The 72,089-nt window shown below is 34.4% G+C and overlaps 5 protein-coding genes, 1 non-coding gene and 1 pseudogene across 8 annotated transcripts in view; 3 read left to right on the top strand and 4 right to left on the bottom strand.

The window, feature by feature from the left end:
- The window catches only part of LOC25482601 (GTP-binding protein ERG), a 7,170-nt gene extending 3,752 nt beyond the window's left edge, over nucleotides 1-3,418 (top strand). The window contains exons 3-8 of the mRNA XM_024780033.2: nucleotides 1-71; nucleotides 1,570-1,728; nucleotides 1,831-1,897; nucleotides 2,169-2,276; nucleotides 2,383-2,522; nucleotides 2,908-3,418. The exon at nucleotides 1-71 is cut by the window's left edge and continues 75 nt beyond it. Of these exons, the coding sequence (XP_024635801.2) occupies nucleotides 1-71; nucleotides 1,570-1,728; nucleotides 1,831-1,897; nucleotides 2,169-2,276; nucleotides 2,383-2,522; nucleotides 2,908-2,992 (630 nt within the window). The 3' untranslated portion in view covers nucleotides 2,993-3,418. The remainder of the gene's footprint in view (nucleotides 72-1,569; nucleotides 1,729-1,830; nucleotides 1,898-2,168; nucleotides 2,277-2,382; nucleotides 2,523-2,907) is intronic.
- A 298-nt stretch (nucleotides 3,419-3,716) lies between these two features.
- On the bottom strand, nucleotides 3,717-4,681 carry LOC25482600 (CST complex subunit STN1). The gene has a single exon (XM_013611186.3). It carries the CDS (start codon nucleotides 4,464-4,466, stop codon nucleotides 3,927-3,929), a length of 540 nt encoding a protein of 179 aa, XP_013466640.2. The 5' UTR covers nucleotides 4,467-4,681; the 3' UTR covers nucleotides 3,717-3,926.
- Nucleotides 4,682-12,491: 7,810 nt separating this feature from the next.
- Nucleotides 12,492-13,265, top strand: LOC25482598 (proline-rich proteoglycan 2). The gene has a single exon (XM_013611184.2). The coding sequence runs from the start codon at nucleotides 12,492-12,494 to the stop codon at nucleotides 13,263-13,265; it is 774 nt and encodes a 257-aa protein (XP_013466638.2).
- A 2,146-nt stretch (nucleotides 13,266-15,411) lies between these two features.
- LOC112418203 (CST complex subunit STN1-like) lies at nucleotides 15,412-17,638 on the bottom strand (annotated as a pseudogene).
- A 14,986-nt stretch (nucleotides 17,639-32,624) lies between these two features.
- LOC25482594 (extensin-2) lies at nucleotides 32,625-37,066 on the bottom strand. 3 transcript variants are annotated; one of them, XM_039834024.1, is made up of 4 exons: nucleotides 35,423-37,066; nucleotides 33,893-34,937; nucleotides 33,106-33,844; nucleotides 32,625-32,994 (listed from the first exon to the last, which is right to left on the bottom strand). In XM_039834024.1, the coding sequence occupies exons 1-3, from the start codon at nucleotides 36,996-36,998 to the stop codon at nucleotides 33,142-33,144; spliced, it is 3,324 nt and encodes a 1,107-aa protein (XP_039689958.1). In that variant the 5' UTR covers nucleotides 36,999-37,066; the 3' UTR covers nucleotides 32,625-32,994; nucleotides 33,106-33,141. The 3 variants fall into 3 exon arrangements, with proteins under 3 accessions (XP_039689958.1, XP_039689957.1, XP_039689956.1); XM_039834023.1 differs by having other exon boundaries at nucleotides 33,106-34,937; nucleotides 35,423-35,706; nucleotides 35,755-37,065; XM_039834022.1 differs by having other exon boundaries at nucleotides 33,106-34,937; nucleotides 35,423-37,065.
- A 9,119-nt stretch (nucleotides 37,067-46,185) lies between these two features.
- Nucleotides 46,186-59,655, bottom strand: LOC25482590 (titin). The gene is given in 6 exon segments (XM_039830068.1): nucleotides 46,186-46,482; nucleotides 46,597-48,263; nucleotides 48,659-49,322; nucleotides 49,325-49,981; nucleotides 55,676-57,747; nucleotides 58,238-59,655. Coding segments are annotated over 5 exon segments (6,315 nt in total). The 5' UTR covers nucleotides 59,529-59,655; the 3' UTR covers nucleotides 46,186-46,482; nucleotides 46,597-46,632.
- Nucleotides 59,656-66,121: 6,466 nt separating this feature from the next.
- On the top strand, nucleotides 66,122-66,317 carry LOC112418835 (U2 spliceosomal RNA). Its single transcript, XR_003008915.1, has one exon. It is a non-coding gene; the product is annotated as a U2 spliceosomal RNA (small nuclear RNA).
- The last annotated feature ends 5,772 nt before the right edge of the window (nucleotides 66,318-72,089 follow it).

The raw sequence follows: 72,089 nt of genomic DNA, 5'->3' as shown, positions 1-72,089 counted from the left end.
AGTGCTTGGAGTTCAGTCAATCTCTATGAAGTGCTCATAGTCATTTTTGATGTCCATAGACATATTACTAGGTAAAGTGTTTTGTTTAATCTGACGAAATACTCTGACGGTGGATTCTAGGGTGAGGTGTACAACTATACCATTGGATTAAATAAGACCATATGATCTCCTTATTCGTGACCACACTGGATCTAATATCTCTTACCCGTTCTTTCACTCGCCTACCAGATCTCATTTCGCTGCATACTGAATTGAAAAAATGTTAAGAATATACAAACTGAAATAAAATTAAAACAAGTTTAGGGAAGTTTTACGAAATAAAAATAATGAGGAATGAAAAGAGGGATTTTGACATTAACTCTGACAATGAATTCAAGTAGGAATTTGATTTCAAATGAGTATTTATAGGAATTAAGAATAACAAATGAATTCAGTTGTAGGAATTAGGCTTTTCTTTGGGTTTAGTTTTTGGGTATTAGTCTCATATGCGTTGTTCTTTATCCGCGCGACGTTGATATCTTCTACCCATACACTACCAGAGAATTATTCATTCGAGAGAAAATGAAAGATATGATTTAGATCTGAAGGCAAAATGATTGGAACTTGTGGGGTTTATTTTGTGAACTGAGGAGTAAATATTCGTATGTGGTTGTAGAACAATCGGAGCCCGGAGCCGTTGTTCCGGCACGTCGTTGTGCTGCGGCGAAATGAGATGTGTTAGGCAGAGAGAAAGAACTGGTTGCAGAGAAGATATTAGATCTGGTATGCTCACAAATAAGGAGATCATATAGTCTTATTTAATCCAATGGTCAAATATAGTGTGGTACACCGGTGAGGGATTTAATTGAGCCCCCACCTTTAGAATCCACCTACTCTGACAGTTGTGTTTAAACTTTTTTTTATTTTTATTAACATTTTAAATTTTTTCCCGAAAATTCCAAATACGAAACTCGTGTTAAAATTGTTTACCCTGAATCTGGTAAAAAAACCTATAAAAGTGACTGCATTGTTGCTAAATTGGCTTCATTTGCCACTTAAAATGGTTATCAAGAGATCTGTTATTGGAACTTTCCCAACTTTTCTCTATTATTTATCCAAGCAAAGATGGCTATAGACATGTTGCGCGGATTAACTTATGACAATAGATAAGATACTTGAATCTACAGAAAGTTTGATTTGAATGCTGAGTATGGATTTTCTTGCTTCTTTGTTAGTCTTCACCTCATCTTAGTCAGTCATTGATTTATTAAATCTTGTTGTCTGCTTAACTGATAGTTGGGCATGGATTTTCTTGCTTCTTCGTTCCTTCATACAACAATCCCTAGTGTGATGTATTAGGGTGTCGATGGGTCATTGGTACTCAAGCAGTATGAAGCACTAACACTCATAGGTTTAGGTGTGTCCACATGTTCGACACTGATGCCTTTTTGATTCTTATACAACACGTGTTAGTATGTCAAAATCCTCAGACAAGTATTATACATTCTTCCATTCTTTTAATGTTATACATTTATTGTTCTTTTCATTATTAGTGATTCCATTTCGTTTTTTAACATTCCATCAATATAGGCCTGATTCAAGAGTTGTAAAACTGATCAAGCGAATGGGAGAACGGTCCATTCCAAATCAAAAGCGAGTTTTGTGTATGAATAAGATTGATTTAGTAGAGAAAAAGAAAGACTTAACGAAAGTTGCTGAAGAATTCGAAGATCTTCCTGGATTTGAAAGGTAAGGTCTTTTTGCTGGTCTGCAGTGTGAGTGTGATTTTAATATTTTTGTAGATTGACTCTACTTCTTAAACTTGCTTCTGCTGGCTATTTTATTATTTAGGCGTTTCATGATATCTGGAATGAAGGGGAATGGCGTAAAAGATTTGACTCAGTTCTTGATGGAGCAGGCATGTATCTTTCTAAGTCTGCTGTATATTAGTTGTATACAAATTATAGTATTGGTAACTTCAAGGAAACATCAATGTTCTTTTCTGGGTGTAGCAAGACTGTCCCACCTTCAATTAGAGAATCACAATTCTGTTTTTCTTCTACCATGCATATGAATTTGTTTTTCTTACAATTAGATATTTTTATTTATTTTTTCTTTTATAGTTTTGTCCTGTTATCTTGGACACTCCAAGACTTAACACTGGATTTTAATTGTTTGTTATGCAATAGGCAGTAGGACGGCCCTGGGAAGAAGATCCATTTACCATGACCGAGGAAGTTATGAAAATGATATCATTAGAAGTTGTGTGTGAAAGGTTGTTGGACCATGTACACCAGGTAATTGTTGAATTCACTTGTTCTTCTAATTGATAGCTAGAATTGTGTCGAGTATGTTGTAGGATTAGATAATAGTGTTCATTGGCTAACAATTTTCTCAAATCAGGAAATTCCATACGATATTGAACATAGTTTGATTGGCTGGAAAGAGTTGCGAGACGGTTCTCTTAGGATTGAACAGCACTTTCTCACTAACAAATTAGGCCAACTCAAGATTCTTGTGGGGAAGCGTGGCTCAAAAATTGGGTAACTTCTTTCTTCTGACTCAAATTTTAGTTCGTTGTTCTCTCAATTTCACCTGTTTTAGATATGACATTATTGGAGTGTAGTGATTTGAGTTTAGACATAAAATATGGGAAAAGCGTAGATATCTCCATCTGTTTCTGTTGTATGTTTGGTTTTGCTCATTTTCCATAGGTCAAAACTTTGAGTATGAAGATTAGACAGGTTCATCTTGACTCTTCTTTGAACTCAGATGTAATTGATGACCTTTTGGTCGATTATATAAAGTTTCTATGGGGTTGTTTTGCTCTCGTTTTTTATCCATCTTAGGATAGAACCTCTTATTTACTTCAGTTTCTTGTCTGAGTCTACCTCCCCCTCTTATCCCCTATTCATGTTTGTTTAACAGGAGAATAGGAATAGAAGCTAATGAAGAGCTAAGGACCATTTTCAAAAAGCAAGTGCATCTAGTTCTTCAGGTTAAGCTCAAATGATTAACGAGGCGAATATCTTTGGCGTTCAGAGATACCTTTTTTGCCACACACCATGTTATGCAGCATGTAAAATGCCAAAGGGGTGTGTGAATTACACTGACCTTTGAAGTCGTCGAAGCGTCCAAAACCTTGCTTGAGAACAGGGTCATCATATATAAAATAAGTGCTATGGAAGAAACAGGTTGAGTTCTTTGGTGATCTCACGCCGGCAATTTCTTATGCCTTTTACTATTTGATTGCCGGAGTCTAGGAACTCAATTTTTTTTTTTTTAAAGTTTATGGTTGTTTTTGAAAATTGAAAGGAAATTTTAGTATTTTTGTTTATTCAAGTATTTATTTTGACTTAATAGATGTTTTATACAAAACACACAGCTAGGGCATTTGGTTGTAACAAAATGGTGAGATACGAGTTTGGTTATTGTGCAATGTTATTTTCTGTATAGAAATTTTGATGATAAAATTTTGGTTGTCTATTTGCTTTGCGTTTTTTTATATGTCAACGATAATCGATGTTGGAATAATTCGTTTTGAAAGAAGCTATTTGTGTTTAATCATGATGATGTTTTTAAAAACAACTGAATGATTAATTGAAAAAAGTAAAACAATTTTAAGTTTCTCACTGCATATAATTTTATTGGAATTTTATCTTTGAATCAGATTTTTTTTTTTTTGAGGTAGATGCTTTTTTATTGAATAAATAAATAAAAAGCAAATAAGAGATAAATAATGAAGACATTTTTACCCCTTAAATAAAATAATAAATAATTTTACATGGAAAATGAAATATCGTCACTTTCCTCTTAGAAATCTTCACTAATGCTCGCAAACATTTTCCCTCATCTCAATAAGAAGTCAACATTTCTTATAATTACTATCACTAAACACAAACAATTACTACCAAAACTATAACATTGCTAACATAACTCTTCTAATTCTAATTCAATTTAGGTACTACTGAACCAGAAGAAGAAGAAACATTAACAAGATTATAACAATTCCTAGCCAAATTAACACACTCAACCCAATGCAAAACCTCAACATTCGGATCCCTCTCACTAACAACATCCGTAACAGTTATCTGCACCCCTCCTTTATACTCCGTAACCCTCCCTCTAACCCTAGCAACATTCCCAAACTTCACCACTTCCGCCGATCTCGCAGCAGCATCAGCAAGAAGACAGAGATCCTGAGGACTACGCCGGCGAGCTAAATGAGGAGAAGTCATATGATTAAGCCAGAGAATGCAAGGGATGCAACCCGTTCCGTCGTCGATAGCGAAACGGAGGAATTTGAAGGGTTTGTGGTCGCGGAGGGTTATGGTTCCTACGGTTTCGGCGCGTGTGATGGAGATAGAGTTGCGGGTGAAGGAGTGGTTTGGGGAGATCGGTGGGGTTAGGGTTAGAAGATCGAAAGCTAATAGCTTTACATGTGTGTTGTGTAGTGAGATTGGGAATGGGTTTTTGTTTTGCTGCATTTTGGGGTTTGGATTTTTGCTCTGTTTTTTCTCTGTGTTTTGTTTGAAGGATATGGTCGAAATTGTTCAAATGGTTTTTGTGTGATAGAGTGACAGTGGCTTACAAATTTTATAACTATTTTTCTAAGTTTGACTTTAGTCAAACGGCTAACTTAATTACTAAACAAAAAACTCATAGTATATGACTATGTTGGATAAAAAATTGATTGAACACAAAAAACCAACACAATACAGACGCCACCGTATATTTATACGGTATTTTCTACTTTTATTTTTTATTTTTTTTATTTTGTTTTCTTTCCCTGTTATTGTATCTTCTCTCACTCCCTCTCCACTGTTTGCTTCTCCCTCATAGCTCAAACCACAACTACCATTACACACACTCACCCTTCTTCAACTGTTCGGCCACCAGCAACCACCGTGCCGTTCTCCTTTCCGATTTATCCTCTGCAAAAGCGATTGCAAAAAACAGATATGAAACCATAGAAGCAAAACAATGCAGCGGCGGGAGAGAGAAGCGACGGCCGGTGAGATGAAGGTCGTGGTCGGCGCGAAGAAAAAGAGGAGGCCGCGATGTATAATGTCAGATCTGTAAGGTCAGTGGTGGTTGCACTTGCACCTTTCGTCGGAATTCTTTCTGACCTGGTCTCTCTCACCGGTGGTGGTGATTGACGAGTTGGAGAAGAGGGGTTGCGATTCGGTGGTGGATTAGACGGCGGGGTGGTGACTGATGTCGACGGCCGGCGGGATGGTCTGAACTGTGTTTACTGTTTAGAGATGGAGGGGAGAAAGAAAGAGATAGACCGTAAAAGAGAGAGAGAGAGAGAGAGAGAGAGAGAGAGAGAGAGAGAGAGAGAGAAGTTGCAGCTGTAAATTCAATTATACCCCTAGATTTTATTGGAAACTACGAGATTGCATCTGGTGTCGTCTTTGTGCCCAAAAATGTGTGTTTAGATATCATTTCTCAAAATCGATAAGTAACTTTAGAACGGATTGAAATAGGATGAATATCTTAATAAATACACACAAATATAATAAAATATATCATATTATAAATACTCGTGAATTTATAGATGCACATATAGATAAAATTAAGGCTTAATTGCAATTTCGGCCTCCTATGTTTCAAGAAGTTGCAATTTGGGACCCCTAACTAATTAAAATACAAAACAACTCCCTTTGTATTGGATCTTTGACAGTTTGGGCCCCCTAACTAGTTAAAATACAAAACAGTCCCCTATGTATCGGATCTTTGACAATTTTGGCCCCATAAACCAATTTTGACTCGGTCAACGCTGACGTGGCACTTCAAAGCCGCTACGCTACGTGTGCATTGTTTTAATTAAAAATAAAAAAAAACCACATAAAAATTAAAGAATTAAATAAATGAAAAAAAAACAAATAATTAAAAAAAAAAAAAGGAAGGAAATCGTGTTCCAAAATCTTATTCTCCCTAATATTTTAATAGATAAGATCAAAAGTTTGTTGAGATATTTATGCCAAATTAAATATAAGTTTTAAAAAATAGAAAAATAATAAAAATATTGCGAATATACGTGGAAGTAACACGTGACATAAAAACCTTACTTTATATATATATATATATATACTATTGATTGATTGATAGGTTGCTCAGTTATAGTTGAAGGGTATCGTATGTAATTTATTGAGATATTTTTGTTACATAAAATATTAGAAATTCAATAAAAAAGTTAAGTAAAATATTTAATAGATAAGATCAAAAGTTTGTTAAGATATTTATGTCAAATCAAATATTGGTTTTAAAAAATAAAAAATAATAAAAATATTACGAATAAACGTGAAAGTGACACGTGACATAAAAAATCTTACTTTATATCTATACTATAAAAAACATTACTTTATATATATACTATTGATACTATAAAAAACCTTACTTTATATATATACTATTGATTGATTGATGAGTTATAGTTGAAGGGTATCGTATGTAATTTGTTGAGATGTTTCTGTTAAGAAAAATATTTAATAGATAAAATCAAAAGTTTGTTCAGATATTTATGTCAAATCAAATATTGGTTTTAAAAAATAAAAAAATAATAAAAATATTGTGAATAAACGTGAAAATGACACGTGTCATAAAAAACCTTACTTTATATATATAATATTGATTGATTGATTGATGATTTATAGTTGAAGGGTATCGTATGTAATTTATTGAGATATTTCTGTTACATAAAATATTAGGAATTCAATAAAAAAGTTAAGTAAAATATTTAATAGATGAGATCAAAAGTTTGTTGAGATATTTATGCCAAATAAAATATTGGTTTTAAAAAATAGAAAAATAATAAAAAATTGCGAATAAACGTGGAAGTGACACGTGGCATAAAAAACCTTACTTTACATATATACTATTGATCGATTGATTGATTGATGATTTATAGTTGAAAATTATTGTATGTAATTTGTTGAGATATTTCTTTTACATAAAATATTAAGAATTCAATAAAAATGTTAAGTAAAATATTTAATAGTAAAGGATCAAAAGTTTGTTGAGATATTTATGTCAAATCAAATATTGGTTTTAAAAAATAGAAAATAATAAAAATATTGAGAATAAACGTGAAAGTGACACGTAGCATAAAAAACCTTACTTTATATATATACTATTGATTTGAGAGTTTGGAATGGAGGGGAAGAAAAATATAGGGGAAAATTGAGGAGGGTGTTATATTTTAAAGAAAAATAAGTCTCACAAAGCCGTTCCTCCCAACGTCTTCTATTTGTTCCATCTAGTCCTTCCTTTTTTTTTTTAAACCATTCTCTCCCTCCTCCTCCAAACTCGCAAAAAAAAGTTATTGAAGCTTTTTTTGCGAGTTTGGAGAGGAATGAAAAGAATTGATAAGTTATTTTTTCACCTACTACTTGAATTCTTGAATTAAGATTTTAAATTTTTTTATAAGTTCGTAAAAATAAGTAATAAGCTTGTGAAAATATGATTGTTACAAGACGTGTCTTTATAGTCATATGAGCTTATATACACCATGACGCCTTTTGATTTTTTTAGTATAGAGCCTTACATGTTTAAGCGACTGCCCTTGACTTTTGTTAATTATCATTGCAAATGATACAATCAAAGGAAATTGTCTTCGTTGAAACTTAAAGGGAATCCTGACATCTGAAGGCGATAGAGATAACATGGATACAAAAACCTGATCACCAACATTACTTCCGGAAATAACCCTCTCCTCAATGACCCCATCCTAGTAATAACTAATCTGGTTCCATTGCATAATCCATATCGTGTATCTATATTTCTCAACAACATAACTGGCACACCAACCTTTAACCTTAACTTGTGATTAGGCAGCCCAGAAGCAGTGACGGTGTTGAGGAATTCGGGTGTATGAACATTGTCAATATGATCACCGTTTAAGTTACGCTGAATATGTGAACCATAACTCAAATAAACCTTCTTCTCACCTGGAACATGTCCAACATATAGTCGTTGATCTTCTTGACTATGGAATTTTTTGTTGTCAATATAGCTCTATTTTGAAAGTAAGTTATGTCACTCATGCTCTCCAAGATGTTAGGATACGTGCTTTCAACAATAGCAGCAAGAGGATCTCTTGCGATTTCTATGGGCAAATATGACGGAACAACAATGGTCTTGTCCACTTCACTGTCTTCCCCTATTCGTCCATCGCCTATACTTAAAATCCATTATGAAAATTGTCTTTTCGCCTCAAAAGCCTCATGTTCTTAATCAAGGTAAGAACCTGAAAATGATTCCATAATTTTGAAGAATTGATAGTAGCATGAACGATTTATGGTCTTCTGCCTTTAGGAATTACATGTAATATCTGCCTAAAATCTCCATCAAATACAACGACTTTACCTCCAAAAGGGATGTATTTGTTTCTCTTGTCCACCGACTTCATAACGTCTCTGAAAGAACGATCAAGTGCTTCAAAGCAAAATTTGTGCATCATCGAAGCCTCGTCCCATATTACTAATTTTGCTTGGACTACCAACTGAGCCAACGGGGTATTAGGTTTGACATTACACGTGGAGCATTCATCGATAATAAAGAGAAGGTCAAATCTCAAATGTGCGATTCTCCCTCCTGGTATTAATAATGCAGCTATACCACTTGAACCAACTGTTAAAACTATTTCACCTCTTGATTGTACCACAACCGACATTTCTCTCCAAAGAAACGTCTTGTCTGTTCCGCCGTATCCATATAGAAAAAAATAAAACACAACTTAAAATAAAACAGAAACGACAACTTAGGAAGGAAAATGAAAACTTAATATGTTCTGTGTCCTGAAAAATAGCATGTTAGGAAGAAGTTAGGAAGACAACACCCTAAAATGACATGTTACGACATCACCTTAAAATGATAGTTTTCCTAAAAAATAAAAAAAAGGAGCAAGAGGTTAGGAAGGAAAACGACAAATTACATCTTCTGTGTCGTACTCAACTATGTATGTTATGTACTTCAATTGAAGCTTGGTGACAGTCTTGTCCATCTCAGTAACAGGATGAGTCACCAAAGGACCTACCAAATCAATGAAAAACAACATGTTACAAAAAGTATGACAAAAAAGTTGTAGGGTGATAACATGTTATGCAAGCACTTGAGCAATAGGGTGTTCATAAGTTGCAAATCGAAAGAGTGGCGCCAAAGGATAATTAGCAAAATACAGTGGGATTTAAATTGTACAATTCAAAAACACTACTGATATATGCTTCAGTATGTTATATGCTTCAAAAAACACTACTAATAATAATCCAAAAACCATTACTTAAGTTATATGCTTAGAAAAACATACTTTTTTAGGTATCTATCTAATAAAACAACACATGCGTACACATTCTTTTTCATAATTAATCCTTTTTGAGCAGCTGTTCCATAATTATTATTACAATTAATTGATGATGATATTATTAGTTAAAAACAATGACCACCAGTAAAATAAATGACTACTTATTTAACAAAACAAAAAACCACCAAGTACTGTTGCAGAATCACTTTCCTCTTCCTCTATATGCAATCCGGTCCAAGGAAAGGTGATTCTCACCTCAAAATTCATTCACAGTTGCACAACTTTGCTTGCAAAGAAAGAAATAATAAAAGTATGCGTAGGAAATAAAGGCTAACAACAGAATGAAGTTTTGAATGAAACAAAATTCAGATTAAGTTCAAAACACATGACATAACACGACACAGTCTGAATCCTTAGATAATAGACCAAGAAATTGCGACAAAACTAAATAGGAAGACTGCCAAGATTGGTGTAAACATCTCAAACTAAAAACAAAAAACGCAAAAAGGATATTCCAATTCTCAAAAAAATATGCATATCAATAAAATGCATGTTAAATTAGAATACCAGTTAAGTAGCGGTATGAGAGGAAGGTTGTAAGGCCGCGTCCTTCTTTTTGCAAAAATCAAAATATCAAAATATATGATTCTTCTGCTGTCTGTGTAATTTACCACGGTTTAGAGTTTGTTATATATAGCTGAGTTTGCATGAAAATTAGGGTAGTCGAGTTTTCATGGAAATTAGGGTATTCTGTTTGTAAAAGTATTAAATAAGTGTACAACAACTTGTAAGAAAAAAGTCTACAGAAACAATATATATATATATATATATATATATATATATATATATACAAACGATGACACAACAAGATAGGAATGAAAAGCTCATTAGTGAGGAGAAATATTAGGGATTGCTGCATTTTAGAGGGAAATTGTTAGGTTAAATTGGTGCGCTGCATTTTAGAGGGAAATTGTTAGGTTAAATTGGTGCGCTGCATTTTAGATGGAATTTGTTAGGTTAAATTACCGCTAACCTGGGAAATTATTAGGTTAAGTTGCTGCAGACCTAATAAATTAATAAATAAGGATAATAATAATAATAATAATAATAATAATAATAATAATAATAATAATAACAATAATAATAACTAGACCTACACCCGTGTGTCGCACAAGTTGAGTTTGATGTAATATCATATGCCCTTAGTAAAATTAAGTCATTTTTGGTAGAAAAAAAATAATATCTACCAAAATTCTTGTGCATTGAAATTAGAAGACTAAATGAATTGAATGTTAAATTGATTGAAAGTGGAAAAGAAATTAAACTCTGTCTGCACGGGTTTTGTAGAGCTTCACATATAAGTATGAAATTGACTATTATTACTTTTATAGTTATATTCAGTCTTATGTTATCAAACTACCTCAAAAAGCAACAAAAATAAAAGATGAACTGCAATAAAAAAGACAATTCAAAAGAAAAAATATATACAAAAGTCTGCACCAAAAAAATTGGTCCTAACCGCAAAGTTTGTTAAATCTATAAAAATGAAAGGGAATAGAAACTGCTACATGGTAATCAAAAGAAAATAATAATAATAATAATGAAAAGGAATGTCTATGTGGTTACCGAAAGCAAAAATAATAATAAAAAGGAATCTTTATATGGTAATCGAAAGAAAAAATAATATTGAAAAGAACTGCAAAAAAAAAAAAAAAGGAATTGCAATGACGTTAGTGATTTTTTTTAAAAATGAATTTTTCTTGTGCTACCTGATTCAATTCCTTGCATACCTTTTTCTCATAAAAATTTATTAGGCCCGTAAAAAAGGGCAGGTTATGGTTATTAGGTTCAATTGCATGATGGTGAGAAATGATTTAGGGATTGTGACATTGAAAGAAATAGGACCCAAGATTTACGTTGAATACGTAACATTGAAGCAACATATGTCATCAAAAACATCAGTGCACTAATGGTAAGAGTTGTGAAATGGAATCTTGTGGCAGTCGTAAGATAAACAAAGATCCACATTAATCAACAACTCAAACGCAAAAACCATCTTGGAAATCAAACTATGTTATGATGAGGCACAATTCATATTGTCTTCTAACCGAAGAAGGTGAACCTTCAACTTTCAAGAGGCGTTAAACAGTTAAAATGCATGAAGATACGAAGGACTTACATAGAAGATACGAAGGACCTTCATATTGTCTTATAACAATGCATGAAGATACGAAGGACTTACAAAGAAACAAGACATGTGAGCTTGTTGAACTTCCAAAAGGTCAGAAAGCCATTCGAAACAAATGGATATACAAGATCAAATGTGAGGGTAGTGATCAAGTGGAACCGTATCGTCCAAGACCGGTGGTAAAATAATATGCTCAGAAAGAATTAACTGATTTTCATATTAAAATTTAATAAATAAAAATATTAATTATTAAAAAAGGTTGTTGTGGCTGACCGCCAGCGGAGGTGGTCAACATCAGAGCTCTAGTGACAACCACGATGGAGTATAGCGGCGTTCTGCCAAAAAATAATTATTTTTGGCGACTTGCTGTAGAGCTTCGATGAGTCCATCTAGCAACGAGTGGCGGCAGTCCACAGGGGTGGTGGAGTTCCGGTGGCCATGGTGGCCATTTTTTAAAGATATATTATTAAAATTAAAATATAAATATTTAATTATAAATTAGTTTGTATTTATTTACAAATTTAATTTTAATTGTTTTTGGTACGTGGGCCCAAAATAACTTTCTTATCCAATGATTTTATTATTAATATTTGAGAAGGTGATCTACTGAATTTTTAAAATAAATGGATGAATTGGATCTATACATATTTTTAAAAAGATGAATTGAATCTAATCTATTAACTTTTTTTTTTTTTTTTTTTTTTTTTTTATGTAGTGGATGAATTTAGTTGTGGAATGACTAGAGATAATATCAATTTGGTGGATCAAATTTCCACCTCAAAGATATAAAGTCAAAGCTAAAAGTTCTTTTAGATAAATTATGTAACGGTACACAAAAAAAAAAAAAAAAAAAAAAGGAATGTTATTGAATTACTTCACATTGCTATTTTGACTAATTTAATTAGTTCACATTTAAAACCTATAACAGATATAAAGTACATAAATTTCCTTATATGAAACTTGCCTTTTAAACCTTATTTATATGTTGTTTTGCCACACCTAAATTACTAAACTGGAGAGATGAAAATATCAGAGGTTTACTTGGTTGTTACTATGTCTTTCTTGTTTTTGACTCTTATTGCGGCTGATTTTGGTATGATGCCAAGAGGTCCTGTTAAGGGGTCGGGACCTAATCCAGTATTTCCTGATTCTCCACCTCCACCACGAATTCCTATAAATTTGAATTTTGGTATGTTGCCAAAAGGTCATGTTCCGTGGTCGGGACCTAGTAGAGGATCATCTGATTCTCCACCTCCATCACGAACTCTTACAAATTTGAATTTTGGTATGTTGCCAAAAGGTCATGTTCCGTGGTCGGGACCTAGTAGAGGATCATCTGATTCTCCACCTCCACCACGAACTCCTACAAATTTAAATTTTGGTATGTTGCCAAAAGGTCATGTTCCGTGGTCGGGACCTAGTAGAGGATTATTTGATTCTCCGCCTCCACCACGAACTCTTACAAATTTGAATTTTGGTATGTTGCCAAAAGGTCATGTTCCGTGGTCGGGACCTAGTAGAGGATCATCTGATTCTCCACCTCCACCACGAACTCCTACAAATTTGAATTTTGGTATGTTGCCAAAAGGTCATGTTCCGTGGTCGGGACCTAGTAGAGGATCATCTGATTCTCCACCTCCACCACGAACTCTTACAAATTTGAATTTTGGTATGTTGCCAAAAGGTCATGTTCCGTGGTCGGGACCTAGTAGAGGATCATCTAATTCTCCACCTCCACCACGAACTCCTACAAATTTGAATTTTAGTATGTTACCAAAAGGTCATATTTCATGATCGGTACCTAATCCATGACGTCCACCGCATCATCTTTAAAAGTTGTAGAATTCTTGAAGATATGAGAAATAAAAGTTGTAGAATGCTTGAATATATATTTATCAAATAAAATAGTGGTTATATACAAAAGTTTATTGACATGATATGAATTAGACTTAAACAATATGATAAAATATAGATGTTTCCTTACATTTCGTTTCTTTTGAATGTGAGTGAATTCCACGAAAAAAGAGAGAAACTACGGTACTACGATATTCCGATTAGAGATGTCAACATTAAAACAAATGACCAACTACCTCTAAAAAAAGACTAACTAACTAGTCAAAGAACATGATTGCGACAAAAACCATTATATTTAAACACTTCATTTTTTTTTTGAAGGAACACCTCGTATTTTTATATATTCATTCAACAAATCATTTTATTTATATCTTTTAGAAATCGTGGTTGAGCCTAACACAACTCCACAAAATAATTATATTTAAACACTTTATTTTTTTTTAAGGAACGCCTCATAGTTTTATATATTTATTCAACAAATCATTTTATTTATATCTTTTAAAAATCGTGGTTGGGCCTAACACAACCTCACAAAACCGGTTTGTAAGGTGAGAAATACCCCCACTTATAAACATATTGTCAGACCATCACCTATCCGATGTGTAACTCTTAACAATATCTCTGTCATGATCTATACACCTATATATGGATGCACACGCATACATTTTCATGACCTAAAACTTTTGCAAATAGATTAAGTTGCAGATTTTCACATCTCATTCAATTTCACTTAATCTTCAAATTATTAGTAACAACTATCAATCAACACCACCTTTGTAGGCCGATTAAAATTTTTGTTGTCACTTCCAAATCAACATAGAGTTCAACGAATTTGAGAAATTAAAATTTGAAGTTTGAATTTTGTACTGAATCTAGACCTAGAAATCAAATCTAGAGCTCTTTTTTGTGGAGAAACTTTTTATTATGTTTTAAACATGCATGTTAAGAAAACTATTAAATACATGTTCACTAGAAAGCAATGATTAAAATAGTGTGCATGAACATTTTGTTAGGACGACAAAGTTCTATTTTTTTTATGTGGACGAAAACATACTTAACCATTTTTTGAATTCCCTATTGTTATAAAAACATATATTTTATAACAATATATAAATTGTCCATGTGTAACACAAGTCGAGGTAGATACAACTCAACCTTAGACAATGACTACCCTTGACATTTGTTTAATGTCATGCCAAAACACAATGAAATTGGAAACTGTCTTCTGGAAAATCTGAATGGATAGCTAGAATTAGAGGGAACCAAATCTATTCTTGGAATTAAAAGCCTTTCACCAATACTCTTACCAGTTATGGCGGTAGCAATGATTGTGTAATTATTTTCAAGATGATTAACTTGCAATTTCATTGCATAATCCCTTTGCTTGATCAATATTTCTCAATAACATGATGGGAACTCCAACCTTCAAGGTCAAGCAATGATTTGGTATTCCAAAACATTTTATATTATTCCAAAAGACGCACAAGTGAAGCACAAAACACAAACAATTATAATCACTATCACTAAACACAAACAATTACTACTAAAATGACGCATAAGTGAAGCAAGGATTAGCAAACGCTAAACCTAAAAGATAAACAGACAAATTGTAAGCTACAAACCTGTCAAAAAAAGGTTTTCGAAATCCACTAGAATTAAGAAAAGTCTAGATAATTTTATTGAATGGAAAACTGTCTCTTAGGCTACGAATGTTTAGCTTAAATACTAGGGAAATAACAAACTCTAATGAGCCGATAATAACAATATTAAATGAAAAACAGAAAAATAATAAAGTTGTGCTAAATAATAAAAACCTGGTTTTGGGCCTTCAGATGACCTTGAATGGCTAAATTCACCCTTACATCGTGGAAAAGCGACGAGTTAAGCTCGTGAGCAAATTCCTTTTCCGAAAACATATAATTCGAGCCAATCGTACACCGGATACCAAATCTGCATTATTTCCATTGAGCCTTTCTTGCATGCCGATTCGTCTTCAATATGTGTAGCCAGTTTGCCTACTTCACAAAACCATAACAACATTGATCATATACCTCTCTTACAACAAAACCAAAATACAACAACTCTTCTAATTCAATTTAGGTATTACAGAACCAGAAGATGAAACATTAAGAAGATTATAACAATTTCTAGCCAAATTAACACACTCAACCCAATGCAAAACCTCAACATTCAAATCCCTCTCACCAACAACATCCGTAACAGTTATCTGCACCCCCTTTTATACTTAGTAACCCTCCCTCTAACCCTAGCAACAACTCCAACCTTCACCACTTCCGCCAACCTTGCAACAACATCAACAAGAAGACAAAGATCCTGAGGACTACGCTAGCGAGCCAAGTGAGGTGAGGTCATGTGGTTGAGCCAAAGAATGAAAGGGACGCAACAGGTTCCACCGTCGATGGCAAAACCAAGGAATTTGAAGGGTTTGTGGTCGCGGAGGGTTATGGTTGCTAGGGTTTCGATGCGTGTGATGGTGAGGGTGTTGCGAATGAAGGAGTGGTTTGGAGAGAGTGGTGGGGTGAGGGTTAGGAGATCGATTGCTAGTAGCTTCACATGTGTGTTGTGTAGAGTTAAAGATTTTGATACTTTTCTATTTATATTTCTAAAAGTACAATAATGAAGCAAACAAAGACAATAGAAAACACATAGGAACTTAATTCTACTTTGTATTTGTTTGGGATGGACAAGACAATTTTAGTATACTTTGTTTGATATTAAAACTGTTTTACGGACTAGACAAACTAATGGATAATATATGCTAAAAACTGAAATTTTCGTCTCTCTAAATCCTATCACAACTTTTTGTCACAAGAACAAACTGTCCAACATATCAAAATAGTTTTTTGTCTAGCATACAACATAAAAGACAAAAAAATTGTTCATTACTATAAAAGTTTGTCTTGTAATGTTATGTCTTGTATTATTTTGTCTAATACTTAACTTTTAGCATATCAAATACACTTATTGTGTTATTACATTTTCTCGGATTTTTTTTCTTCTGAACACAAGGGTTTGAAAAAAAGGGTTTGGTAGTAAATACCCGCGCTCTAGCCAGGGGCGGACCTGACCACACAAAATCAGTGTGGCAAATTTTTTTTGCAGATCGTCATATATATTATTTGTCACAATATTATTCGTAAAACAATTGTATGTATAGTAGATTCGTGGTGCATATGAATGAATTTTACTCTAGGTACTCTGGTTCAACACTTGCATTATGCATTTTTTATGGTATCAATAGTAGATATGTGAAGTAAGGTTTTTTATGCCACGTGTCAGTTTCACTTTTATTCGCAATATTTCTATTATTTTCTATTTTTTAAAACAAATATTTGATTTGACATAAATATCTCAACAAACTTTTGATCTTATTTATTAAATATTTTACTTAACTTTTGTATTGAATTCCTAATATTTTATGTAACAGAAATATTTCAACAAATTACATATGATACCCTTCAACTATAAATCATCAATCTATCAATCAATCAATAGTATATATATAAAGTAAGGTTTTTTTATGCCACGTGTCAGTTTCACTTTTATTCGCAATATTTTTATTATTTTTCTATTTTTTAAAACCAGTATTTGATTTGGCATAACATCCCAACAAACTTTTGATCTTATCTATTAAATATTTTACTTAACCTTTTTCATTGAATTCCTGATATTTTATGTAACATAAATATCTCAACAGAAATAACACAAATTCCTTAAAGTTAATTTTATTATATATGTGATAATATTTTTACTAAATTCAATTAATTTTATCTGCATTTGCATCTATAAATTTACGAGTATTTATAATATGATATATTTTATTATATTTGTGTGTATCTATTATGATATTCATCCTATTCCAATCCGTGATAAATTTTATTTGCGGATATCATACATATAATTTTTTTATCTTCTTGAATATGTCTAACCCGGGCAAATACACTACTTATTAGTTAAAATAACATTGTTAAAAAGCTAAAATGGGCAATAATAATACACATGTAATTAATTTACAAAATATAACATTTAACTAAAAGTTAAAAAAAAAAAAATTGGAGCTGGACTAGTGAAGCACTTGGCACAGTGGGCCTAGTCCAGGTCCGCCCCTGACTCTAGCTAACAAATGTAAAACTAAACTTAAGTATGACAATGCTCATAACTCATCATATCGAGCATTCCTCGTAATCGATGTTGGCTAAAGCATCAACATACCTATTCGCCTCACAAGAGTGACCTATTCGCCTCATCCTTGAAACTCCACCTCGACCTCCATGATCTAAACAATAGACCATTATCTGGGAATCAACACGAAACTTTCACAACTTTAAACCCATATTCCAAATCTAATAGGAGCCCTTCCAACACTTCCCACAATTCAGCTACATACGCTGAACAAACTATGTATCTCCAAAATACACATCTAATTACTCAATTATTTACTTTCCTACTTCTTAATAAAAATTCCATGTGCCAATATTGGAGCTTTTTGATTCTCATATATAATATATTATGCTAGGTTTAATGTTATGAAGTTAATATAGCTTCTAAATGATTATAGTAATAGACCCTATATTGAATACTTCAAAGTCAATGTTCTTTTCCTCTTCATATTTTTTGTGCGTCTTTAAAAATGCAAAGTGAAATTAGAGAAGATATGCAGTAAAATTAGTCATTTTGAATCTAATCCATTAACATTTTTTTTTTTATGTTATGGATATGGATTGGATGATATTAATTTGGTGGATCAAATTGCCACCTCTAAGATACACTGGTAAAGTCAAAGCTAAAAAGTCTTTTAGAAAAATTATGTAACTGTACAAAAAAAAAAAAAGGAATGTTATTGAATTACTTCACATTGTTATGTTGACTGATTTAATTACTTCACATTTATAACCGAAGAAGAAAATATCAAGTACTTAAATTTCTTCACACCAGAACTTGCCTTTAAACCTTCTTTCTATGTTGTTTTTCCACACCTAAATTTCTAAACTTGAGAGATGAAAATTTCAGAGGTTTACTTGGTTGTTACTATGTCTTTCTTGTTATTGACTCTTAGTGCGGCTGATTTTGGTATGCTGCCAAAAGGTCATGTTCCGTGGTTGGGACCTAGTAGAGGATCATCTGATTCTCCACCTCCACCACGACCTCCTACAAATTTGAATTTTGGCATGTTGCCAAAAGGTCATGTTCCGTGGTCGGGACCTAGTAGAGGATCATCTGATTCTCCACCTCCACCACAACCTCCTACAAATTTGAATTTTGATATGTTGTCAAAAGGTCATGTTCCGTGGTCAGGACCTAGTAGAGGATCATCTGATTCTCCACCTCCACCACGACCTCTGCAAATTTGAATTTTGATATGTTGCCAAAAGGTCATATTCCATGGTCGGGACCTAGTACAAGATTCTCTCCACCTCCACCACATCATCTTTAAAGGTTGTAGAGTTCTTGAAGATATGTGAAATAAAAGTTGTTGAATGCTTGAATGTATATTTTTCAAATAAAATAGTGGTTATATACGAATGATTATTTACTTGATATGAATTAAACTTCAAGAATACGATAGATATTCCTTCACAAAAAAAAAAAAATACGATAGATATATTCTTAAAAAAATTAAAATAATTGTTTGAAACGATAGTATTAGGTGTATATGGCCTATCTTTATCCGAATATTCCGCCTAGAGGCTCTGGTTCAATTGTTCTGGCGTGTGTTGAGGATAAGGACGAAATGGTGTTCTTCGACTTTTAGGCGGCACCCTCCGTATGGGCACTTTGTCCTTATCTTGACTTATGGTGGTCCATATCCCCTAGACACGAGTCCTGAATAAGGGTTAACTGCTGCGGAAATTATGGTAGTCCACAACCCCCCAAGCATGAGTCCTGAATAAGGGCAAAGTGGTTTGGGGAAATTTTGGCGGTCCAAATGTTAAAGGAAAGTATATAAAGATAATATTTGATGGATTAATTTTTATATATTTTTCAACAACCGGATCCAAAAACTTGAATAGTGGTGTTATGTCTTTGGTTTGCTACAAATCACATTAATATAAAAAATGAACTGATACAAACTTTTTTTTTCATCTTCCTTTTTATGGTTCTGGTTTTGTTGCTGCTGCATGTAAAGATTTTCACAAAGGAGTTGAGTTGTGGGTCAAATTGGAGCATGAAAAAGGTGGTGTTGTGTGAGTTAAATCAAAGTTAAGAGGAGGTGGCGGTTTTATCTAAATAAATCGCTATGGATTGCTCACTTCAATTGTCTCTCATACAACTCTTGAATATTATTTGAACATATCTCAATGGAATTTTTTTCCCTTTATGGACCTTGACAACTTCTCTTTCAAATTAATGATTCTGGATCTTGTCTTGCTTGCAAAGGTTTTGTTCAGAATTTCCCAAGCTTGCTTGGAATTCTTGACATTTCCTAGTAATGTGACCACACTTTGATCAACAGAGGAAATGATAGCATGAATAATGAATTGATCCTGACGTTTCCAGTGTGAAAGATCTTTGTGACCTTCTGCTGGACAGGGTTTTGTACCATCGACATAACCAATGAGGTCATGTCCTACAAGGAGGGCATTCATCAGAACCTGCCAAGCAGGATAGTCGTTGGCAGTCAATTTGATAGAGTGCTGGGTGTTGAGGGCGACAACATTGTTGTCAGCAATAAGGTGATTGTTTGTTTCACTGGTTGAGGAAGACATGGTGTATACTTGGATCGAATGTTGTTAAGCAGAAAAGCTGCTGATACCATATAAAGTAATTGAATGAAAATGGTTTGCATTGATATTATTAATAAGGTTACAACAGGTGTATATATAGTGACATCATTGATAGAGTGTTGGGTGTATATAAGGATTTCCTTATGCACCATAACCGCACACGATCAGTTACAGAGTAAATGCTACAATTAAGGTACGCTCCATTGCTGATAAGAATGAGTGAAAGGCTCCTATGAATGCGGAATGGTTTTGTGTTGTTCCTATATATCAGTAACAGATCAATGTAGCAGTTCCTAAATCAAAGTAACAGCTAGGACAACTATTATGTTGACTAAATCATAGTTATCTATTATCTACCTACTCTACCCTTTATTAGGTCTTAAGGTATAACTTTATTGCTTTCCTTTTTCCATTCCATAGTTCCTATGTTAGGTCTTCTCCTTAAGACTGTACCTTTTCTCAAGTGCTATTTATCAACCCGTCCTTTTACACTTCTATTTCATGTAGAATCCCAAGACTAGCCCGTGCATTCGGTGCGAAATCAACCTTAAGGACGTCCGTCGAAGGAAAAACACGCAAAGGTAAGGGTGGTATTTCGTACAATCATGTAGTCATAAACTCATATGCTAAGTTGGTAGTAGAGCTCTTTTCCTAATAAAAGGAAGAAACTTTAATGTAAATAAAGTGGTAGAAAATAATATTTTTGGCATATCATGTACAGTGTGAAAGAGTCTCATTTTTTGTTGCATAGCATGACATTATGTTGTAATTATATATATTTTTTTTCTGGAAGAGGTTTGAAGGAAGTTTGAATTTTCAATTGAACACTATTAGGAAAAGAAAAATTAGAGAGGGAAATCAGTGACGAAAAAACAAAATATCTCACAAATTATTTGGTCGCAAAATTTAGTGACGGAATTAGAAAGGGAGTTCACGTTTTCCCTCTCTAAACTTATCTCACTAATTTTTGTTTTTTCGTTGTGCTAAATGGGGCGATTTGTTATTCTGCCAAATGGGGATGCCAATTGGGGCGATATCTAGATCATGGTCAAGTTGCATGTCATGCATCATTTAGATAAAATCCATATTTTTATTTCCTTTATTCATATTTGGTTTATGACTTTTATGTGGTGAGTGTTGTATTATCCTTATTCTCTTGTGTTTTTATGTCTATATGGTTGTATTTTTGTGGTTTATGGATATTAACCCCTCACAACCAACATTTTAGATACCAAAGAAGAATCTTAATATTGATGGTATTTTGTATTGTTGAAGCGCTTGCGGGAAAAAACAAATGGATTTTCAATGATTATGATCATAATGAATTCACGTAGAATCTCATTGCTAATATTTTTAGAACCAATTAAAGGCTTAGCTTTTTTATTTCTTTACCAACTAGGGTGTTAGATCTTTGAAGTTGTGATGCCGTAACATACCAGAAAACAAAATTATGTTTAAGATGTTTTTTTTGTCGGGGTTCGAACCCGAACTTGCATAATATTAGATTGGTTCTTTTTTTTTTTTTTGGGTTAGATGGTTCATTTGTAATTAGAGTAAATTACACTCTCCTCCCTTTAAAGATGCTTGAATTACACTCTCCTCCTATTCTATGTTAAAATATACATTGCCATCCCTTGAAAAGTAAAATTTATACACCCCTCCCTTATATAAGATGCTTGAATTACCACCCCCTTCCTTAATAATTAAATATGCACTACACTTTAATCTATTTTGACATACATAAATATTTTTATGATAAATATTAAATTTGAACCACCATTTAAGAAAAATTAATTCATTTCTTTCTAATTTAAATGTCAATGATAATTAAATTTAAATATTTTGCTATTAATTTTATAATTTAGAGTATAAAATTAACTTTTAAAATCATGCTTTATTGTCTTTAGTAATTTTTCACATATTTTAATTTTATTTTTGGTTGTTTCATGTTTTATAATAGGGTTTAAAACTACATTGTAATGAAATTGTGAATAAAAAATAGCAAAAAAATATGTATTCAATTTTTTAATATATTAAAATAGACCAACAATACTATTTTTTTTGAATTGTGTTAGATTATAATTTTTTTGCTAGATTATTAGAAATAAAAAAATATATTAAGAGAGTAAAGTGTAGATTTTAACATAAGAGGGGAAGAGAATGTAATTCAAGCTTCTTGGGGGAGGGGAGTGAAAATTTTTCTAATATATTTTGAATAAGAGGGGAGGGAAGTGTATATTTTAACATAATAAAGGAGGGGAGTGTAATTCAAGCATCTTTAAAAGGAGGGAAGTGTAATTTACTCTTTTAATTAAGGCTCTTTTCCATAGTAAAAATAGAACTAGAGAAAAAAACAAGTTACTAGTGTTGCTTCACCAACGCTATTTTAGGAAGAAAAAAAAAAACAGGTGCATTATACTTTTAAAAAAATATACATGTGATCTTTTAACTAGAATAAGTTAGGCGTAATATCTTGGATTAAAAATCCAAGGCATTACATTCAATATTTGTTTCTCTTGTGTAACAAATTTGGTACGATATGTGACAGTTACTACGGTTGTGGATCTGCTTTCATGTTACAGATTCACAGATGATTATAGATCATTTTCAGCAGTTTATTTATTACACAGGTGGTCTGAAATCGTGGCGGTCTTTTCTTCGGTTGATTTGGTTACTGTGTGCTTGGATTGTGTGTAACGAGCGTAACAACAGGTTATTGAAGCAGAAAGAAAATACTATGTTCAATTATTAAAAAATGTTAAGTCTTATTCTTTATGGTGGATTCAAGCTAAGAAAGTCCGTTTTATTTTTGGGACTCATATGTGGTGGTCGAGCCCCCCTGTAAGTTTGAGCATCAGTTGATTTATTTATCTGTATTAAGGTGTTGACTTTATAAATTCTTCGTGGTCTTTGGTATACCTTGTGCCAAAGAGATTGCTTGTCAGTGTTAATATATATCATTTTTGCTTGTTAAAAAAAACCTTAAACGATATTTTTTTGTCAAAAGAAAATCCTTAAACGACACTAATTTTAAAACGGATGGAATAATATTTTTATCATAGACTACTTTCCAAATTATTATATATTTTTGATAAATCAAACTTAATACAATTTCAATTAATATATAAAAAAATATCAGAATTTGAAATATAATATATAAAATTTAAAACGCCACATTCATATTATAAAAAAAAACGCCACATTCATATTATGAAAAAAAAAAAAAAAAAAACGCCACATTCAATGGCTATATAAAAAATATCAGAATCTCTAAAAAAAAGAATATATCAGAATTTGAAATATAAAATATAAAATTTAAAACGCCACATTCATAGTATCAAAAAATAAATAAAACTCCAGATTCAATGGATATATAAAAAAATACCAGTGTACGTTGTATCCAAAGAAAATATTTTTATTTTTTTTATATAGGTTTCAATTGAAATACAAAAAAAAATTGTATATTGTCTAATTTCCTTAAAAAAAAATTAAATAAAAAAACTAGTCACACATGTCCGTGTACTCGTATCCAAAGAAAATATTTGTATTTTTTATATTGGTTATAAATGTAAAATAATTAAATAATATATTTTTTGTACAATTAGTTAAATGTTAAATAATTAATAGTATTTAAATATTATTTAATTATACAAAACACATGGAGTGTTATTTAATTATTTTACATTTCTAACCTATAGTATAAAAATCACATGCTTGTCCAACAAAATTCACATGAAAACTTGTCTCCAAACCTTTTTTATATGTTGTTTTGCCACACCTAAATTCTAAATCGAAGAGATGAAAATTTTAGAGGTTTATTTGATTGTTACCATTTCTTTTTTTTGTTTTACTCTTAGTGCAGCTGATTTGGGTATGTTGCTCAACGGTTATGTTTCGGGGTTGGGAACTACCGGAAGATTTCCACCTCCACCACTATCTCTTACAAATTTGAATTTTGATATGTTCTCAAAAAGTCATGTTCAATGGTCGGTACCTAGTGGAAGATCTCCACCTCCACCACTACTTTCTACAAATTTGAATTTTGGTATGTTAGCTAAAGGTCATGTTCCGCCATCGAGACCTAGTGGAGGAACAAATGTTTCTCCACCTCTACCATATTTGGGTATGTTGTCAAAAGGTTATGTTCTGGGGTTGGGAACTAGTGGAAGATCTCCACCTCCACCACTACCTCCTACAAATTTTAATTTTGATACTTTGTCCAAAGGTCATGTTCAGTGGTCGGCACATAGTGGAAGATCTCCACCTCCACCACTACTTCCTACAAATTTGAATTTTGGTATGTTCGCCAAAGGCCATATTCCGCCATCGGGACCTAGTGGAGGGACAAATGTTTCTCCACCTCTACCGTATTTGGGTATGTTAGCAAAAGGCCATGTTCCGCCATCGGGACCTAGTGGAGGGACAAATGTTTCTCCACCTCTACCGTATTTGGGTATGTTAGCAAAAGGCCATGTTCCGCCATCGGGACCTAGTGGAGGGACAAATGTTTCTCCACCTTTACCATATTTGGGTATGTTTTCAAAAGGTTATGTCCTGGGGTTGGGAACTAGTGCAAGATCTCCACCTCCACCGCTACCTCCTACATATTTGAATTTTGATACTTTGTCCAAAGGTCATGTTCAGTGGTCGGCACCTAGCGGAAGATCTCCATCTTCACCATTACTTTCTACAAATTTGAATTTTATGTTAGCAAAAGATCATGTTCCACCAGGATCTAGTGGAAAAATAAATGTTTCTCCACCTCTACCAACCATATCATCTTTAAGATTGTAGAATTTTTTAATATATAAGAAATAAAGGTTGGAGAATGCTTGAACTTATATTTATTAAAGAAAATAATGGTTATATGCATATGTTATTTACTCAATATGAATTAAACTTAAACAATAAGATAAATATATTAATGTTTTCTTTACCATTCGTTTCTTTTGAATGTCGAATTCCACAAAAGAAAAGAAACTAAAATACTTCGATATGAGAATAGAAATTTCAACATTTTTTTTTTGTGGTGACCGAGGTTTGAATCCCGAACCTTGTATATATTATGCATTGTTCCTACCATAAGGGCTAGGGGTGTAACGGTTCGGTTTGGATCGAATTTTCGTCAAAAAAATGTCCGAACCTATGAAATCTTCATCGGTTCGGTTTGGTTCGATTTTTACTGTCTTTAAAAAAAGAAAACAAACCAAGTTAGTCGGTTTAGTTTGGTTTGAATCGGTTCGGTTGATCGGTTTGTTTAATTTGAAAATATGATGTAGTATTTTTGCATCAAACAATAGTAAGTATTTATATCGTCTCCTCATGGACTAGTGCGATATCACGAACCATTCGACACCAAATATCATTCTAAGTTTAAAAGATAGATTGTTTGTTTGTTTAAACTAAGTTGCGAATAATAAAATTGAGATTAATAAGGCGTGAAACTTGTTAGGATTAGAGTTCCTTGACCAAGCATCACATGTAACCTAATGACCATACATGGATTCTAGCCTTTCTTTGATATTATCACGTATCCCTCGACAACACCATTCGTGTCCAAACAATATTGCGAGATCAATTGTATCATTCAATCGTCGATGTTTCAAACTATTGAATGATCCAAGAGTCGGTCTTATCATTTAATTGAAGATTTCTCAGTCTATTGAATGATAAGAAAGCTTTAAGTTTTGATACAAAAGGTGATTATCAAAACATAAATTCCATGTCTAGAACTTATGTTTTGATAGATGATTATTCTAAACCTAAATTCAAAAGTATTTCTCAATCACAATTAAATCAAACATAAGCATTAAAGTGCAAGAATAACATCAATATCAAATCAAATGCTAGAATCATATATTTATAAATCAAAAGATTACATGTTTAGCTAAGATCAAGTACCTCTAATCTCAACAAAGGAGATTTAGCTACTCATTGTCATGGAAGCCTTGCAAAAATGAATTGAAAGAGAAGGATTCATTACAACTTTGTGATCTCTCAACAAATGAGAAAGAATCCACCTATTATCACTCTCACTCTATTAGAACAAGCCCTATCTCTCTCTCTCTAAAAGTATCACAAGTTGAAAATATGAGAAAACTAAGATGTCTTAATGAAATGATTAAATGGGCTATTTCTAGATTCTTGTTCTGCCTCAACTCGCCTCGCGAGTAACACCATTCGCCTTGGCGAGTTGAAGTTTCTTCACCATTAAATTTGAGCCACGTCACCTCTGAGGAGTTTAGGCCACCCTAACTCGCCTCACGAGTAATTTCACTCGCCATTGCGAGTTGCTCGCCTCTGGTTCGCCTTTGCGAGTTGGTGGCTTGTGAAAATGGGTGCTCTCTGGAATTCCTCGCCTCTGAAGCTCTCCTTTCTCTCGCCATTGCAAGCTCATTCGCCTCCTACTCGCCTTTGCGTGTTGAGTGCGAGTGAATTGGTCTTCATGCCTCTTGCTCGCCTTTCAGCACTCGCCATTGCGAGTTGAAGGCGAGTGAATTGATGCTTCTGCCATTTTTGTACTTTTTCTTATTTTTCTTCTTTGTTTAGTGTCTTGAGGTTAATTCCTGCATAAAAGGGTAGAGTAAGATATATAAAGCGTAATAGGGCAATTAACACTTATCTCTCGGCTTTTCCCTCAATAACTTGCAAAACAAGTAACAAAAGTGCCTAAAATACATTGTGAATTTAACACTTCCTAGCACTTATCAAAATACAATTAAAAAAAAAAACATATTTTCACAAATTTGTATTTCATGCATACAACATATTCAAGTATTTCATAGAACTTTATTTTCCATGTTCTCTGTTTTTCAAACTACTTTGTAAAACTAACAAGAAATGAACGTTCCCAACGGTGATGAGGAACGATTGGTTAGGTGTGATTGGCGGCTAGCGTTCTCTTTTAGTATAAACGAAATAGATTATGAGTGATGAGACGAGATGATGGGAGAAAGCGAATAAATTAAACAGTATTTTATGTTGGGACTTTAATTTTGAGCTTAATCATAAGTGTGCGTGATGAGGGATAATATTACTCAAATGGGGAGTGAGTTTAGTATCGGTTTGGTTCATCGGTTCATCGGATTTCAAAATTAAAAACCAAGAACTAAATCAAACTAGATCGGTTTAGGTTGGTTCGGTTCGGTTTTGAACCGAACCAAACAAGGTCGGATACTTTTTTCGAATTGGTTTGGTTTATGTTTTTGGTTTCATCGGTTTGGTCCAAACCACTTACACCTCTAAGGAGGATAGACATTTTTACATTTAAACAAACAAATGACAAACTACCTCTAAAAAAACAAATGACAAAACTAATGAAAGAAAAAGATTGCAATGCATATTAACTAAAAACCATTACATTTAAAGACCTTATGCTTTCATACACTCAATACATTTTAACACCTTGCATACAATGAAACATATTCCAATCTACAATGGAAACTTTAATTTCCAATTTAGAAACCTGTAGATTTTTCATCTATATATGTAGAGCCATAGAGGCTTTTAACTTACTTTAATCCCCATTTTGCAAGGTTTGATTTTACAAAGAACCATTCAATTAATATCCAATTGAAACTTTGAAATTTCAAATCCCAATTTACAATCCTATGGACAATTAAACTTTTATGGAGAGGCTTTTATTTTCAGTTTACAAGTTGAATTTGAGTTATCACTATTCATTGTGATCTCTTCAATTTGCAGCAACCATTTTTCCTTCATGGCCGTTTTGAACGTTAAAACTCTTATGGAGAGTTTGTCGTCCATTTGGTTTCACAAAATTTGAAGAATTAGTTTTTGCTTGTGTCCATAGATGATATTTGGTTTACACCCAAAATAACATTCATTTTCATATAGAAATGAAAATCAAACCCGATATCATTTTATCACTTTACACCTTAACTAGTTAGTTTGTAATAGAGTGATTGATAGCTCAAATAATATGCTATTGTGCACGTTAGTTTGTAGATATAAATATTTGGGAAGAAAGAGAAGTGAAGAGGGTGTTTACTCATTTGTAACTCACTTATATATAGTTCATAGGTGAAGAGAATTCCTCCCTTGGCAAAGCAGAGCTATAATATATATGAGAAATGAAAGTACATCTTTGTTTTCTTCAAAGACTTGTTTTCATGAGCTTCTATAACAGTTTTGCTCTTACAGCCGTGTCTCTTTTACCAATAGGATATACTTTTAGTTGCAACATTTGCTATTATTCATGAATTTTTACTTTTAGTTCTAATTGTCAAAACATGGAGCAAAGTGTAACAGACTTTTAGAGGTTCAACTATAAAGAGACATAAGCAATTGGGTATTGGAGGTTCAACTATAAAGAGACATGTGTGTTTCTTTTACTCTTAGTATGTTGTTTGATAAGTGCAATTTACTGAAATGTTTAAAAATTGTATCTTGTATAATTTTATGTTTATAAAGTTCTGGAATGCATTAATGTGTATTTTTTATTTATTTATATCAAACTATTTTCTGTGGATTTTCTGCGTTGATCTCAATATATCGTTTCCTCTGGAAATTCCTGCGAGTATGTTTGGGCAAGGAAAACTTCTCAAGCACTGACCAAATATTGTCCAATTTCCTTAGGAAATTTCCGCAGGTTAGTTTCCTGGGGTTCCTAAAATCCTCAGGAAACAATTAGCCACGAAGGTATTACCTGGTAACCTTAATCGTTGGCAAAATCTGCAGGAAACAGGTTTCTTGCGGAAATTTTAGCATAACCCGCAGGAAAATCGAGACTTTCTAGTAGTGACTCTTCCATATCAACCGCTAAATCAACCTTTTAACTTCTATCCTCTAAAGCCTCGATACTTAAAAAATGAAGTATCGTATCCGACGTGTATTTCATATGAATACGCGTATACATCCCGATACGTATCAAGGAAGTACCAAACAATCAATTTATAGTTTTTTGGAAAAAATTCTCCAATACATTTATAATATAACTAACTCATACTTCCGATACGACTTTTTAGTCTAATATGTACTTCCAATATCCTTTTCCTCTTTTCCCCTTTTTTTGCCCACGTCTTATTTTTTTTTTTTGAACAGGCAAAAATGAGATATATTAATACGGACACCGTAATTGTTACCGCACAAGATGTGCCAAACAATCACAAAAATGTCAAGGTCCAAACAAAATTACAAACAAATCAGTCAAATACCCAGACATAAAAGCGGGCTCGACCACCACTGATGAGTGCCAAAACTAAATACAACATTACTAGCCTTTAACCACCACAACGAAGTTGATTTCACTTTATCTAGCAATTGTGGCACAGTACTTTGTCTATTTCTAAAAAGCCTATCATTCCTTTCATTCCACAACACCGAAACACAAAGCAACCAAATCAAGTGGAAGAAAGACCGTCACCCTCTCAAACAACCTGCATAATAAATAAATTGCTCAAAATGATCTGAAGTTGATCGAGAGTCGACACCTACCACGCCTAACCAATCCTGCACCATCGGCCATAATGCACCAAAAGTTGCACAAGACAAAAACAAATGAGAAACATCTTCGACAATCCCACATCCAGAAACACATAGCCGCTCCTCCACAGATAGAATGCCACGATTTGCCAAATTAAGTTTTGTAGGTAACCGATCCCTCAGAAGTCGCCAAGCAAGGATAGATACTTTGAGAGGAACCTGTTTATGCCAAATTAAGTCCATATTATGGTGTAACTGGGGCTGCTCCTGTGATGTCAGCATGTCATAGACTCCACGTATAGAATACCCATCATCATGATTAGGTAACCAGAGCCATCTGTCTATCACTGATTCCTGCAAAGAAACTGTTAGTAACAAAGCCCTACACTCCTCTACCAACTCCTCCTCCCAAGCCCACAACCGCCTACGCCACCTCAACGCCTCCCCGCCCACATCCACCCCCAGCAGGAACATATTCCTAACTGAGATTGATTTGTGAACAGTCAAGTCAAAAAGGCGCCTAAACCGGACACACAAAGGAACATCTCCACACCAACAATCACGTCAAAAATCAGTATCTGCACCATCTCCCACCCTCCTCCTAACACATGTCCCAAACCAACCCTCTCCACCCTCACCTATCCCATCTCTAATCCTCACAATCTCCCTCCACCACGAAAAAAAAAAAAAAAACTTACATATGAAATTAAAGAAAAATGTTAACTTATGCTCTAAGAGCACAATATAAAGATCTAAATATAGAATTAAAAAATAAATGTTGCATTGAAAAGATAAGTTTTTAAACTTTTAAAATTATGAATGCACAATTTCCAAGATTAAATTTCCTCATTTTATTTTTTTATCTTGTGCCCTTAAGACACAAGTTAACAAGACCTGAAATTAAAACATAAGGTTTGTCTACGTCATATTTATCAATTTTAGTTATGCTTATACATTGTACATTTGTATATTGAATTTTAAATGGTGTGTCTGGACTTTCTTCAAAAAAAATAATAATAGTGTATCCCGACTATGTTGTATCTTTGATTTAAAAAAAAAATCGTATCGCCATATCAATATCGCATGGTTCAAGTAACTTTAAAAAAAATCAACCTTTTAACTCCCTAAATATTGTTTCTTTAAAAAAAAAAAAACTCCCCAAATAATTTCTTTTTAGGGGGGATTTGGTTACTATAAATAATACTGTATTTCCTCCGATCCTCTTTACAAGAAACAAAAAAACATAAATCATTAAGATCAAGAAAATACATTGAAAATGACTATTTTCATTTAATACTTCTGTACATTTAAATTTCTTCCATGAATACCTTTACATTAATTACTCTTGATTCCACCAACTTATTTATTTTTAATACTCTCTCATAATAAATAAAGACACAAATGAAATTTAGTTTTCAACACACTTAAAAATTATTCAATGTTTCTTATAAAATGGATCAAAAATATAACATTTTTGTTTATTGTAAAAATGACCGGAGGGATTATTCTTTATCCCACCACATCAAACATAAATAAGTAGGAAATTAAAGATTGATATATGGAGAGTGAATTGAAAGTTTATTAAAGTTTATGAAATTGTTGAAGAGCTTCGAAATCCCCAACAACCTATTATGGTAGCAAACTCAGTTCTCCCAAATGGATGGAGTTCTAACCGACTTGACGCCTTTTCCTCATCCTGCTTCTTCAACACTGTCCAGGTTCACTTTTTTGCTTTGATTAAGCCATTGTTTTCATTTAAGGCTTTTTAGTGTTTAAATTGTTCCAAACTATTTTTTTTAATTTCACAATTTGCTTTTATGTTTACAATATGAATAAACGTCTCTAAATTATGTGAAGAATTATCGTCGTTAGTCATTACACATTCAAACACAAATATTACTATTTTTTTTGGTAGTGTGCATTCTTTTTTTAGGGAGTGATAAAAATCACTATTTGTCCAAATATAATTAGTCCTTAGATGTCCCGTGAGCATAACTTAATTAGTTGGACAATGCATTATTATATGCAGAGGCCGGGGTTCGAACCCCGAACACCCCACCACTTATTCATATTATAAGGTGAATTCTAACCACTAGGCTACCTGACCAAAAATAATACTTCCTCCGTCTCTAATTATAAGACCCTTTTAAGAATTTTTTTTTTGTCCCTTTTTATAAGACCCCTTTGTTATTTTCAACTACATTAATTATTTCTTTACATACATGCCCCTATTTATTATACATCTTTTTCTTCAATCAACAATAAATAACATGTTGAAAACATAAACTAACCTTCTTTCTTAAAGGATAAAATTGTAAAAACAATAGTGATTACAAACAACTTTAATACAAATATCTACTATCTTAATTCTCGTGATTTTGGCAAAAGAGTCTTATATATAGGGACGGAGGGAGTAATAATTAATCCTTAGATATATAAAATCCGGCAATAATTAGTTCATGCCATCAATGTGGTATGAACTAAATTGGTGGGTTTTCATATACTTTAGAGACTATATTGACCACTTTCATATTAGAGACTACTTATTACATTTATATCCGTCAATAAAGTCAAGACTGCCGGTTTGCAATTAGTTTGTAAACATTTCCAACAAGAATAGCTAGGGTTACAAAAGTCATTATACAGTTATATGTAGGAAAAATAATTCTAGGATTAAAATACACCATTTTCAACTTTTATTGAAAAAATTAACAAAAATTCAAAAACAAATTGTTACCTAATGTTACACAGTTAAATCTATGATGCAATTAAGCTCAAATTTTGGGAATAATATATATGAATAATGGTGATAGTGATACTTATGATCCTTTATTCTTCTTACATGCTTAGATGTGTATAGCTCAAGCATCAAATTTAAAAAATTAATTTACTTGATTAATGTAGGAAGTTCAGCTGTAAAAAATAAATGAGATTCTTGGAGATACCTATTAAAAGATTGGGTACATATTTTGAAGCCCTGAGGGCTGAGGTACATTTAGCTCCAGTAGTTTTAAGTTTTTCTTTATCTCTTAATAGTTTGATATGATTTACTTATTTTATATCTTAATATGCAATGATCAATATTATGGTGGTATGGTATATCAATATATAGGTGAGAGAAATTGAATGTGATTTTTTATTGCTAGTATTTCTTTTTTAAAACAGAAGGTGCAGTACTACAAATCTCAATAAACAGAAAAGAAATATCATACATGACCATCTATGCACAAATAAATCAAAGAGATCACAAATAAATTAATATCGCTTCCACTTCTTGATTTGTCTTTCACTTGAACCCAATAAGATTAGAAAGTGCAAGATGGCCGTCAAAGAAATGAACTCAATCTCATCTGAATAACGAATATTGTAGCTCAAAGATGATGCGTTCAGACTTTTATTTAAAGAATTTCTAAAAGAAGCTATATGTTTCACTTTGCTCCAATTGGAGCTTTTCTTTATTCCTTGGTGAAAGCTAGAACCTGAAAACAAATACAAATTTTAGTTGATTATCACATAAGATTTAAACGTGTTATCTGTGTATGCATGGGTGGCGTGCCACATATGTTATGAATGTAATATGGTAAACTTACATGATTTATCATCAATGGTGCTTTGGTGTTCCGAGATTAATGGTAGATGGGTGGTGGTGGAGAAGCATAAACGTAAACTGATGGTGGAGGAGACTTTACTGGTGGGGGAGGACTCACGTAATGGTACGGAGGTGGAGGAGATGGAGACGGTGGTGGAGGGGATTTGTAGTAGTAGGGAGGATGAGAAATGGGAGATGGTGGAGGAGGACTTTGATAGTGATAAGGAGGTGGTGGAGATGGAGATGGAGGTGGGGGAGATTTGTAATAGTAAGGAGGTGGCGGTGATGGTGACGGTGGTGGAGGTGATTTGTAATAGTAGGGAGGGGGTGGTGATGGTGATGGTGGTGGTGGAGATTTGTAGTAATATGGGGGAGGAGGAGAGGGAGAAGGTGGAGGGGGGCTTTTGTAGTAGTATGGAGGTGGAGGCGATGGTGATGGTGGTGGAGGTGATTTGTAATAGTAGGGAGGTGGTGGTGATGGCGATGGTGGTGGAGGTGATTTGTAATAGTAGGGATGTTGTGGTGATGGGGATGGTGGTGGAGGAGATTTGTAATAATATGGAGGGGGAGGGGATGGTGATGGTGGGGGTGGTGACTTATAATAGTAAGGTGGTGGTGGAGCTGGTGACGGTGGAGGTGGGGACTTATAATAGTATGGTGGAGGAGGGGATGGGGATGGTGGAGCTGGTGACTTATAGTAATATGGTGGAGGAGGGGATGGGGATGGTGGAGGTGGTGACTTGTAATAGTATGGTGGTGGTGGAGATGGTGATGGTGGAGGGGGGGACTTGTAATAGTATGGTGGAGGAGGTGATGGGGATGGTGGGGGTGGTGACTTATAGTAGTATGGAGGGTGTGAAATCTCTTTCGGTGGAGGAGGAGATTTGTAATAATAAGGTGGAGGAGGGGATGGTGATGGTGGGGGTGGTGACTTATAGTAGTATGGAGGAGAATAATAATGGACTGGTGGAGGAGGTGAGTTGTACTTATAAACCGGTGCAGGAGGTGGAGGTGATTTGTAGTAGTATGGAGTTGGTGCTACTTTCACAGGGGGAGGAGGTGACTTGTAGGTATATGGTGGTGAATAATAATGGACCGGTGGAGGTGGGGAGTTGTACTTGTAAACCGGTGCGGGTGGTGGAGGTGATTTATAGTAGTAAGGAGTTGGTGCCGTTTTCACAGGTGGAGGAGGTGACTTGTAGGTATATGGTGGTGAATAATAATGGACCGGTGGAGGTGGGGAGTTGTACTTGTAAACCGGTGCGGGTGGTGGAGGTGATTTATAGTAGTAAGGAGTTGGTGCCGTTTTCACAGGTGGAGGAGGTGACTTGTAGGTATATGGTGGTGAATAATAATGGACTGGTGGAGGTGGGGAGTTGTACTTGTAAACCGGTGCGGGTGGTGGAGGTGATTTGTAGTAGTAAGGAGTTGGTGCCGCTTTCACAGGGGGAGGGGGTGACTTGTAGTAATATGGAGGTGAGTAATAATGGACGGGTGGAGGTGGTGAGTTGTAGAAAGGAGTTGGTGAAGGCTTAGGCTTCTCACATTCTTTGAAATGTTTCTTTGAAGCATAAGCAAATGGCTTAGCCTTGAGCACAACCTCGTACTTGTCTTTGGATTTCAAGTACAACTTTGTTCCTTGATTTAGCTTTGTAGGAATGTTGAAGGGTGAACCCTTAGGTGGAGCATAAAGGGTAGCCTTGCACACTGTCGAACCATATTTGACATAGTCAAAGTCCTTAACTGTGATGGCATACTTTCCATTGTTCTTAGTTTTTCCATAAGCCTTGACAATTTTGCTCCCGGCTTTGCATGTCACCTCAACAACAGCTCCTGCACCCATAATAAAATTAGTTTACGACAAGTAATATATAAAGACACATATTATATTAGGACAATATAATTAAAAGAGCATCTTTAAAAAAAATGTAATTAAAAGAGCAGTATGCTTAACAATCGCTGTCTAAAATAAATTAGAACAAGGTTGATTATTGATTGTTTTTATTTATTCATGTGATGCTGCAGGCGTTCAAAGCACCCTATGTTTTCTATTTTTTTGGATGGAAATTAGGTTGGATATATAGATTTGAATAATCTTTGTATATATATCATAGTAAAAAGGTAATAGAGAATTGTATTCTTTTTACATCAAAATGTTAATGATTAAAACTATATATAGTAAAATTGTTTTTCTTTTTGACAAAAGTGAAATTGTGATTATAATAAATAAACCTTTACGAGATAAAAAAATAAAAAATTGTGCATTATCTCTAAACACATTACTCTAAAGAGGTCCGGTCCTAAGAAATGTAATGTACCTTTGAGATGTTTCTTGTTATGAGACTTTGCAGGATAATTCCAATCATAACATCTGAAGCTGTAGACTTTACCGACTACCCTCACAATAAGTGAGTGGTGGTAGGGATATGGGTGAGGATACACAACAGGTGGAGGAGGAGAATTGTAATAGTATGGTGGTGGAAGGACCTTTGGTGGTGGTGGGGACTTGTAGTAGTAAGGTGTGTGGGGAATAGGAGACGGAGGGGGAGGAGATTTGTAGTAATATGGTGGTGGAGGAGACGGTGAAGGTGGTGGGGGAGATGTGTAATAGTAAGGTGTATGGGGAATGGGAGATGGATGAGGAGGGGATTTGTAGTAGTATGGTGGTGGAGGAGATGGTGAAGGTGGTGGGGGAGATTTGTAATAGTAAGGTGTACGGGGAATAGGAGATGGAGGAGGAGGAGATTTGTAATAGTATGGTGGTGGAGGAGATGGTGAAGGTGGTGGGGGAGATTTGTAATAGTAAGGGGTACGGGGAATAGGAGATGGAGGAGGAGGAGATTTGTAATAGTATGGTGGTGGAGGAGATGGTGAAGGTGGTGGGGGAGATTTGTAATAGTAAGGTGTATGGGGAATAGGAGATGGAGGAGGAGGAGATTTGTAATAGTATGGTGGTGGAGGAGATGGTGAAGGTGGTGGGGGAGATTTGTAATAGTAAGGTGTATGGGGAATAGGAGATGGAGGAGGAGGAGATTTGTAATAGTATGGTGGTGGAGGAGATGGTGAAGGTGGTGGAGGAGACTTGTAATAGTAAGGTGGGGGTGGAGAGGGTGAGGGTGGTGGGGGAGATTTATAGTAGTATGGTGGTGGAGGAGATGGTGAAGGGGGTGGTGGGGACTTGTAATAGTATGGTGGATCCTTGTGTATATATGGGGGTGGAGAGGAGGGTGAAGGTGGTGTGGGAGACTTGTAGTAATATGGAGGAGGTGGTGAGGGAGATGGTGGTGGAGGAGACTTGTAATAGTATGGTGGGGGAGGGGAAGGTGAGGGTGGTGGAGGCGATTTATAGTAGTAAGGAGGTGGAGGTGAAGGAGAGGGTGGTGGAGGACTCTTGTAATAGTATGGTGGCGGTGGGGAAGGCGAGGGTGGTGGAGGAGACTTGTAATAGTATGGTGGGGGCGGGGAAGGCGAGGGTGGTGGTGGTGACTTGTACACGTAAGGAGGTGGGGGTGATGGGGATGGAGGTGGTGGTGACTTGTACACATAAGGAGGTGACGGTGAAGGAGATGGTGGTGGTGGTGACTTGTATACATAAGGAGGTGGTGGTGAAGAAGTTGGTGGTGGTGGTGACTTGTACTCATAAGATGGAGCCTTGTGCTCATATGGTGGTGGGGGTGACGAGGATGGGGGAGGTGGTGACTTATACACATAAGGAGGAGGTGGTGAGGGAGACGGCGGTGGTGGGGACTTGTACTCATAAGGTGGTGGAGGCGAAGAGTAAATGTAGCTATCAGAAGCAGAAACCATAGTAGTAGAAATCAAAACAATGGCCAATGCCATTGCCATTTGTGGCCAAAAATGCCCCATTTTGGGGCAACTAGCCCTAGCAGTCATGGATAGAAAGAAGAGGTTTTGGTCTTAGTGTTTACTATGAAATGTTGCATGCAAGATTCAGTATTTATAGTTAGAGTTAGTTGTTAAGGGGAAGCTATCATGAAGGACCAATTCCAATATTCAATTTGTTTTTATTTTGGTGTAAATGCTTTAAATTAATTCTTCTAGTAGGCCACTTCTTTTCCATGACATTGTTTTATTCTTGATGGCTAGAACACGTTACTATAACAATCTCTAACTACTAATTAAAATATATAATCAGCATCTTGACAAATTTTGAATGATTAGAGAAGTTAAGTGTCATGTTCTTTTGTAATTTCCTCCTAGCAGCCCTGCTGAGTTGCCCATCTTGAGAAAAAACTAACTACTACATGATTTCTTTATACCATTTTCTCTTTTGTTTTTCTCTTTTTATTTGTTTATTTTCTATTGTTTTTTAGTGGTCATATGATATTTGCTTTAGGCCATGATGGTAGCTATTGCAAGCTGTGTATGGAGATTTTTTTCCCCTTTTATTTAATGGTGAAATATATATACACATTGACTTTGCATTATTACTTTATGTACTTTTTGAACATTAGTTTTTGTATAGTTTTTCTTTGGTCATAAGCTTTTGATAAAGAATAATCCAAATTTACCTCATATTTCCTAGCGGCCCTCTGTTTGTGCGGTTACAATTTTGGATGAACTCAGTTTACCTAAATGCATATAATGTGTGCACTTTGGTGAGTAATATGTGTGAAAACATTGACACTCTTTAGATTAGATGTCTCGCAGTACCAATACATAAAATTACACTAAAGTAGTACTCCATATGATCATATTTATAAACAAAAACCAACTTTTTAGATACATTGAATAATTAATATATCTGGTCACATTTATAGGTCAAATACATTAATTATTCAATGTACCTATTTTTTTATATTATTAACGGTATTAACGTATTGGTGTCCGTGTTGTATCTATTGTCCGTGTTTCATAGGTAACAAGGAATAAAAATGAGTTACTATGCCAAGACGAACAAGTTCATCTTCTTTTGATAGACTACAAGTTCATCTTCACTTTGGTTCACTATTATTACTTTTACTCCTTTTGTTTTTCTCGGTTTAAGATTTTCCAAGCCATGTGACTTCTCAGTTATATGAGATGAACATGCATGAGATGTTGCCACTCTCCGGATGAAATGCACAATTGCACATTGCCGTCTTTGAAGGAGAATAAAATTCAAACAATAACCAAGTAAAATAATTCTATTGAGCAGGAGTTTTTTATTTCATTCAACTTGCTTCTCGCATGTTCTATGACATTTCAGATCATATAATTCAAACAGTGCGAAAATGTTCGAAAAACCTTCATAAACCTTCGATTGTTTGGATTTTAAAATCTGAAATAGGACACACAAGAAAAGAAATTCTACAACTAAAATAGTATTGCACTGATGAAAAGTTATTTTTCCACTATGGAATCCATAAGCTTCGGTATGGCCGTATCTCACTCGATACAATAATGAGATTCTTAGATCAACTTATATAAATAAGATTTTGCTAACAAGTACCTAAGGACACTATTTAAAAAAACCATAAATAAAAATATTTTCTTGAAAACATATAAAACATATGAAAAAATAATAATCACACATATTTCTATGCAAAAGTTACTAATATTGATTGCTTAAACAATGCTTTGAAAGTATTTGTTAGCATTAATTTTCCATAAAAATATACTTAGATTCTTATATCAACTTGTAAAAATAAACTTGTGCATAATACCACACATATTTCACTTGTATACAAGACACTGTGTAGCAAGACTTTCTTAATATTTTCTGTTGGGGCACAAAAAATTTCTGAGCACTTTCTGAATAGCTTTGTTTGTCGGTTTATTTGTCCGATGCATCTACCTCGTAAAAAATAAGGATGCAGTGGTTTTTTAGCAACTGATCAATGTCGGTCTGTAACCCAAAATTAAGGCACCAATAAATGAATGAAACGTGCAAAATTGCAAATTACCATTATTATATTGGTTTTGGTGCTATTGGATTGGATAATGTAATAATAGTATTTATATTTATAAATGGACAACTAAGCCTTTGCCAATTAAAAATAGTCCAACAATCAACTAGAAGAATTCATGCAGATCGTTCAAACCGAACCAATCCAATAGAAAAACGGCAAATTAAACCAATTCAAAATCGTAAAAAATCGTACTTGATTTCGGATGAATTCAGATGACTTTTGCACTAAAACATACAGTTTGGTTTGATTTGCGGTTTGCATCTCAGCAACCGAATCAAACCAAACCAAACCGCAAGAATAATGAATATTACTTAAATATGTACTAGCTCAATTACATAGCTCAAGAATAATCTTTTTTGATTTGATTTTTCCATTGTTGCACCATCATGTTCGATATAAACATCAAAATAAAATGTTTCTAGCCCAATTACATAGCTGCAAGAATAATGAATATTACTTAAATTTGTTTCCTTTACTTTCCAATAATTTGTTTCATGCTTATAAATTCTTCTTAATTTTACCTATTTTGATATGAGTTTTACCTAATATTTTATCATATAAAAATAAATAAAAAAACGTTCTATGTTTATTTTGTAACAATTTGGAAATATTAGAGTTAATGTAATATTTTTTTTTTATCTCGCGATAAACCGCACAAACCGAACCAATCCAAACCGTATTGGTTTAGTTTGGTTTGGTTTGGATGATTTTTTAAAAATCAACCGAACCAAACCACATGTTTTTTTATCGCGCGGTTTGGATGACTTTTTTGCTCAAAACCGAATCAAACCGCACCGCGAACACTTCTAGATTCCTCTATTATGTTATGAACAAATTATTTTAGGTTATTTTGTTGAAAAGTCAACCTTCCAGATCAAAATTACGTGTACTATAGGAATGGATTTCCCATGTGATTTTTTTACATAGAAGTGTTTTTTTTTAGGGATTACATAGAAGTGTTATCACTCACTACTCAAACTTAGAAGAAATGTGTCTATCTATTCCTGTTTTTTTTACTCTACTTGAAAAGTGAAGCTCATGCAAATTACTGCAAAACAGAAGGCAATCATTCTAACTACCGTGATTGAGTCTGCCTAATGTCCCTTCATCTTTCATCTCTTTTCTTGCTCTTCCTCTTTGCCATTACATTTCTCCCTTATAACCCTAACATATATTCAAATCATACCAAGTTCTTAAAAATATTCTATCTAACTATAAAAGAAATCAAATAGATGGCATTAAAAGTTCAAACTTGTGACATGATTTGTTACTTAATAAAAAAAACAAAAGAAATAATGCATGGAAGCTCAAAGGGATTTAGCAAAGGATATAATGATGATAAGGGCGGATTGAAAAGGCTCAAGGTACCAAAAAAATTGTCTAGTGTGTAATATAATATGACTGATAATTCATAAAGAATTGACGGCAAAAAATTCGAGCAAAAATGACACAAGACAAATAACGGAGAAAATAAATTAATGGGTTGTCTCTCGTTCAATGCGTGTTTTACATCTTGAACATGGAGAATAAGTCTATGTTGTGCCCTTGAACCTCTTCAAAGCAGGTTCATCTTCTTCAACTTTCATTTTCCGGATGCAATCTTTAACATGCTTCAGTTTGTGTCGATTCACCTTAGCATGCCATTTGATATTGTCCCAGATCTCCACGAGACTACATACACATGTTACTGTGAATGGTCCATACCAAGCTTGATGAGTTCAAGTAGGTGGTAATAGGATGTGGGATGCTTTTGACATGACTATGTCTCCGCCTCTGAAAACTGGAGTATCTACTTTGCTCCCCTGAATTTTATGACTTAAAGGATTAACTTGGGAATTCTGTCAAACTAAAAGGACCTAATTGAAACTTTCGAAACTTAAATGACTAACTTGAGAATTCTGTCAAACTAAAATGACCAAAAGTGGTATTTGACCTTAAAATTGTTATGAGGTTTATGGTAGACCACCTATAATATTGGTTCACCTTAGACATTTGGGATTAACTGATTAACGGAAGGGAATAAAATGTTTATCGGAGACATAATTAAGGCTATTACTTTTCTCAACATGAGTTACTTAGACACACTATTTTTCTCTCTTCAAAATACCATTTGGTCGGATTCTAAAATCTGAAATCCTATAGAGGGATTTTCAGATTTTTTTTTTTTTTGGTACCAGGGATTTTCATATTCTATAACATGAAAACTTCTTTTGCCAATAATTATTGATCAACATTGACATAATATTAAGAATGCATAATTGAAAATGACTGAAACTAAAAGAGACAAAAATATAAAAAGATAAATGAATAAAATTTTCATTTTATGAATAATTTATATCTTTTATTGTATATTTACATTGTCATTGAAGCTTATTACACAAAATTATTTAACACATAATGATAAGAGTAATGATATTTGAACAACTCTTTTGTTACAATTTTTGTGACAACCTTGATATTCTCCCTTCTTATTGGTCAACCACAATGGAGAGAAAAAAAGTAAGAGAGAGAATAAAAACATAATGTGAGTATGAGAGAGAAAGTTGTACAAAAGTTGTACCAAAATGGTTGTACAAATACTCCCTCCGGTCCTATTTATAAGAGAAATTTGGGTCAACAAAAGTTGATGTATCCGGTTAAAAATTCAGTTCAGATACATCAACTTTTGTTGACCTAACTTTCTCTTATAAATAGGACCGGAGGGAGTATCATTTAAACATGCGGTGCAAGAAGATGAATGGGGAATGAGGTTGGGGTAAGGTTTGTTTCCTCTCTTAGTGGATTAGACTTTGATGATCAACCTTACATCCAAACAGATGGTGCCAATTTTTGCCTTTTGACCATTCATACAATCCATAAAATATTAGAGTAACATTTTTGTATGAAACACAAACTATGGAAGCACATTGTAGAAGTAAAAAGAACGAGAGAATGTGAGATGAAATAAGAATTTGTGATGTATTAGTGGGTATTCGGAAGGAGAATTTGTGAAGTACATTTCATAGAGGGTAATGGTCCATTAATGCATGGTACGAAAATTGTTTTCAAGTCTTGCTGACCAGTCAAGCGTCGTTCACCAACTTAAAAAACATTTTTAATGAGTTAGTCTTGCTGACCAAGCTGCGGTTCACATTGTGAACTAGTTTTAATTATATAATCCGAAATTATCTCATAAATGATTGGATTCTATAATCCGAATTGGTTCAATATTGTGTTGAAATTTGTACTTTGTAGGGTGAGGGACAATGTAAATTATATAATCCAAATCAGCCAAGTACATGCTTTTTCTATGGTCTTCATTGCACCAATAGTTATTGTAGTCCGCGGCGCACATAAACTTCTATAAATTGGTGTGCTTGTTTTCATTTGCTATAAACCACACCAAATAATCATGAACACTTCAATCATTGATCTGACACCAAACTAACTGTAGTTTACTACAATGGGGGAAAGTCCAATATTAGCTGGACTAAATCAACCGTCGACTCAACAACACAGACACAAGAAGGATGGACAATGTTGAGCATCAAAGTCCATCGATTGGCTAAGATGAAAGCATCTAGTTTACCTAGATTAAACTCAGGAACAATGCGATAAGAGAATAATGTTTTAATATTTGGTCAGTACGGTATTAAATGACCAATTGAGTTGGATGTTTTCTTGGTCGGGCCCTTTCAAAGATATTAAAAAAAATTGATTCGGCCTAGAACATACAAATAAATCAAGGCTCTCTTGGAGGAATCCAATGAAGAAGTTAGTTTGAAAGATTTGTGATCTAATATGTTTAGTTTGGCTGATTGTTGTATTTAATGTATAATCAGTCTTGTGTTTGTCAAAACTTTTACTTTCTAGGGTGAAGGAAAATTCATCTTGTTTAGTCCGAATTAGAATTTTTTTTTGGTCCACAATGCATCGAAAATTTATCTGGTTCGCGACGCACATAAACTTATATAAATAGATCTTTTTTTTTTTTTTTTTTGTAGATCACAATAAAGAACTACGAAAAATTACTTAGCGGATATGAACACCTAGAGGTTGTTATAAATTTGATCTTGCTGCACTGTCTATAGAAATATGTTAGTTGACAAGGTAGCGAGATCAAGTTAAAAAACACTTCTTGGAATACCTTGCCTTTCATCATTATTTTGCGGATATGAACACAAAAAGGTCGTTTTGAAACTTGATCTTGCTGCCATGCCAATAGAAATATATGTCAGTTGATAGGACAACTGGATCGAATTCAAAAACACCTCTTGGTGCGGCTTCCCTTTCATCATCACTTATCTTATTATATTTTTTACGTTGTTGAATTATGTCATTTTTTTGTGTTATCCACCATACAAAACCCTCCAAACATCAAGCTGAAACACAGTCTGGGATAGTTCAAATTATATAATCCAAACTGCTTATGAAATGTTCAGATTGTATAATCCAAACTGTGCCAGACTACATACGATGATGTTACACCAAAGGTTTGAATGATCTGTGATGTGTTAATTAAGTTGTAAATGTTATTCATGTTTTCTTTGACCCACTTTAGAGTCTAGGAACATTTTATGTCTATAAATAGCTTTGTATCCTCCAACGTTTACATTCATTCTTCACATCTTCTTATTCATTTTTTTATTTTTATTTTTATAAAGTTTTGAGTTATTTATGATATCATGCTCATTGCTGTCTATTCATACGATAGTTTTTGTGAAATTACTTTGAAATTACTTTGTAGTTTTTGTGGAAAACGTGCATTAGCAGTAGAGATCTTTGATTTCAATTACATAGTTTTTTATTTTATTTTTGGGTTTCAACGTGTTTTGGATTATAGAATCCAAAAATCCCTATAGGAGTTTAGATTTTAGAATTCGAGCAAAAAGTATTAAAAAAAAAATAGGACAAGCGAGAAACATGTAGAATGAGAAAAGTAATAGCCTGTAGCTAAATGGCTCAGACGAACAATATTTTTTTTTTTTTTTTAATTATAGCACCAAATGATAATAAAAAATAGTCAAGTTTAAGACTAATATATATATATAGGGATGACAAAAAAATTCGCACCCGTGAATATCCGCGGATATAATCCGTCACGGGCACGGAGCGGATACCTTAATGGATATCAATGGATAAAATAAATGAATTTTTTAACTACCTGCTAATTAATGGATATGGATGCGGATTTAACGGTATCCACACCCGTGGATATCCATACCGACTATTAAACCGAGTAAATTACATAAATAACCTTAATATCATTCAACTTCCTAAAAAAAAACCTTATGTATTGTGAGTGTTATTTGTTATTACACTCTTTTAAAAGGAAGTGAAAGTGGTTGGGATTGTTGATGCAAGAGCTTTGTTTTTGTTAAATCAAATAACTTTATTTTTATTAAATGTAAGCAACTTTATTTATGTTTTTGTTGAGTCAATGATCTTTGTTGTTATTATAATGTATGAATATTATGTTTTGTTAAAAAGAAAAGAAAATGCATATGAAGAACCTTTGTCTCTAAAAAGAATTAAACAAATTTTTTATTTTATTTTTATAAATGTTATCAATGAATATATCTATAAACACTCAAATATCTCAAAATCTGTGGATTACCCGCTAAACAGATATCCGTACGATATGAATATGGTACAGATTTCATATTTATCCAATGGAACAGACACAAATATTACACTATCCGCATCATAATATCCATTTACATCCCTAAATATATATAGGATAAAAACATATTAAATCATTTGTAAACGTGGCAAAAACATACAAAAATTTGTAGGGTAAACTCCTTTAAAATGAAAAAAAAAGAGGGGTAAACTTAAACTAAACTTTAAGTTTACAAAATTTCTTAAATGGCGCGAGCAGAACTGAAATTCTCCGATGAAATCCACACATTCTTCTGCCACGCCACCTCCTCCACGTGCTTCTCGAACGCATTGCCAGGTTCTATTTGCGCTTTCATTCAACAATTTTTCATTTTAGGTATTTTTTGGTGTTTGAACTTTGAATTTTCAGAAATTGTATTCGTTTTGTTAACTGAAGATGAAGGTAGAAGAAGAATGGATTAAAACTTAATTAAGCGCTTATAGAATAAGCTCTTATCATATAAGTTGTTTCATAAGCTATTTTGAAGAGTTTATGGAAATAAGCTGAAAACAACTTATGTGTGTGTTGTAAGTTTTTTCCATAAACTTTCGTAAACAATCTCACAAGTATTTGTGCTAGTAGATAAGTTCAAATAAGTCAATCCAAATATACGTTAGATTATGTTGGTGAGCTCTGCAAATTAAACACTTTCACCATGGCTTCAAATTGTATTTGAATGCACTTGTATGACAAAGAATTATAGGATTCAAATACACCATTTTTAACTTTTAATGAGAATAAACCGAAAAGAAATTGTCATATGGTCTAATATAGAAGACGTGGGGCCTGTTTGGATTGACTTATTTGATTATATACTGACATAAATATTGTGAGACTGTTAGGGAGAATTCATGAAAACAGCATAAGCTTTTTTCAGCTAATTTTCATTAGTTCTTCAACATAGCTTATGAAAACAACTTAAGTAATATACAAAAACAATTTAATGTTCTTGTTTATCTTTTGATATGAAAATAACTCATGCAAGTTTATACAAAAGCGCTTATCATGATAAGTGCTTGTGACATAAGCTGTTTATCCAAACGCACCATAGTATTTAAATATATGATACAATAGGAAGAAAACCAGTGTAGTAACCTCAACTGAGCCAAAATTTATGGAATAATACACATGAACAATGGTGAAACTTATATTGATGATGCTTACATGTGTATAGCTCAAGGTTTGACTTTTAAAATATAATATTTTTTTGAGTCACCTGTATTGTTGGTCGACAACATAAGTTTCTCATATATTATAATTGATTAATATAGGAACTTAAGTTGTAGAAACGAGGATTCTTGGAGAGAGCTATTAAAAGCTTGGGTTTCTAACACCTATCCTGAAGCCTTGAGGTACATTTTCTGTACATTAGTTTTTTCCCCCTCTTAATAATTAGATATAGTTTGCATATATTTATCTCATATGCAATGAATAATGATGCATTTTATGGTGATATGGTGGTAGTGGTATGCTTTGCCTTGCTGACATGCTTGATAGTTGTTTAAAAGAAACAAGAACTAATTAGGTGGAAAGAAATTGAAGGTAATTCTTCATTGATAATACTTATTTTAACAAACACAACAGGGTACAATACAAAAAATCCTCAATAAAAATAAAGTTATCATACAGGGAAATATCAATCTATGCACATATAAATCAAAGAGATAATAAATAAATTAATCTCGCTTCCACATTTTGATTAGCCAGTCACTTGAACACAATAAGATTAGGAAGTGCAAGATGGCCATCAAATAATTTGGACAGAGAGCTAGTTGTTTCACTTTGCTCCAAATGGACGACTTTATTCCTTGATGAAAACTAGAACCTGAAAACAAATAAGAGTTTTTGTTGATTAGTACATAAAATTTAAACATGTGATATGTGTGTGTATGGGTGGGAAAAGATGCAAGTGTTATGATTGCAATAATGGTAAACTTACATAATTTATCACCAATGGTGATTTGGTGTTGTGAGGCTAGTTGTAGATTGGTGGTGGTGGAGAAGCATAGATGTAAGCTGGTGGTGGAGGTGACTTTACTGGTGGGGGAGGACTCACGTAATGGTATGGAGGTGGAGGAGATGGCGATGGTGGTGGAGGGGATTTGTAGTAGTTGGGAGGATGAGAAATGGGAGATGGGGGAGGAGGACTTTGATAGTGATAAGGAGGTGGTGGAGATGGAGATGGAGGTGGGGGAGATTTGTAATAGTAAGGAGGTGGCGGTGATGGTGAGGGAGGTGGAGGTGATTTGTAATAGTAGGGAGGGGGTGGGGATGGTGATGGTGGTGGTGGAGATTTGTAGTAATATGGGGATGGAGGAGATGGAGATGGTGGAGGGGGACTTTTGTAGTAGTATGGAGGTGGTGGTGATGGGGATGGTGGTGGAGGTGATTTGTAATAGTAAGGAGGTGGTGGTGATGGTGATGGTGGTGGAGGAGATTTGTAATAGTATGGAGGGGGAGGTGATGGTGATGGTGGTGGAGGTGATTTGTAATAGTAGGGAGGTGGTGGTGATGGTGATGGTGGTGGAGGAGATTTGTAATAGTATGGAGGGGGAGGGGATGGTGATGGTGGGGGTGGTGACTTATAGTTATATGGAGGATGTGATATTTCTTTAGGTGGAGGTGGAGACTTGTAGTAGTATGGTGGAGGAGGGGACGGGGATGGTGGGGGTGGTGACTTATAATAATAAGGTGGTGGGGGAGATGGTGATGGTGGAGGTGGAGACTTATAATAGTATGGTGGAGGAGGTGATGGTGATGGTGGGGGTGGTGACTTATAGTAGTATGGAGGGTGTGAAATTTGTTTTGGTGGAGGAGGAGATTTGTAATAATAAGGTGGAGGAGGGGATGGTGATGGTGGAGGTGGGGACTTGTAATAGTATTTGAAATAGTATGGTGGAGGAGGTGATGGAGATGGTGGGGGTGGTGACTTGTAGTAGTATGGTGGAGAATAATAATGGACCGGTGGAGGTGGTGAGTTGTACTTGTAAACCGGTGCGGGAGGTGGAGGTGATTTGTAGTAGTAAGGAGTTGGTGCTGCTTTCACAGGAGGAGGAGGTGACTTATAGGTGTATGGAGGTGAATAGTAATGGACTGGCGGAGGTGGGGAGTTGTACTTGTAAACTGGTGCGGGAGGTGGAGGTGATTTGTAGTAGTAAGGAGTTGGTGCCGCTTTCACGGGGGGAGGAGGTGACTTGTAGTAATATGGAGGTGAGTAATAATGGACGGGTGGAGGTGGTGAGTTATACTTGTAAACTGGTGAGGGAGGTGGAGGTGATTTGTAGTAGTAAGGAGTTGGTGAAGGCTTGGACTTCTCACATTCTTTGAAATGTTTCTTTGAAGCATAAGCAAATGGCTTAGCCTTGAGCACAACCTCGTACTTGTCTTTGGATTTCAAGTACAAGTTTGTTCCTTGGTTTAGCTTTGTAGGTATGTTGAAGGGTGAACCCTTAGGTGGAGCATAAAGGGCAGCCTTGCACACTGTTGAACCATATTTGACATAGTCAAAGTCCTTAACTGTGATGGCATACTTTCCATTGATCTTAGTTTTACCGTAAGCCTTGATGATTTTGCTCCCGGCTTTGCATGTCACTTCAACAACAGCACCTGTCCCATAACAAATTTGAATTTAGACAAATAGAAATATAATTGTTTTTAAAACATAATATATTGGAGAGTGTTATTATAAAGAAGCTCACTAAACTATCATTTTCAAACCGAATCTTTATATTAGGCAGGATTATTAAATTTTAATGAGGTAAATGATATATCATATATGTTAATTTGATATATCAATTGTTTACTTTATTGGACATGGAGAAACCTAAATTAAGTGTTTGTATAATTTCTAAGAAACAAAGATGTTAATAAAAACATGTCTATATGAATCTCATTACTGAAACTTGCAGTTTAGTTGTAATGGTATTGAGAAACTACGAGCCAATAGTGATGTACATAAAATCTATAAAAATGAAAGAATTGAGAAATGTAATGTGATGTACCTTTGAGGTGTTTCTTGTTATGAGACTTTTCAGGATACTCCCAGTCATAACATCTGAAGCTGTAGACGTTACCCACTACCTTCACGATCAATGCATGGTGGTAGGGATGAGGGTGATGATACACAACAGGTGGAGGAGGAGAGTTGTAATAGTATGGTGGTGGAAGAACCTTAGGTGGTGGTGGGGACTTGTAGTAGTAAGGTGTATGGGGAATAGGTGATGGAGGAGGAGGTGATTTGTAGTAGTATGGTGGGGGTGGAGACGGTGAAGGTGGTGGTGGGGACTTGTAATAGTATGGTGGTGGAGGAGATGGTGAAGGTGGTGGTGGGGACTTGTAATAGTATGGTTTAGTCTTGTGTTCATATGGTGGTGGAGGAGACTTGTAATAGTATGGTTTAGTCTTGTGTTCATATGGCGGTGGGGGTGATTTGTAGTAGTATGGTGGTGGAGGAGATGGTGAAGGTGGTGGGGGTGATTTATAGTAGTAGGGTGGTGGGGGAGATGGTGAAGGTGGCGGTGGGGATTTGTAATAGTAAGGTGGGGGTGGGGTGGGTGACGGTGGTGGGGGAGACTTGTAGTAGTATGGAGGTGGAGGTGAGGGAGATGGTGGTGGTGGAGATTTGTAATAGTAAGGTGGTGGAGGGGAATGTGAGGGGGGTGGGGGGATTTGTAATAATAAGGAGGTGGAGGTGATGGGGATGGAGGAGGTGGTGACTTGTACACATATGTTGGAGCCTTGTGCTCATAAGATGGTGGTGGAGGTGATTTATACTCATAGGGTGGTGGGGGTGATGGTGAAGGAGGTGGGGGAGACTTATATTCATAAGATGGAGACTTGTGCTCATAGGGTGGAGGTGGTGGAGATTTGTAAATGTAAGATGGTGGAGGTGACGGTGAGGGAGGCGGTGGTGACTTGTAAATGTAAGGTGGTGGTGGTGATGGTGATGGTGGTGGGGGTGACTTGTACTGGTAAGATGGAGCCTTGTGCTCATATGGTGGTGGAGGTGACGGTGATGGAGGTGGTGGTGACTTGTAAATGTAAGGTGGTGGAGGTGATGGTGATGGAGGTGGGGGTGACTTGTACTGGTAAGATGGTGCCTTGTGCTCATATGGAGGCGGTGGTGACGGTGATGGAGGCGGTGGTGACTTGTACACATAAGGTGGTGGAGGAGAAGAGTAAATATAACTATCTGCAGCAGCAGAAACCACAGAAGTCGAAATCAAAACAATGACGAATGCCATTGCCATTGGTGGCCAGTTATGACCCCTTTTGGGGCTACTGGCCTTAGCAGTCATGGGTAGAATGAAAAAAACTTGCAACCTTCAAGGGTTCTGTTACTAGATCCTCACTAATATTATTTGAAGTTGAGGAATAGATTGTAGGAAAGAAGAGGTTTTGGTTGTAGTGGTTACTATGAAATGTTGCATGAAAGATTCAGTATTTATAGTGTGAGTCGTTAAGGGGTAGCTATCATGAAGTACAAATTCAAATATTCTATTGGTTTGAATGCTTTAAATTAAGTCTCCTAGTAGGCCACTTCTTTTGCATGACTGTTTTATATGGCTAGAACCTTTCACTATTTCAATATCTAACAACAAAATAAAATATACAATCAACATCTTGACAAAATGGAATGATTAGAGAAGTTAACATGTCCTGTTCCTCTGTAACTTCCTCATAGCAGCCCTGCTTAGTTGCCTATCTAGACCAAAAGTTACTACAGTCTACAAAATGCTTCTATTTTATTTTATTTTTTTACCATTTTCTTTCTTTTTTTGACTGATCATTTTCTCTTTTTTTTTTTTTTTTTTTTTTTTTTTTTATTTTTTTTTTTTTATCTTCAATTGCTTTTTAGGAAAAGGAAAATGGATATAGTGTGTGGTCATGATTTTTGTTCTAGGTTATGATTGTAGCTATTTTGCAAGCTTTGTATGGAATCTTTGTTTTCTTTTCTTTCTATTTGAACATTAGTTTTTAATAGTTATTCTCTTCGTCTCAAAGTAAGTGTTATAGTTTGATTTTCATACATATCAATACACAATTTTGACAATTGATATTTTTGATTGTCTATTAAGAAAAATTATAATAAAGTCGATATTTTAAAAACATTAACTAAGACAAATCGAACATGTAATGTACTAACATTGTCTTTATATATTAGTAAAAAAAATGTTGTCAAAGTAGATTTGATGAGTAGTGCACATGGTTAAATTGTGACACTTATTTTGAGACGGAGAAACCAAATTTACTCACTGTTCCATTATTCCAGGGTTACAACATTAGGATAAATTGAGACTAAAATCAATGGTGATTGCTCAATAAGTTATCAAATTGCTCACAATTTCAAATAAATGACTATGGGGAGTTATGATCCAATTGGGTTTTCTTAAAAAAAATGTCTATCGAAAGTTACGATTCGATCGATTGGGCAATTTGATGGGCTTATCAAGCAATCATCGATTGAGCAATTTGAGGGGCTTATCGTGCAATCAAGATAATCAATATTAAGAATGTGATATACATAATTATACCACTTAGTTGACATGCAAAGAGTACTAGTTAATCTCTATTTGGTGCACTTTTTATTACTTTACTGCCTTTTCTTTAAGATATTTTCCCAGACATGTGTTTTCTCAATTATGAGATGAACATGTGATGTTGCCATTTCCCGGAAGGAGAAAAATATAGACCAGGAAAAATTATTAGCATTTTAATTTTGTGCAAGAAATAATCAATGGGGTTTTTAATTTTGTGCAAGAAATAATCAATGGGGTTTTCCTTGGATCTTATTTTAGTTGTGTCTTTAAGTCAAAAGTTTAACCTTTCTTAATATTTCTCTGTTTGGGAAAACACTTTAACGTGCACGCATAATGGAAATGTCAATGCCTAATGATAGAATTATTTCAGTAACATAGAAAGGAATAGTTCTAAAATTGAAATGTGCACATGGAATCAAAACATCATAAAGCATAAAGCTAGTAAAAAATTGTTCAATTTTTGTTTGACAGTGTAAAAAATTGTTCTAATTAATAATTATGTATAGCTGCCTATAAAATACATTACACTTATTTTCATGTTAAATTTAGCAAAATTTTACTCTAAGTGTTATTTCTAATACTACTATGAGGGACTTTACCCCATTTGTATGTGAAGGTGTGTCTACAATATTATGTGATATATTATCTTCAATTTGTCTCTACATTTGTTCCTCTGATCAATGTCTGTTTGTAACAAAAAACTAAGGCACCAGTAAATGAATGAAACGTGCAGAGTACCGTTATGAAATAGGGTTTGGTGCTGTTGGATAATGTAATATTTATAAATGAACAACTAAGCATTTGGAAATAAAAAATGTACTTTTATTTTATTTTAATAAAAAGTCAATCTTCCAGAATAAAATCACCTGTATTCTAGTAATAGATCCCATAATATGAAATTTTCACAAAAGACAAAGAAGTATGATTCTACTATTCAAACTTACTAGAAAAATTAGATCTATCTATTCTCATTCCTCTTCTAAAATGATGTGATATCACTTCTCCCTTGCTAAAATTTGACATGAGTGAGTCATTCCTCAGTATTTTATATATTTCTTTATTTATTATTTTTTTTCTTTCTCTAATAGTATTTTATATGTTTCTTATCAACATTGTTAGTGGAAAAGTACATGCTCCCCTCTAAAAAAAAAAGAGTACATGTTACCTCCATCTTTTTCAAGATTTTGTCATTTTCACATACAGTATTGTAAAAAAGTAGTATTGTTTTTAATGTGTTTATTTTGTTGGTAGATGTTTTTCAAATACTTTTTTTATGTGCTGATCTGTCTAACTCGTAACTTTTTATCACTCAAAACAAATTAGTAAGTATTAATAAGAGGTATATACATATTTAAAAAATAAATAAATGTATCTTGCAATTTGAAATATTGTTGACTTTATATTTAGAGATAATTTTTTTTTCTTCTTTTTTTAACCGACCATAATTAAGATCTTTGACCCTTAGCCTCAATATACCCCCTTAAGTATCCCACACAGCTTAGGCCCTTTGGATCCATTATGAAATTGATCTTTAAGTCTGCAGCATAACATCTAGGTTTTTATTATCAGGGTTGAGCTTCTTTCGAAATGGACGACTCTAGGAATCAAACATGAGTTTTTTTGGGAGAGGACATGTTGCTAACTCTTCCAACATTAATTTAATGGATATTTTTTTTTCTTTCTAAGAGGTGCTTATGGGGATAGCTGTAGTATTATTAAATGTAGCACCATTGTCTGATATTGATGTCGCTTGTTTGAATAGAAATGTAGCAACGTCTTTGTTTTCTTCAAATGTCAATTATTTTACTATATCTTAGTGCCAAGCTGGCAGTGACTTCAGTTGCACATGCCTCCTGTTTTTTGTGTTTTTTTGACAAAACATATGCCCCATTGCCACTTGTTAAAATTACTATAAGCATATAAAATAATATATGCATTAGTTGTGTCCCCATGTGAAGCAACTAAGTCAATGCCGTGTAATAGAAAGTTTGAACCATGTAAATATGATCTATGTTGAATTTAAGAGAAATAAATCATCTTTGTTTAGATCATTTTTAACACAAAATGTAGAAATGGTTTTTAACATAAATTGGATATTGATTCCATAAGGAAATGTGGTAACCACAGACACAGTGGTTTAGTGAAAAAGCTAGAAAAAAGAGAGAGATTAGGTGAGTGTTCCCTTTGGATTCTTAATTATAATGTTTAACAGATAAGAGTAAATCACATCAGATTGAAAATAAAGGATAAAGCTATTTACTTTTTGGACTGTTAATTATGTTAAAGTTATCTGGATGACCACTCCACCAACCTGTATGGTTCTAAAATTCTCAGTTTTTGGTGGTATAGAATTTTACAATATTTCAAACTGAAGTTATATCTTAATTCAATCATTAATTTTATGTAGGGTCGTTTTTTTCTAATGCAAAAGTGATTGTCTTAAGAAATCAAAAGAGGTAGGCTACAACCTCTTATATCATTGGCTAATAAAATACTCAAAAAAGGAAAAACAAAATCAACTAGAAAATCTGCACAACAGTTGGTTTGTTCAAATGCATGAACCACTAGTATTCTCCAATCTGATTGTTGGAGACGATAAACAACCTCGAGTTTGGATAAAACCATTATTGGAAGAGCCAAATTTTACCATGTTAACAATTACAGCCGAGGCCCCACGTGGGTAAGGGACATACATTGAAGGAGTTATAATCAGGAGGTTCTGAGTTCGATCCTGGAAACTAACATAATCCCGTAGAGATCCATCATATTCACTTTGAAGAAGTGTTGGGGAGGAAAATTCCAGGCTACCTAAACAATATGCCCACTGTTGCTGACAACATCGTGACTGTGAGCTTGAGTACAAACTACATTGTTAATAAACTTAGCCGGATTGGCTACAAGCCAAAATAGAGTAGTTCCAATCGCGGTGTTTCTAGAAAAGACCAGCTTAGTTCTATCTTTCCATAAATCCTTCACAGCTACTCCAAAAAGAGAATGACTATTTCCTTGGACAGTACCGATATTAGAAGCTGAAAGGTTCCAATCCAGTCATTGTCTGAGTTCTGGGCTGAAATATTTATTCCAAATTTTTTGGTGAATCAAATCAGTCCGGTAGTTCCTCACAATCTTGCAATATGTGCATAACTGCAGATATTGTCCCTTACCATACCTCTGGAATGTCTTTCTTCATTTGTCCTTTCCAAGACCACACTTAAGTGAAAGTATTTAGTGAAAGTAGGATTGTGATTAGGATATGGATTGGTCTTGTTATGTATCAATGCTTAAGCTCTTCTCTTAGTATAGAATTATATTCCTAGGAATGAAGTTCCTGAAAATTCTATTGCCAAAAATATTTTCTTTGGGAACAAAATTTTACAATGTGTTAGGTATGTACTTAATAATTTCAGGATTTTTTTTTTAAATTTAGTTATTTAAAAATAAATGTTGGTTAAATAGAGAAACCACAACTAAATTCTATTCCTTAGAATAAATAATACTTGGGAATAATTGTATCATACTTGTACAAAAATGAGAATAATGTATTTTGTAGAAATCTTAAAACTTTAGGATCTCTTTCAATTAGAGATCATAAGTTTCTGGTGGAAAGGAACTGATACACCAGTAGCAGAGTATTAGGTGTGCTCTGTGACCATCTTATGTGGATGAACAATTCATGATAGAAGAGTAGAAAGGAATGTGGAGAAGAATGATAGTAGGTGTGCTTATTTATAGAAAGGAAAAGCTTGCATACATTTAGCAACTAAGTGCAACTACACCATATAAATCCTATGAACAAGAAAGCATGGATAACTAACTTGGTACACAAGTAACCGTAACCCTGTCCCCTTCTTAACAGAAAACAATGCATCTTTGTTTATATATTGTTTGGAAGCTTTTTATGTGTCATTGGAGCTTTTTTTAATAGCCACATTTGCATGAATGGTAGTTGTTAGAAAGAAACAAATACTGATAATTTAACAGAAATTGAATGTGATTCTTTATTAACACCTTTTGACAAACACAATAACAGGTTACAGTAAAAAAATCTTCAATAAATAGAAAAATATCATACACGTTCATATTGATATATGCACAAATAAATCAAAGAGATCACAAATAAATTAATCTCGCTTCTCCCTTTTGATTTGTCTGTCACTTGAATAGACTAAGACCAGGAAGTGCAAGATTGCCACCAAAGAAACAAAATAGATATTGTCTGGATCAGAAATATTATAGCTCAAAGACGATACATCCCGACATTTATTTAACGAATTCGGACACGAAGCTAGAAGTTTCACTTTACTCCAAATGGAGCTTGCCTTTATTCCTAGATGAAAACTAAAACCTGAACATAAATAAGAAAAGAATTTTGTTAGTATCTTGTAACAAAAAAACAAATACACACGCACACATTCAGAAAATTGAAGATGATAAACTTACATGATTTATAATGAACGGAGCTTCTGCTCTTTGAGCTTAGTTGTAGTGAGGTGGTGGTGGTGAAGCATAGATATAAGTTGGTGGTGGAGGTGACTTTACTGGTGGGGGAGGACTCACATAGTGGTAAGGAGGTGGAGGAGACGGCGATGGTGGTGGAGGGGATTTGTAGTAGTAGGGAGGATGAGAAATGGGAGATGGTGGAGGAGGACTTTGATAGTGGTAAGGAGGTGGTGGAGATGGAGATGGAGGTGGGGGAGATTTGTAATAGTAAGGAGGTGGCGGTGATGGTGAGGGAGGTGGAGGTGATTTGTAATAGTAGGGAGGGGGTGGGGATGGTGATGGTGGTGGTGGAGATTTGTAGTAATAGGGGGGTGGAGGAGATGGAGACGGTGGAGGGGGACTTTTGTAGTAGTATGGTGGTGGTGGTGATGGGGATGGTGGTGGAGGTGATTTGTAATAGTAGGGAGGTGGTGGTGATGGTGATGGTGGTGGAGGAGATTTGTAATAGTATGGAGGGGGAGGGGATGGTGACGGTGGTGGAGGAGATTTGTAATAATATGGAGGGGGAGGGGATGGTGACGGTGGGGGTGGTGACTTATAGTAATAAGGAGGATGTGATATTTCCTTAGGTGGAGGTGGGGACTTGTAATAGTATGGTGGAGGAGGGGATGGGGATGGTGGGGGTGGTGACTTATAATAGTACGGTGGTGGTGGAGATGGTGATGGAGGAGGTGGGGACTTATAGTAGTATGGTGGAGGAGGGGATGGGGATGGTGGAGGTGGGGACTTATAGTAGTATGGTGGTGGAGGGGATGGGGATGGTGGAGGTGGTGACTTATAGTAGTATGGTGGTGGAGGGGATGGGGATGGTGGAGGTGGTGACTTATAATAGTATGGTGGAGGAGGAGATGGAGATGGTGGAGGTGGTGACTTGTAATAGTATGGTGGTGGTGGAGATGGTGATGGTGGAGGTGGAGACTTATAATAGTATGGTGGAGGAGGTGATGGGGATGGTGGGGGTGGTGACTTATAGTAGTATGGAGGGTGTACAATCTCTTTAGGTGGAGGAGGAGATTTGTAATAATAAGGTGGAGGAGGGGATGGTGATGGTGGAGGTGGGGACTTGTAGTAGTATGGTGGAGGAGGTGATGGTGATGGTGGGGGTGGTGACTTGTAGTAGTATGGAGGAGAATAATAATGGACCGGTGGAGGTGGTGAGTTGTACTTGTAAACCGGTGCAGGTGGTGGAGGTGATTTGTAGTAGTAAGGAGTTGGTGCCGCTTTCACAGGGGGAGGAGGTGACTTATAGGTATATGGTGGAGAATAATAATGGACCGGTGGAGGTGGTGAGTTGTACTTGTAAACCGGTGCGGGTGGTGGAGGTGATTTGTAGTAGTAAGGAGTTGGTGCCACTTTCACAGGGGGAGGAGGTGACTTGTAGGTATATGGAGGTGAATAATAATGGACCGGTGGAGGTGGGGAGTTGTACTTGTAAACCGGTGCGGGAGGTGGAGGTGATTTGTAGTAGTAAGGAGTTGGTGCCGCTTTCACAGGGGGAGGAGGTGACTTATAGGTATATGGTGGTGAATAATAATGGACCGGTGGAGGGGGTGAGTTGTACTTGTAAACCGGTGCGGGTGGTGGAGGTGATTTGTAGTAGTAAGGAGTTGGTGCCGCTTTCACAGGGGGAGGAGGTGACTTGTAGGTGTATGGAGGTGAATAATAATGGACCGGTGGAGGTGGTGAGTTGTATTTGTAAACTGGTGAGGGAGGTGGAGGTGATTTGTAGTAGTAAGGAGTTGGTGAAGGCTTAGGCTTCTCACATTCTTTGAAATGTTTCTTTGAAGCATAAGCAAATGGCTTAGCCTTGAGCACAACCTCGTACTTGTCTTTGGATTTCAAGTACAACTTTGTTCCTTGATTTAGCTTTGTAGGTATGTTGAAGGGTGAACCCTTAGGTGGAGCATATAGGGCAGCCTTGCACACTGTCGAACCATATTTGACATAGTCAAAGTCCTTAACTGTGATGGCATACTTTCCATTGTTCTTAGTTTTACCATAAGCCTTAACGATTTTGCTTCCGGCTTTGCATGTTACCTCAACAACAGCACCTGCCCCAAAACAAAATTAGTTTACTCATATAAAGACATACTATATAGGACAGTATTATTATAATAGCAGCATGTTTAACAACCATTGTTAAATAGAATTTTTAAATTGGGCTATGTTATTAAATTATAACAACATGGTAGAGTGCATATCTTAATTTGACACATTGATTGTTTTTATTTATTCATGTCAGGCTGCAGCTGGTTCTAAGCAACTTATGTTTTGTATTTTGGATAGAAATTGAATTGGATATTAGAATTGAATAATATATACTTATCAAAAAATAAAACAGTGAATTGTATATTCTTTCATCTAAATGTTAATGATTAAAACTATAGTAAAATTGTGTTTTTCTTTTGTTGACAAAAAGTAATTGTGTAATACAAAATAAATTTAAATAAATAAAACATTATCAGATAAACAGTTAAACATCATGCATTATGTCTAAACTCATTACTCTAAAGAAGTCCAATCCTAAGTAATGTAATGTACCTTGGAGATGTTTCTTGTTGTGAGACTTTGCAGGATACTCCCAGTCATAGCATCTGAAGCTGTAGACTTTACCGACTACCCTCACAATCAATGCGTGGTGGTAGGGATGTGGGTGAGGATATGCAACGGGTGGAGGAGGAGAGTTGTAATAGTATGGTGGAGGAAGAACCTTGGGTGGTGGTGGGGACTTGTAGTAGTAAGGTGTGTGGGGAATAGGAGATGGAGGGGGAGGAGATTTATAGTAGTATGGTGGTGGAGGAGATGGTGAAGGTGGTGGGGGAGATTTGTAATAGTAAGGTGTATGGGGAATAGGAGATGGAGGAGGAGGGGATTTGTAGTAGTATGGTGGTGGAGGAGATGGTGAAGGTGGGGGAGGAGACTTGTAATAGTAAGGTGGTGGTGGAGAGGGTGACGGTGGTGGGGGAGATTTATAGTAGTATGGTGGTGGAGGAGACGGTGAAGGGGGTGGGGGAGATTTGTAGTAGTATGGTGGTGGAGGAGATGGTGAAGGGGGTGGGGGAGATTTGTAGTAGTAAGGTGTTTTGGGAATAGGAGATGGAGGAGGAGGAGATTTGTAGTAGTATGGTGGTGGAGGAGACGGTGAAGGGGGTGGGGGAGATTTGTAGTAGTATGGTGGTGGAGGAGATGGTGAAGGTGGTGGTGGGGACTTGTAATAGTATGGTGGATCCTTGTGTATATATGGGGGTGGAGGGGAGGGTGAGGGTGGTGGGGGAGACTTGTAGTAATATGGTGGTGGAGGTGAGGGAGATGGTGGTGGAGGAGACTTGTAATAGTATGGTGGTGGTGGGGAAGGTGAGGGTGGTGGAGGAGATTTGTAGTAGTAAGGAGGTGGAGGTGAAGGAGAAGGTGGTGGAGGACTCTTGTAGTAGTATGGTGGTGGTGGGGAAGGTGAGGGTGGTGGTGGTGACTTGTACACATAAGGAGGTGGTGGTGAAGGAGATGGCGGTGGTGGTGACTTGTACACATAAGGAGGTGGTGGTGAAGGAGTTGGTGGTGGTGGTGACTTGTACTCATAAGCAGGAGCCTTGTGCTCATAAGGTGGTGGAGGTGATGGGGATGGAGGAGGTGGCGATTTGTAAACATAAGGAGGTGGTGGTGAAGGTGATGGTGGCGGTGGCGACTTATACTCGTAAGGTGGTGGAGGAGAAGAGTAAATATAACTATCTGCAGCAGCAGAAACCACACTAGTTGAAATCAAAACAATGGCCAATGCCATTGCCATTGGTGGCCAGTTATGACCCCTTTTGGGGCTACTGGCCTTAACAGTCATGGGTAGAAAGAAAAAACTTGGCACCTCCAATGCTTATGTTATTACTTAACCTCCCTAATATTCTTAGAAGTAGAAGAAAAGTTTGGAAGAAAAGAAGATGTTTTGGTGTAAGTGATTATTGTGAAAAGCTAAATGAGAGACTAAGTATTTATAATGTGATTGAATTGTTAAAGGGTAGCCATCATGAAGGACCAATTCAAATATTCAATTGGTTTCATTTTGATGTAATTGCATTATATTATGTTTCCCAGCTGGCCACTTCTCTCCCATTACTTTGTTTTACTCCAAATAGTTAGAATCAGTCACTGTTTCAATCTTCAACCACTAATTAAAATATACGCAAAATGGTTAGAAGCATCTTGACAAATTTTGAATGATTAGAAGAGATGGGTAGGGTAAAATGTTGTGTCCTATTCCTATGTCATTTCCTCTTAGCAGCCCTAGCTGAGTTGCCTCATTTGACAAAAGTAACTCCAAAATGCTTTTTGCATTTATTTTCATTTTAATTTCAAGTTGTTTTTAGAGGGAATGGAAAGTGAATATATATTGTATTTTGAGTATTATGCATTATGGATCCAAAGTGGTTTATGATATTTCTTCAAATCCTTTGATTGTAGCTATTGTAACATTGTGAGATTTTGTTCCACTAATTGATTCTTTTTCTTTTTGAGGTTTAAGAATGAAGATATATATTTGATTTTTAATCATTTCTTTTATGATGTTTTTGAACATAACCTTTTGGTAGTTTGTGATAAAGAATAATCCAAATTTAGCTTTGTATTTCCTACTACATGTCCACGTATTTGTGGGGTTATGAGCATGAATTATAGAATATGGTACAAATATCTAACCAAAATCAATATTAAAAACATGATACCCTTAATTATACAACTTAATTATGTAAATGTATATAATGTATGAACTGGTGTGGGCAATATGTGGGGGGAAGAAGACAGAATGAGGAGTTATTACTATGCCAATAGTGGAAGTTCATCACCATTTTGGTTCATCTTTTATTCCATTTTTCCTTTAATTTTCTTTAAGAATTTTCAAGCCATGTGACTTCTCAATAATGAGATTAACATGTGAGATATAATGTTGTCAACAATGCCCGGAAAAAGTGCAATAATGAGATTAACATTGCAGCTTTTGATGGAGAAAAGTATATATAAAACTATATCTAAGAAATGTTTTTGAAAGAAATATGCAGATTTTAAGATTAGTTTTAAAAATAATTATTCGAGTTTTTCTTATCTTGAAATTTTGTTGGAATGTGCTTATATTTTACGAAGATCAAATTTGCATATCTTGAAATATGCAAAATATATATATTAACACCAGGAAAAGTGTTTTTCCAAAGAGTCTTTTTACGAACTGTGCTTATATTTTGCTCATTGGAGAAATATAAAATCAAGTTCTTAGATTAAAAAATTAACACTAGCGACATCTAATGAGTGTCTTTTATTTTGCACTTTATTGCATTTATTGTAAGATAAGATTAACATACTAGAGTAGGATGACATGTAAAAATTGTGGAATCTCTAAAAAGCAGGAAACATATATTTTGTTCTCCCTTCTCTTCTTTTTATAGCCATCACCACCTTTCTTCTTCTTATCTATTAAAGAAGAATGATTTATGGTTAATTTTGATTTAAAATCATTCATTCGAATTGATTTTCTTATTTTTTAATTAAATAAGTGATTTTTACATATTTTTATTTTATGTTTTTGTTTGTTATGGTGATTTCGTCGTCTTAACACGACCATGTTTGTTTTTTTATTTCTCGTCTTTATGTAATGTGTTTTTATTTTCCGTCATTGAGCAGGTGCAGATCCAATCAATGACTTTGGCGCCATCAAAGTTGTAGATCCAGATACATGAATATTCCAGAGACTTAAATATATATAGTCATATTTGTTGGCGTAGTTACATTGCCGTTTTATGTTATTAACATGGATGCTGTGAGTTTGTTCGCAAGTTCATTCTTTTTGTTTTTAACAACTTTGAATATGTGTTGTATCGACGTATTCTATCAACATGAATGAATTAATATCGTTTATTTTTGTAAAACAAATTGTGGATTCTCATTGGTTGCAGAGTTGATTAACACCGATAGTGTATCCCTTTTAAACTTATGTTTAAATATTTTCAAGTATAAATTAATGAGTTGAGAAATTTATGAGACTAAAAATTATGTTTGGAATCGAAAACTTTAAATTATAACTTTTAAGTTAGATGTAGTAGTCAAAAAAGAGCTAGAAGTAAATGTAAGTCAAAATCAATTACAATCAACAAAAACATTAATTCAAACATAGCAAAATCACTTTGAACTCTCTCCACCTTCAAACCAAAACAATCACGTTTCTTTATTTGGCCATAGAATTTTTTTTTAAACACTTCCCAAACGGCTATATTTGTCCAATGCATATATTTTGTACACTAAATATCGGTTTTGTCTTATATAGTATCAAGAAGCAGTTACTTCAGTATCAAATGAACAAATTTTTCTAAAAAAAAAATACTTTAAATATTTGTGCTCGATTTAAAAAATGAGATACACACAGAGAATCAAACATTCAAAAATCAAAATTATAATGAATAATTGTTGTAATTTTATTTGCACACAAAATTATGTAAGATTCTTTTTCTCTTGCTAAATTCAACATAATTAATGTGTTTGATGTTTTGTTATTAGTAGGGTCTGAAACCCAGTTGCATGCATGTGGTCCTATTTTGCAAAATAAACCTACTACTAGTAGTAGTACTATTCTGACTACGTTATTTATTTTTTTGAATCAAAGTACAATTCTGACTTAAATTGACCTTTATTTGATTTGCCTATAGATATGTCCCTTTGGTGAATTTCATAGGATTAAAATTAAAATAGGAGTAGTTAATAGTAGTTAATTTTGCTCGTTGCATAGGGTTTAGCAACTGATCAATGTCGTCTTGTAACACAAAACTATGGAATCAATTGATGAATGAAACGTGCAAACTACCGTTATGAGATTGGGTTTTGTGATGTTGGATAATATTAATAATAATAACTTGACAACTTAGCATTTGGCAATTAAAATAATCTTACTTACAGTTCAAGAGAGAGATATGAGTAGGTTGGTCGATAATGTTCTAAAATCTGGTTTTGCTATGTTTGAATAGTCATATATTCCAGATTAAAATTATCAGTACCCTTTTATCTGTTTTATTTTTACTCAACCGTTTGTTTGTTTCTTTTCAACATTTTTTTTTTCAAAAATTGAACACTTACATATACACGAATTAATCTACGGTTTGTCTTAACTCTTGGATTTTTAAGAGAGAAGATATGATGATTTACAGTTCAGTGGAGTGGTAAGTAATGTTTGACCAAATACTAGAATTTAAACTCGGGATTTTAGAATTGGAGTTGATCCTATCTCAATCTTACAAAACTTATTTGCAAGTGACGATCGTCCATACTTATAAACTTTATTTACGTTTTATTGATATAAAGAAACGAGAATCTTAACACCTCCTCACGTGTTTGGAGTGTGATCCAATAGTGATGACCTTATAGGTGGTGGCCAAACTGATATAGGATAGACTCCGATGCCTTATTAAAATTTTGGGTTGTACCTAACTTAACCTTACAAAATTGATTTCTAATTTGACAACGGTATTTACTTTTTTTTTTTTAATTGCTTACGCATCCAACATTCGCGATGAATTGAATTAGGTATTATTTTTCACATAAGACATCTACTTTCTTTGTAATCATCGCTCAACAACGGTATTTACTTATGAACACATTGTTAGATCATATATCACTTACTATAAGGCTCTTAAGACAGATTCTTTTAGACTATTATTTTTAACCGAAGTTTAATTATGAACCACTTTAATAACTCTATTTTGAAAAAGTCTTTGTTTAATACTATCATTTCTCCTAATATTGCCGATTTTTGTTGTTAAACCGCATGTTAAGGAGATACAAAAGAAAAGTGGAAAGGACACTCTTAATATATTTTTCTCTTGGAACAAAAAAGGCTGGCACTATCGTCATAGTTGATGTGCTAGTTATTTGAAGAGAAATATTGTAACCTTTTGATTTTATGCAATAGCTTTATTTCTTTATTTACAGCTCTATCTTAGGGCAAAGCTGGCAGTGGCAGTGACTTGAATTGCGGTGCATATGCCATTTAACAAAATTACCATATTATAATGTGTGCATTAATATAATATTTGTGTCCCAAATGTGGATATTCCTACTAATTAATAATATTTAAATTGATCAATATGCCATCGTGCACCTCTCTAACACTTTCTTGAAGATTTGTCAATGCCGTGTTATATAACGCATCTGAATTATTATGTATAAATATTACATCAAATTCGTGATGGTTTTTGAATTAAAGAAAAATAACTTATCACATTTGATTAGACCATTTTAAACATGAAATGAGATGATAATTTTGAGATCTACTCGTGCATTATTAGTTCCATTATATGAAATGTGGTAATATATTCATATTCCTTGAGGTTAAATAATAGTCCCCATTTTGATAAATTTAGTAGAAAATACAAATGTAAATTGGAGTCGTTTAATTTGAATTTGTTTGTAATCATATTGATGAGGTGAAAAGATTAGAGAGGATGTGAGAAATAAGATGGAAAAAAGAGAGTGCCTTTGGATTCTTATAATGTAAGAAATATACAATTAAAGCATATAGTAAAAATATAAGATAAAAGAATTAAAGTTATTTTTTTCCATTTTTGGACAACTAATTATGTTAAAGTTATTTGAATGGATGACCACACCACCAACCTCTTTGGACCTAAAATTATTGAGTTTAGGTGTAGTGTAAGTTGTTCAATTTTTTCAGATTGAAGCTATCTTAGGGTGTCTTTTCCAACTATGAATATGATATTTATTTCCCATTTTTTACCTAGCTCATACATGTATTGTATATGATGTTAATTCTAGACTACTCTAGCTATATTAGAACATTCTGTTTTTGGTTCTATATCTTTGAATTTAAATAAAATATATAGAACAATTTATATCATATAGCAACTTGTTTTATATAAGGATAGTTTTCATAGCATTTGTTTAATTAATAATTACATACACCTCTGGATTTAACAACTATTGTGACGATGACTTTATAATTTATATAATGGGGAAAGATAAATAAAATTAAAAAATAATTTAAATTAATAAACATGAAATCATGTAGTCCTTTTATCAATCATCTACCTGTTTTGCAAAAGAGACATTGTACTGAATGCTTTATATAAAGAGCATTATAATATCAAGACCATATATGTGTGCACTTTTATAAAAGTAAAACATTATAATTGACTTTGTTTTGGTCTTTAAATTATTAAAAATAAAATGGGAAATCATGGCTAGTGTACAATGTGCAAAGCCATAATTTAAGGGTTGTTAGCTCCCTAGCTGTAGTTAAATATTCATCAAAATGGATAAACTAAATTTTTATTTTTTATAGGGGTCAAAAAATAAGGAAAGCAAACCTAGCAAGTTATATATAATATATGACAATATAGTACATCAATTATGAAAGAACATGGAAATTTACTTATATGTTCCACCGAAATGACAGGTGCATGTTTGTCACAAATGGATATGTTGACTAAAATAGGTAAATGTAAAAGAAAAAAAAAGGTGATACTATAAAAGATGATGGGATAAAATTCACTATTGAAAAAGAGACAAAAAAGAGAGGGGTGAATTAAATTCTAGGTGAATAATGTTGAAAAAGTTACTATTAATTATACAGCAATTATGAATGTTAATTTGTTTCGTAAGTATAATTTAGATGATGGTTGTAGAGACCATTCTCCACACATTAAGTGTAAAATTCTTGTTAGTAGACTATTTGATAAAAAGTAAATATAATTAATCTCATTTAATTTTGTTGATGTGATCAAGAATATAATTGTATTTCTAGACTAGCTTTTTTGAGATTTTTATTTTTGTAAACCTCCAATTTTCACGGGAAAATAATTATGATAATCCACAGTTGGGTTTAGAAGTAAGTAAAATCTGACCAATAATTCTTCTCTAAAAATTAAACATTTTTCTCAAGAATAACGTTAAATATAGTGAAGTTAATTAAATTTCACTTATATATTTGAAAAGTTCACTCTTTTTTTTGTTGTTGAAAAGTTCACTTATATATCTTTTTTTGATGGTGGTTGGGGTTCGAACACAGATGTTACATATTTTTATACATTGTCCATATCAGCTGAGCTAAGCGCTCACGAGGACGTTCACTTGTGAATCTTAAAAGGTGAATATGACTTTTTTTTTCTTCTTATATTTAAATCTGGAGAGTACTAACTATATCGACGTCCGAGACTCAAAAAAATTACTACGTACTGTCCCCAATGCATGTGCTGGTGCCGGCGGTAATCCAACGTAGATCTACGATACAACGCATACAAATTTGTTGGTTCTTTCCGAATGTGTTGCAAATGGAAGCTTTTACTTGCATCAATGATATTTTGATTCAATCTAATTTATTTTTTATTCAAAGCTTTATCATCCATTTTTTATAGCTAATTATTGATTCAATGTGCTGGTGCGCCTTTACCTTTCTCGGCCTTTTGACTAAGATCAAGTGTACTATCTGTTCTTATCAGTTTAATATATGATATGTGGTTCAATGGGTCACACGATATTAAATTACTTTTTTTAAGGGGGAGAGGCCATTTCGATAGCTTGCTATTGAGCTTTTCAAGTGTAGCTTATGTGTTGCACTACTGCATAGGCCGTCGCACCCCACCAAAAAGAAAAAAATGTACTGGTGCGCCTCGGGTAAGCTGTTGCGCGCCCATGTCGTACAAAAATTGCACTAGAGCACAAGGCGGGGTAGTACTTTGGTGTCTTTGGATGTCTTTGTTTCTATATCTCTCATAACCAATAATTCTCTCTCATCAAAATAATTTATTATAATCATTCAATCATCATTCTCTTTCATCTAAAATACACTAAAATCAACAAAGTCACCAAATACAAAGTCTGAAGTGCCACCCCACAAGGCGTGCCCTCTCACACACGAGGGGCGTACACCTTCAGGTGAAAAACAATTTTTGTTGTTTTTCTTCTACAGGCTTGAAGAAAAAGCACAGTTTTTCACGCAAAACTCACTTTAAGGCAAACATTGTGAGCTTCAATGAAGGAGTTTCCCTCCTCATCCTTAGTCTTTAAGGTGTGTTCTGTTCTTTTGTAATTTGGTCTTTAGCTACCATGAGTAACTAAACTCTAAGTGGACATGGTTCGTCTTCGTGAGCTTAGCTCAATTGTTAGGGACAATCCATAATATATGCAATTAAAAAATGGGTATGGTTCTCTCTATTTTATCTGTTGGATCAATTTTAATAAAAAGGAAAGATAGAAAGATTGTGGGGGGCATAGGACATGACCCAAGAAAACTCAAATGTGAATATATCGTGATAAATCAACCTAAGTGGATATACTCTAATCTATCCTAACAAAAATTCAATAATCACTGGCGCAACCCAACGAACCCACGTACAGGCGTGAAACCATGTTACAAAAAAGAATGAAAAGTGAACATCTGCAAAGAATAGTTGGAGTGTAATTATGGCGAATGGATCGACCGCTAACACGGTAACAAAATCCAAGTGCCAACAACTCCCTGAACAACATCAAGAATAAAAGCTCTTTCGAGAAAACAACGCGTAAGAACTCAGATCATGGTATGAGTTCAGTACGCCCGTAACCAGACCCTTTCGGGTTAAACGAATCAGATTCTTTCGGGTTTTTGTAACAGACCCTTTCAGGTTTACTGAACCATCGTAAAAAACCAACGCACGGTACATTAACAACCAAAGCGAATAGGAACACCAAAACTTCCCCAAGACCACCGTCGTAAAGGCGGCGAATCGGAAACCAAGAAATCAGCAGATCTCCAAACATCAGAAAGGAACCAGAAATCAAAGGCTTTAAACTGTGAGGATGACCGAAACCAAGAAGGAAGGCACAGAGAGAACAACCACCGACCCAACAAAGAACCACACACTGACTCACCACTCAAGAATCCACGAACCAACACAAGAAAACACAAATCTGAATAAAACCATCCTCACAACGTCAAAACACGGCGACGCAAAGCTGGCCACGATAGATGAACAGGAAGGTAACATTCCTAGGGATGATGTTTGAACTTAGAAATAGAGCGACACTACTGTGGACATTGCATATGAATTTTATTACTCTTTTTCTCTTGGTAATATAGACGAGATAGGGATGTCCATTTGTAGAACTACTAAGGTAAGATGAGGTATGTTGATTTCCTTCTAAGATTTATAGACGAAGTGGAGCCTTTAGATGACAATTTAGAAATTCCATCTCTTTTATGTTTCAATTACCTCTAAGAGATAATAAAAAAAAAAAAAATCACGGTATAAAAACTTTTCCATACAGATTAAAATTCTGAATCTATCATCGACATGCTATGAGAAAACGAATTGGTTCCAATCAAAACCATGACACCTAGAACCGATTGCCATTGCCCACGAATCGAGCCAATATTAGACGTACTAATATTAAAGTCGGTCCATTGGAATAAACTAAGACTAAAAAAGAGCTTACTTTTCATCATCCATTAATATAAAATTATCTCACATATTTTTAACTAAATCAAATATGATATCTAACTAGGGCTTGAGAGCGTCTTTGGCAAACATCAGTATATAGCATAGCATACATCGAGCTTCCCATGATCGAGCTTCCAAAGGAAGGCACTGATTATGATTGAATGACCATTCCTAATAATCCATGATAACGGGGATAAGAGGATTTATCATTTCTTCCATTGATAACAGGGATACCAAGATACTTCCCAAAATCATTAGTGACTTCAATATTTAAAATATTGCTGATATACTTTACAATGGATTTAGAAGTATTTTTAGAGAAATAAACCTTTCATTTGGTAAGACTAACTTGTTCTCCTACATGAGAACAAAACTAGCAAAATGTGATGTTACTGAGGTATATATTTGAGAACTAAATTGATAGAGTTTACATACTCTAGGGACTACTTATTATATGTATATAGGTTATAGCAACCAAGTTAAAGAGAAATTCATGAAATTGCTATGTTACAATTAACTCCACTCTTCAATTTAATTCACGTGAGGTTAGTTGGGAAATTCATCCAGAATTAAATTACCGAATCAGGTTACGTGTTGCTTTCTTCATCCATTGAATTGCAATTTCGATTAGACCTCTGATATCTGATCGCGTTTCTGACCGTTGCCGAGTTCAGCCTGGCCATGGCCTTTGATTGGCAGGCTGAGCTGGCCGCACCATTGGGAAGGACCATTGTGAATCATACCTCATCAGCTGCGACGGTTCCTCCTCCTCCCAAACCAGTGCAGAAAATTTCTTTTGCTCAAGCGCTGACCGCCTCGACAATAACTACCGCAAGCAATGATAGTCTACCGCAACCCTTGATCTGTGGCGATACCGTTAGCATACATATTACACATGACATATATGAGATATGTATGGATTTCTGTAAACGCAACCTTCGTGGACGTCTGGTTCTGAATAAGGGCGACAAACCCTATACTACAAAAGACATCTATTCTAAACTTCATAATCACTGGAAAACAAAAGGGGCATGGTCCATCACGTCATTAGGCAGGGGTTACTACGAGTTCTTTTTTTCATCTGAAGAGGATATGCGCATGACATGGGCGATGGGGGCGATTAATTTGAAACCAGGTGTTCTCCGTTTGTTTGAATGGCAAAAATATTTTAATATGAACAAACATCGTAACACTCATGCACAAGTGTGGATCCGACTTTTGGAATTACCTCAAGAGTATTGGATGGATGGATAGTGCTTTGGGCACCCCACTCCTTATTGACAGTGCAACTTCCAAGCGCATCTACTGGCAGTACGCACACATACTTGTCGACATGGACTTTTCAAGACAAATATTTCATGAAATTACGGGGTTCAGAGAGAAGGGTATGCGTTTCAGGTGGAGGTGGCCTATGAGTGGCTTCCGGATTACTGTACACATTGTCATACCATAGGCCATGACATATCCTCATGTCGGTGGCTATATCCAAAGAAGGGCAATATTGTTCACAAAAAAATATTGTCCAAGGCAAAAAAACCAGCACCAGTACCAAAGCAAACTTGGGCACCTATCAAAGACAACCTGTCGGGTATTGGTTCCTCTATTGCTTTTGCAGCACCTCAGACAAATAAGGACCCGGTAATTGCTGAAGCAGAGGCACATACCATTACGGTACAACAACAAGATATTCCATAAGAGGCAGTGAATCACAAAATTATTGCAGTGGAACAGGAGCAATCACGCTCGGCCACTGCGAATGTACCATTTGTGCAGCACTTGGAGCATACAAACCCGTTCATAGGGTCCCCTCCCATCATCTCAATGAAGGGAAGAAAACTGTTGTGCAGACACTTTGGCTGCATTGGGGCATGACATGCCTAATACTACTTGGTTCCGACCTATGATAGTATCATTGACGATTGATTTTACTAAAGACATAAATGGGCTTCCTAATTATAGATTCTCGTAGCCATTTATAGTCTTTTTAGTTTCTGTTTTGTCGTTCCATTTTCTTTTTTTGAGGGTATTGGCCTAGTCCCCCCTCTTTTGTACAAATATTTCCTTACTTTAATAATATTATTACGTATTAGGAAGGCGACAAAGGATGAGAGTTGCTGTTGGATGCCAACCTAGTTGGGATGTTTAAGCTTCTCCCTGATGCTTAACCTCTCTATTTTTGCCTATAAAAAAAATAGGTTTTCAAAGTCCACGAGTTTTGATATAAAATAATAAAAAAAAAAAAACATTTATTTTACGTTGATTGCATGTGTACATAAAATAATAATAAAAATCTCCCTGTGTAGTGCAACTTGGAATTGAGGAGCACCGCACCCGACTTTACCCCTTTAACATCCTTAAACCCAAGTCATGTTCTGATACTTAAATAAATTAAATAGAGAAAATTACACTCTCATCTTTCTGAGATGTTTGAATTTCATTGTTCTCTTTAAAAATAAATACGTAAAGAAAATCATACTCTCATCTCTTATGAGATGTTTGGATTACACTTCACTCTCTTGAGAATTAAATATGGATTATATGTTAACCCATTTTCATTTAAATAAACATTTTTATAATAATAATTAACTTGGAATCATCATTTTCTGTCAAAAAAAGATTCAAGGAACCATTTAAGAAATGAACTTTAATTTATTAATGAGAAATGCTAACGAGTGTCCCTAGGATACTCTTTAAGCATCCAAAGTGGTAATATTTTATGAAAGTTTGTGCATTTATTGCATTAGAAATAATTTCTTTGTTAACAAGACCCTTTATTTATAACTCCAAATGTTAATAATAATTAAATTTAAATATTCATTATTAATTTTATGATTTTAGAATATAAAATTTAATAAGCCTTTTCTTTATCAATTTTAATCACGTGTCCAATACTTTTTTATATTTGATGAAATTCAATATTTATATTTTATCTTATTTTACTTCAAAGCTATAATATGATATTAACGAAATTGTGAAAAAAATAAGCATAATAGATATTTAATTGTATTAAAATTGTCTAAGAAGTTTAAAATGAAAGGAGGAGAATGTAAATTTTAACTTAACAAGGGAAAGGAGAGTAATTTAATCATCTCTTGGTGTTGGTAGACTTGCGAATCGATCAAGCTTATCTAGTAGAGAAACTATGCAGATTGGTATGACTTTAGACTATGTGTGGTTCCCGAGTATTCTTGTAAAGGAGTTTTGTCGTTGGTGTGACTTCGGATTGTATTTCGTACCCATGTATATATTCAAGATGTAGAGGATCACTTGTTTTTGTAGATGTAGCTTTGTTGGAAGGATTTGGTATGTAATTTTTAAAGGAAAATTCTACCATGTTGTTGCATATTTGACGATTTTAAAACCGTCATTTAAGAAAATGAACTAAAAACCAATTTAAATATTATATTATTTAAAAAATTTCAAACGGATAAAGTAAAGCAGAACTCTCTTTGGTGGCTAAAAGCTCATAATGTTGTTTTTGTTTTTGGGTTCCAATTGTGGTGGTCAAGTCCTTTGACTTGTTTGGGACTAGGCTAATTTTTGTTTGACTCTGTATATTTGTAAATACTCTGAGCCTCCTTGGTACATCTTGTAGTTGGAGGTGTCCGTGGTTTGTTAATATAAGTTCCATTTTTTATTGTTAAAAAAAAAAAAAAAATCAAACGGAAAAGTAAGAATGAAATCTACATTTCTAATTTATCATTTTTAACATTTGTTTTGATTATTTTTTTTTTTAGGGAGCATTTGTTTTGAATTTATTGTGCTTATTATGGTAAAATACATAAAAATTATGTGCAAATGAAAAATATTGATTAAAGTTTTTTATTCAACACTTTAAATTTTATTTTACCAAATAGGAAAATTTCCAAAGAATTTATTTTTATGAAGTTTCTTTTATTGGATATTAAAAAAAAATGTGATTTTTAAGAGGGAAA

Source organism: Medicago truncatula, chromosome 1, assembly GCF_003473485.1.
Source record: "Medicago truncatula cultivar Jemalong A17 chromosome 1, MtrunA17r5.0-ANR, whole genome shotgun sequence".
NCBI lineage: Eukaryota > Viridiplantae > Streptophyta > Magnoliopsida > Fabales > Fabaceae > Medicago > Medicago truncatula.
This window is presented reverse-complemented; position numbering and strand designations above follow the sequence as displayed.

What these genes read in the sequence shown, in the direction of transcription:
- LOC25482600 (XM_013611186.3), bottom strand. Translation starts at nt 4,466, where the DNA reads ATGCAGCAAAACAAAAACCCATTCCCAATCTCACTACACAACACACAT.
- LOC25482598 (XM_013611184.2), top strand. Translation starts at nt 12,492, where the DNA reads ATGAAAATATCAGAGGTTTACTTGGTTGTTACTATGTCTTTCTTGTTT.
- LOC25482594 (XM_039834022.1), bottom strand. Translation starts at nt 36,998, where the DNA reads ATGACTGCTAGGGCTAGTTGCCCCAAAATGGGGCATTTTTGGCCACAA. An exon ending in TAACAAGAAACATCTCAAAG is followed by an intron (nt 34,938 to 35,422) that starts GTACATTACATT and finishes TTATGGGTGCAG; the next exon opens with GAGCTGTTGTTGAGGTGACA.